This window comes from Trifolium pratense, linkage group LG2, assembly GCF_020283565.1.
Source record: "Trifolium pratense cultivar HEN17-A07 linkage group LG2, ARS_RC_1.1, whole genome shotgun sequence".
Classification (NCBI taxonomy): Eukaryota; Viridiplantae; Streptophyta; class Magnoliopsida; order Fabales; family Fabaceae; genus Trifolium; species Trifolium pratense.
Genome location: NC_060060.1, coordinates 5,569,297 through 5,641,385, shown reverse-complemented (window position 1 = coordinate 5,641,385; position 72,089 = coordinate 5,569,297). Strand labels below are relative to the sequence as shown.

The 72,089-nt window shown below is 32.6% G+C and overlaps 7 protein-coding genes across 8 annotated transcripts in view; 4 read left to right on the top strand and 3 right to left on the bottom strand.

The window, feature by feature from the left end:
- LOC123906546 overlaps positions 1 to 1,746 on the top strand; it is a 3,463-nt gene extending 1,717 nt beyond the window's left edge. Inside the window, exons 3-5 of one of the 2 annotated variants that reach the window (XR_006808948.1) lie at positions 27 to 141; positions 226 to 307; positions 1,496 to 1,746. Coding sequence is in view for 1 of the 2 variants with exons in the window: in XM_045956476.1 (XP_045812432.1) it covers positions 27 to 141; positions 226 to 275 (165 nt within the window). In the remaining variant the exon portion in view is untranslated. Of the gene's footprint in view, positions 1 to 26; positions 142 to 225; positions 308 to 1,495 lie in introns of those variants that run through there. The other variant, XM_045956476.1, reaches the window with a different exon arrangement.
- Positions 1,747 to 3,494: 1,748 nt separating this feature from the next.
- LOC123904036 lies at positions 3,495 to 5,207 on the top strand. The gene is made up of 2 exons (XM_045953735.1): positions 3,495 to 4,368; positions 4,687 to 5,207. The coding sequence occupies exons 1-2, from the start codon at positions 3,495 to 3,497 to the stop codon at positions 5,205 to 5,207; spliced, it is 1,395 nt and encodes a 464-aa protein (XP_045809691.1).
- Positions 5,208 to 7,486: 2,279 nt separating this feature from the next.
- LOC123904035 (bidirectional sugar transporter SWEET7b-like) lies at positions 7,487 to 9,664 on the bottom strand. The gene is made up of 6 exons (XM_045953734.1): positions 9,622 to 9,664; positions 9,265 to 9,301; positions 8,406 to 8,622; positions 7,975 to 8,136; positions 7,732 to 7,854; positions 7,487 to 7,615 (listed from the first exon to the last, which is right to left on the bottom strand). The coding sequence occupies exons 1-6, from the start codon at positions 9,662 to 9,664 to the stop codon at positions 7,487 to 7,489; spliced, it is 711 nt and encodes a 236-aa protein (XP_045809690.1).
- A 1,335-nt stretch (positions 9,665 to 10,999) lies between these two features.
- LOC123906545 (bidirectional sugar transporter SWEET5-like) lies at positions 11,000 to 19,936 on the bottom strand. Its single transcript, XM_045956475.1, has 7 exons — positions 19,848 to 19,936; positions 15,419 to 15,482; positions 15,206 to 15,242; positions 13,078 to 13,294; positions 12,225 to 12,386; positions 11,998 to 12,120; positions 11,000 to 11,300 (listed from the first exon to the last, which is right to left on the bottom strand). Exons 2-7 carry the CDS (start codon positions 15,462 to 15,464, stop codon positions 11,139 to 11,141), a joined length of 747 nt encoding a protein of 248 aa, XP_045812431.1. The 5' UTR covers positions 15,465 to 15,482; positions 19,848 to 19,936; the 3' UTR covers positions 11,000 to 11,138.
- Positions 19,937 to 43,744: 23,808 nt separating this feature from the next.
- LOC123906544 (homeobox-leucine zipper protein HAT5) lies at positions 43,745 to 47,048 on the top strand. The gene is made up of 4 exons (XM_045956474.1): positions 43,745 to 44,276; positions 44,745 to 44,875; positions 45,365 to 45,604; positions 46,418 to 47,048. Exons 1-4 carry the CDS (start codon positions 44,180 to 44,182, stop codon positions 46,811 to 46,813), a joined length of 864 nt encoding a protein of 287 aa, XP_045812430.1. The 5' UTR covers positions 43,745 to 44,179; the 3' UTR covers positions 46,814 to 47,048.
- A 907-nt stretch (positions 47,049 to 47,955) lies between these two features.
- On the bottom strand, positions 47,956 to 60,993 carry LOC123906543 (methyl-CpG-binding domain-containing protein 9-like). Its single transcript, XM_045956473.1, has 10 exons — positions 60,167 to 60,993; positions 57,208 to 57,865; positions 55,929 to 57,047; positions 55,179 to 55,805; positions 54,127 to 54,432; positions 52,854 to 53,186; positions 52,431 to 52,529; positions 51,916 to 52,350; positions 49,179 to 51,401; positions 47,956 to 48,881 (listed from the first exon to the last, which is right to left on the bottom strand). Exons 1-10 carry the CDS (start codon positions 60,721 to 60,723, stop codon positions 48,585 to 48,587), a joined length of 6,654 nt encoding a protein of 2,217 aa, XP_045812429.1. The 5' UTR covers positions 60,724 to 60,993; the 3' UTR covers positions 47,956 to 48,584.
- A 5,269-nt stretch (positions 60,994 to 66,262) lies between these two features.
- On the top strand, positions 66,263 to 70,949 carry LOC123906542. The gene is made up of 6 exons (XM_045956472.1): positions 66,263 to 66,493; positions 67,963 to 68,259; positions 68,409 to 68,515; positions 68,649 to 68,781; positions 68,892 to 69,086; positions 70,319 to 70,949. Exons 2-6 carry the CDS (start codon positions 67,978 to 67,980, stop codon positions 70,739 to 70,741), a joined length of 1,140 nt encoding a protein of 379 aa, XP_045812428.1. The 5' UTR covers positions 66,263 to 66,493; positions 67,963 to 67,977; the 3' UTR covers positions 70,742 to 70,949.
- Positions 70,950 to 72,089: the final 1,140 nt, after the last annotated feature.

Genomic DNA, 72,089 nt, shown 5'->3' with positions numbered 1-72,089 from the left:
ATATCCACTCGTTCATGATTACACAGGGAGCTAAGAAACTCATGGTTTTGTATGAAGACTGCTTACAAGGTAATTTTAGCTCCGTCGATATACTCAGGGAGGAAAGCCTGTCTTGGGCGAGCTCTTTTGAAGAAACTACAGGTGAATGATTTTGGAATGAATCCTGGTGATAGTTACATGTATGTATGATTAATTTATATTCTGAAGAGCATTGCTTGAATGCAGCGACAGTGACGCATAGGCATGGGTATGGTACCCATACTCGGTGGGAATGAAATACAGAAAGTTTTTTTAAAAAAAAAAGAAGGTAAGGGTACATTAATATGAAACATATATTTTTTTTGCGTGAATTACTATCGTTATGCTCGAGAGATTTACTTTTTTGTCCACTGCACTTTTTTTGCTATTTTTCCACTGCCAACATGTTTTTGCGATATATGTATGATTAATTTATAGTTGTTTAGATCGTGTTTGCTTGTAAGCGATATCAAATAATAGAGTGTACAGGACATAAAGTTGTCTCATAAATTTGATTATGGACACTACTTTGAATGTTGTGTTGTCTTGTGTACATTGTTTAATCATGCGTTATGAACAATTTTAAAATCAAACATGATACAATTAATTTGGACCTCAGATAAAGATGACATAAGTTGATATCTGAAGCCACCCTTTATGAATAATGGAATGAACCCAAATAACTTGAGATGCAGTAACTGCCTTTTAGAGTAAAATAATAACATAAAAAATATAGTAAAATCAGTTGAAAGTTACTTACGGTTGTTTAGATCATGTTTGCTTATAGTAAGCAATATCAAAGAGATTGTATGGGACATAAAATTGTCCCATGGGATTGATTAGGGATACTACTTAGAAAGTTGTTCTGTCTCTTGTACATTGTTTTGTGGTCATATTCATGACCAATTTTGAATTGTCAACTCCATTAATATACTCTTGCTCTTCGATTTGATATATTCCTGCTTCGTCAAACCTACATAAGTCATATAAGTCTTGTATCGATTTTTAGCCATTGTCTGTTCCCCCTCATACAATCTCTACTGATGATGTGATGTTGGGTAGTCGGAGAAGTGAAGTGATTGTCGGTAAGGAATGGAGGAAGCCAATGTTTGTTGGCTGGCTGCCAAAATGAAAGGGTAGACTTGAAAAAAATCTAATACAGACAGTACATAAGAGCATCATGTGGAATGTTTTGATCCAACAAATAAAATGTGTCTTTGCTGTTGCCTATATTTCTGCTGTTGCTTTTTAATAGATGTTAATCCAATAGTATATTAAATTATAAGTTAGTCTCTTTTTTTTTGTAAAAAATTATAAGTGAGCAAAACTAGGAACATCATATACTCACATTTGTTGTGGTATGTTTAGTGATTCATAATGTTCATTATTTTGTTGTGGTATATGTATGGTAGGTGATTTTTTATAATAAATAATTTATTGTATATATCATTCTTATTTTTCATTTTATATTTTGCAGGTATTGAAGAATGCACAGTATTTTAAATATTGAAATATTTTCTTAGTATGTTACAATGATCATATTTAGAGTATTTTATTTATCGTACTCGTTTGTGGAGTGCCCTGTAGTTTTGCGGTTGAATTATATTAAAACATGTTAATTTAAGGTTGTTTTAACTTAATGTTGACTTTATACATTTTATTGTTGTGCCAGCCAAATCACATGGGTGGGATAGATTCTTATTTTATTTTTTATATAATGTATTAACATGGGTGAGTGTCTCAGAGTGAATAACAATTTGTACACCAGTATATATAATAGGTTATCTTGATTTGCATTACTAATCTAGCACAGGATAAAGAGGAAATTGTACACTTAATTTAAGGTTTGTGTGTTTATGAGTAACTTGTTGCTGTCATGGTTCGCTGGTTAACCATTAAACTCATGCACCGTTTGCTTCATGCACAGGGGCGTACCTCCAAGGGTTGCTCATCCATTCCCCCAGGACCAGCGGCCTTCGGCTCAGGCCGAGGCGTACGCTTATGCGTACGCTTAGGCCGCTGCTCAGCAGCCTTTACTCTTCTAACATATGTAGTTGTCGAAGTTGGCCTTATACCTTTGTCATGTTCGTCAACTGTTTTTTCAATATCTAAGAAAAAAAAAAAAAACTGAATCAACAAAAAATCAACAAATCATCTGTATCAGAGTGATTCACTACCTAGGAAGTGAACGAGTTATACATGGTTCGCTTCCTATTAAGTGAATTCAACCAGTCAGATTTTTTTTTTTGAAGAATCCTCAAATGTGCAGTAACCTCTTCTTTGATGCCTCTTTTCTTCACTTGTTAGAAGATTTTAACCACAAATGAGATGAAAACGGACGAGTTTGATGAGGTTTCGATTGTTTGGGGTTTTGGATGTTTTTTCAAAAAGATTTTATTTTTGTAACCGTTAAAATGAGGGGGAGGGTGATGGTTTGTGTTATATAGGGCAAATTGTTTTGTTAGTAATGATATGCTATGAAGCACGGACACTTCTATGATTATGCATGTCGCGGTGTCCGACATTCGTATGATGCTCGTGCGACACGTGTCAGATAGCTTTGACCGGTGTCCAAAAAAAAGTCAATTTTTTCTTTACTTTGACACTCCTTTGATCGGTGTAAGACATGTGTCGGACGAGTGTCCCAAAAAAATTTTGTTTTTTCTTTACTTATACTTTCCTTAAACACATATCAGACATATCTACAAGAGTTAAAGATCTGTTGAAACAAAATATTAATCAATGAGGGGTTGAACACATAACATTTTGATTATAATATTTTTAGTTTGTTTGATAGTAGATTGATAAATAAAAGTAAAATATTATTATATCTTTTTTTAAGAAATAACTTGTTCAACTTAGATTTATGTGTAACCAAAAAAACCTTAGATATATGTGTATATATTTTGATTCTCAATTTATATCTTTTATAAATATGTAGCGGTGTCGGTGTCCTATATTTTTTACATTAGTGGTGTCGCCGTGTCAGTGTCGTGTCGCCGTATCCGTGTCGGAGATATGTCACAAGAATTAATCTCTCTAATTACACTTCGTATATCTTCATTCATATCTCATATTTTTCACTTTGGCACTTGTGAGGTTTACACCTAACCTAAATAAGAATATTGTATAGAACAAAAACATATACGCCCTGAAGACATGCACTGTGCCAATGCATGAAAAAGAACTCTCCCCATTTTCTGTTATTCTGTTTGAATATATTAGTAACATTCAAACATGAAAGATTTATGCACAACACATGGGAAATGGATTTCCTGACAGTTACAGCTGTGCGTAAAGGCTCACCCTCTGAACGCCGTAAAATCATGAAAATTAGAGCAGACATACATTATTATTATGTTAATCCTTACTGATAGTTGATATGAACTGAAAGAATTCTTCGATTTAGTATAGAAAACTTATACTAGCTCTAAATGAAAGAGGAATTACAATACCAGTACAAAAAAATAGAAAAGATGAATCAAAGAAAGGTTTTAGTGGAAGGTATGAGGAAGGCCGGGCAGTTGAATCTTTTTAGAGGCTTTTCAATTGGTTCGGAACCGATTGTGATATATCACCTTCAATATGCGGATGATACGTTGTGTATCGGGGAGACGTCGGTGGAGAATTTGTGGACCCTAAAGGCTATTCTTAGAGGGTTTGAATTGACTTCCGGTCTCAAAGTCAATTTTTGGAAGAGTGGGCTCATTGGGATTAATGTTCCCTCGGCGTTTTTGTCAATGGCTTGTACTTTCCTTAATTGTAGGCTTGACTCAATTCCTTTCAAGTACCTTGGGCTCCCAATTGGGGCGAATCCGAAAAGTTTGTCGACTTGGGATCCTTTAGTGGAGCATCTTCGGAATCGGTTATGTTCTTGGCGGAATAAACATATTAGTCTTGGAGGTAGAGTTGTGATGATTAATGCGGTGTTGAACGCAATTCCAGTTTTTTACCTATCCTTTTTAAAGATGCCGAGGAAAGTGTGGAAGAAAGTAGTGCGTATTCAAAGGGAGTTCCTTTGGGGAGGGGTGAGAGGTGGTAATAAGATTAATTGGGTTCGGTGGTCGGTGGTGTGTAAAGAGAAAAAGAAGGGAGGATTAGGGGTTAGGGATATTCGGCTTGTTAATATTAGCCTGTTATCTAAGTGGCGTTGGCGTCTTCTTTCTCCGGGGAGATCGCTTTGGAAGGAGGTCCTTGTGGCTAGATATGGTAATCATATTATCCATAATGTTGATTGGAGCGGGAATAGATTTCCTATTTCGGCGTCTTCTTGGTGGAAGGATATATGCTCTCTCGATAAGGTTGTGGAGTCTAAGAATTGGCTTGTAGAGTCGGTGATCCGGAAATTGGGTAATGGAAATCCCACTTTGTTTTGATCTTCTATTTGGATTGGCGAGGCTTCCTTATCATCGTTGTTCCCTCGGTTGTTCTCGTTGTCTAATAATAAGGAGAGTATGGTGAGGGAGTTCTATGTGCAAGATGGTGAAAGATGGTCTTGGTCTTTCAATTGGCGGAGGAATCTTTTCCAATGGGAGGAAGAGTTGGTAATCCAATTGAGAGAGCTTTTGGAGGGGGTTGTTTTCTCCTTGGTTGATGACTTTTGGTGTTGAAAACCGGATTTGGAAGGAGTGTTTTCGGTTAATTCTTCGTATAAATTCCTTGTTGAAGAACTAAGGGTGGAGGATGTTTTAGAAGAAGATGCAAGAATTATTTTTGAGAAAATTTGGGAGAGTCCAGCACCTTCAAAAGTCATTGCTTTTTCATGGCAACTCCTCTATGATCGGATCCCTACTAGAAGTAATCTTGAGATTCGGTGGATGCTTATTACGAATAAACCTTGGGAGTGTGTGGGGTGTGTTGGTAGTGTTGAATCTTCTACTCACCTTTTTTTGCATTATCCTAGTGCTTTAATGGTGTGGTACGAGGTGTTTAGGTGGCTTGGAGTGGTGATTGTGATTCCTCCTTCTCTCTCTTTGTTGTTCAAGGTGCTTAGAGGAGTTGGTCGAAATGAGAAGATCCAGAAAGGATTTGTGATGATTTGGCATGCTACCCTTTGGTCCCTTTGGAAGGCGCGAAATGATTCTATTTTTGCGAATGGATTGTATAATCCCAAGGTAATTGTAGATGAGGTTAAGGTATTAAGTTGGAAATGGTTTGTAGCAAGATTGAAAGTGCCTCCTTGTTTGTAAAATAAGGAAAGAGTCCTTCTATAATTGTTTGGCTTCATGCTCATTTTGAATTTATATAAGTTCTTAAGTTTATGTTAACATTTTGCTTCATAGTCTCAACTTTGTCCAAAATATTTGGAAAGAAACAAGACATTTTTTCCAAAATTCCAATAGAGTTATTTGATAATGTACTTATTGTAGGAATGTTTTTTTAATTATTACTTGTTAAAAACATAATGATACTCTTTTTTTTTTTTGGGTACAAAAAACATAATGATACTCTATTTAACAAAAATGCTAGCTATCACGTTAAATTTCATTATTTAAAAATTCAATACTTTAACTAATTTAAAATATTTACAAACTCAACACTTAAAATCTTAATATACATACACAAGGAATGAAATATTTTATAGTTATTTTTAAATAGAATGGAATAGGGTATTTCACACTTAGTAGAGTCAAAATGAGAGGAGGCCTTGAGTATTTTGGACAGTAGAAAATTTTAAGAGGGGCGTGGAGAGTAAAAATGAGGAGGGGGTGTCGATAGAAGGGGCATAAGATGGCAAATGTCAAGCTTGTATCATTTTGTTCCACAACAGTCCATACTAATTGGGCTTAGTGGTTTAGCCTATATTAATAGAAAATTTATTTGTGCATCCTCCACACCGAGAAAGGATTTTCTCTCAATTTATTTTTCCTCAATTTTCCTCGATTATTACTTTTTGACCATTGATTAACTTTTCCTCATTTCTTTATAATTAAAATATTCTCACATGCTTTTGATCCAAAGGTCTAAATTCAAACATTATTTCCTCAATTTAATTTCAAATTGAGAGAATTCATTCTCCTCCACACCATTTCTCACGCGCCTTCTAAAATGACAAGAAGTAACAGATTTGACTGCATTTTGGTTTGGATGCAATTTGTTGGTTAACTTGCGAACCTGGCTGAGAAGTTTCGCAAGTTTTGCAGGCTAACCAACGAACCTGTCCATTACCAAAAAAAAAATAACATGAAAGACATTACAAATATGAATAGGAATATTTTATTGAATTCATTGCCGCTGAAAGCAAAATTACATTGATCAAGGTTTATTGCAACGTAAAACAAACTAACATATTACATTAGACTTTGTCAAAAACAAAAAAAAATTACATTAGACAAAAAGAGACCATCAAAATTAATAAACCAAAAAAAAAAAAAATTTTTGAATATGCCATCTACATAGTAAGAGTGCAAGATGATGGACATATATGTTGTGAAGTTGACTCGGATCAATCAACACATATATACTCATTAAAAGCTGGCTTAGTTTGAGATTATTCACTCGATCTGTCACTAAATTTCAATGACGATGAAATTAAAGATAGATTTCAATAGCCAATTTTGTCATGAAGATGTTAGGATTAATCATCATCATCATCATCATCATCATCATGCATTTCTTCCATTTGAGGAGAACTCAGTGTCATAACAATAGCAATCATATAGTATGAGTTGAACAAATCCATAAACTACTCCAATACTATTGCTTACGTACTTGCAAGATTAATAATGTACAAAAAAGTTTAGTTTCAAATTTTTTAACTCTTCTGTTCTAAGAAAAAGAGATGTTGATAATTCAGAGTTAAATTGAAAGATAGACTATGAATTGTACTATAGTTAAAATTTGAACTTAGACTCTTTAATCATTTGAGCTAAAGATTAAATTTTGACATCATCAATACTTAGGGATATAATTAAAGATAATATTTTTTCACATTTAATTTTTATCGATAATTCATTTTTTTTTAGTAAAAATACAATATATAACTCAAATTTGAATCATGGATGTAACAACCTTTTGATAAACTTTTACTTCTTCAACCAAATGTATCGAGTTTAGTGGAATGAGTTAGACTTCTATAATATGATAAATTAACGTTTGAATTTTGACTCCGGTGAAAAACAAAAGAAAAAGGTAGATACATGTACTAATACAAGAAAACTTAAAATTTAACTCGCTTGAAACATTTAAATAGGTTACTATACTCAACAAAACCTTATGGTACGATGAACAATATATATAATAGTGTATAATATATGCTTAGCAACAGAATGCTTGGGATATATATATCTAAAAAATGGGAATAATGGTTGTGAGAAAATATCCACAAAAAAATTCAATGAAACTATAAAAAAAAAATAGAGACCAATCCTTCTCATAAAAGAAATCAAACTACCTATATAAAATGTACACCGTCATTGTAAATTTTTTAAAAACTAAAGAGAAGTGTCATAATCACTAATCAGATCAATTAAACTTCAGCTATAGTTGGCTTTGGAACATTATTAGCATCAACATCATTATTTTCTCCCCAGAAATAGTAATAAGCATATAGTAAGAGCTGAACAAATCCAGAAATTGCTCCAATACCATTGCTGACCTGCAATTATTAATACAAAGGTATGTTAATTAACAATGAATTAGTTAAAAATCATTCATCCAATTCAAAATATAGGATTATATATATATATATATATATATCTAATTAACAATTACCAAGACATAAATGTCAAAAGGGTGAATGAGAGCATATGTTGTCCAGCAGCAACCATTGAGGAAATTGGCTACAGAAAGCCAGAATGGCATGTATTTCACACTCTTTGTTTTAATCACCATTGCCTGTTCATTCATTATATGTTACAAAACATTAAATTGAAGTCAAAATATTGTATCAAATATAATAAGCTTGATATATATAACTCAATGGGATAGAAGTTACTTGGGATAGAAGTTACTTACCATGACAGTAAGAGGAGAGACATACATAGCTATGTTGAACACATCACAGAGAATACCAACAATTAATGACCTTTTGGTAGTGCCATGTAGTGCTAATATTGTTATAAGAACAATGGCACCAAATAAAATTGCCTCAATCAGAAGATACAGTCCCAACTTTTTCTGAAATTAAAGGAAAAAAAGTAGTGATGAGAAGCAGAATTGAAAGGATTACATAACTATTAAAATTCAATTAAGCAACTTAGTTTTGGTTAGGACTTCAAATTAATTAGACAGTAAAACAATTATTACTAATCAAAGTGACATCATCTGTCACTTTACTACCGTCTTCTTCGAGAGAATATAAAGTTCGCTCGTGAGCTAACATCTCATTGATTAAGTAATTTAAAGAAAAGACCAAACATTAGACAGTTGCAAGTTATAAGACGTACCCTTCCTTCCTTCTTGGCATAGATATAAAAGATGGTAAGATAGACGAACTCGAAAACAAGGCCAACACCATTGATGGTAACAACCAAGAGGCTGTCAGGATGAACAAAAGGCATTCCATAGAATACCCAAAAAGCACAATTCAAGACGGTAGCTATGTATGGATCAGGCTTGAACTGCTCCACATCCTTCTTCTTTATAATGTTATAAAAAGTTGGACTGCAATTAATACCAAACCAATCAATAATTTGCAGATTATCAAATTTGAAAATATTCAATGCTAAAATAGAAAGCTTTCACTTAATCTTGCTTCTTTGATTACTACACACTATGTTATGTATCTCTTATGTATAGATACATATAAGTTCTAGGAGTGGAGATATAATTTAATAGTTCATAATAGCTATAAAATCAAAGTGTCAATAAATTCTATATAAATACTCAAATTTTATTTCATCGTCATAGTTCTAGTTCAATCAAAAAGTCTATAGATGATTAAGAACAGTATTAAACTTATATTATTAGTTTAAACCAGTTTTACATTGGCATGTAATGTAAACATACTAGCCAACTCACTTCACTTTTATAAGCTTAGCTTCAAATTGATGATATGATATGTAATTATATAGTGTAAAAATTAAAAAACACAAATCGTATTTTAAATCATCATAGATCAACGATCAACAAGTAATAAATTCATTGATTAAACCAAAACAAAAAATGGATTGCACTATCATATATCACACAGAGTGTACATTGCAAAAATCAATCACGATCATGTTCACACATACATACAACAATAGTTGAACTGAAAACAGAGTTAGTTACTAAACAGAGAGAAAGAAAGTTCAAATTACTTACGCTGGTGAAAAGAACAATCCAAACGAGATAACATTCCCTGCATTCAAATTTCATAACAGAAAATCGATCAGTAAGTGAAAAAAGTTCAAATTATTTCCATGCATGATGATGAATTAATCGATTAACAGAAAAGCTTCAACATTATTCTTCATGCATGATGATGAATTAATCGATTAACAGAAAAGCTTCAGTTTATTTCCATGCATGATGATGAATTAATCGATTAACAGAAAAACTTCAACATTATTCTTCATGCATGATGAATCGGTTAGTAGAAAAAGTTAAAATCAACTAAATCGGAACTTAAATTTCTCTGAAACAAATCGAATAGAAGAAGTAGAAGAAGAAGTTAGTTACCTATGATACCAACAACGTTACGAGCTAATGCAGCTTTCACCATTTTTTTCAGAATGCAAAACAGAAAACAAACTCAAAAAAGAAAGAGAGAGAGTTTTTAGAGAGAGAATGAGAAGAAGAAGAATAGAAAGTGTGATTGAAGAAGAATGAATAAAGTGATGGTTATATAGAGTTTCTGTTATAAGCGATAGTTAAGTTTGTTACTGAAAACTAATTTTTGTGATTATCCTTTTATGATTTTTTTATAATCATCTTTTTGTGATTTCGATGATGAAAAGCTGTATATTTCGTGTATAATTTGTTGGAATTATTAGTAGTTATCTTATAGTGTTAATTTGATCTCATCTAATTCAAAAATACGAGACTGTGATGATAATGATAAATTCCGTTTTTTTTTCACCATATGTTAAGTGGGATATAAAAGGATGAAATCTTCGCATTATTAGAATCACTTAAAAAAAAAAATCACTAGGATGCAAAACGGTATTTAACTTTTAACCGTAAAATGTATTTTTCTTTTGTTACAAAACCGTAAAATCTATCTAATGAGTCCTAAATCCGCTCTCCTATAATCTAGCGAATAAATACTTACAGATAATTCTAATATTGTTTTTGTACCGAAAAAAAATACTGGAGTTGGATTTGAGTTAATTTAGTTTATTTGAATTTTTTTTCTGCTAATATTTAAAATTAATAATATATTAATAGTATATTTTATATATTCTTTAATTAATATTCATATAGTAGGTAAATTTTTGGGAAATAGATTATGTTGTTGATTGATGGTTTGACGTAGTCATGCAGTCACAGTGTTTGTAGTTATCTGATTAACATCAGACACACTAGGAAAAACATACTATTTAATTTTTTTAATAATTTTAAAATACTATACTTAAATCACGACCGTCTGATCTTAATCAGACAACCATCAATATCTGACTGCATGACTATATGGATATTTTATCCGCACTGAATCCAAGTTTTTGTTACATTTTGTTTGATAGTTGCAACTTTGTCCAAAAAATTGGAAAAGCAGAGTTGTCAAGTTGACTTGTTTAGATCAATCCACAGATACTCATTCATAGTTTATATCTAAAGTGAATACTAAACAAATAAAATTAGTGAAAAAAAATTAAGAGGAGCCTTCGCTAAATCTGTCACTAAATTTTATTGACATGAAATTAAAGATATATTTCAGTCAACAAATATTGGTCGCGGATTTGACTTTTTTTAATATTAAAAAAAGTTTGCATATGAATTTCTAAAACCTCAAAATAAAAGTTTGCATATATTATCATAAATCTAAATTGCATCTCAAAAAAAAAAAAATACACCCTCATACTTTGTCAATCAAACTCACTTTATGCGAGTAATTTGTTCATAAAAGTAATTAAACTATAGCAAATACCTACTTAAAATTGTCTTATAATAGAAAATTAAAGGAAATGATGATGTGAGGATTAAAATTGTCACAAAAAAATTGTCTTATAATAGAAAATTAATCATCATCATCATCATCATGCTACATTTCTTCCATTTGAGGATAACTCAATGTCATGACCCCCAGGTGGTTTCAGCTCAAGATCACCATCAACTTTGTCTTCACCTTTGTTAGAACAATAGCAAGCATATAGCATGAGTTGAACAATTCCAGAAACTACTCCAATACCATTGCTTACCTAGAAGATTAATAATGCACAAAAAAGTTAAAAAAACACGTTTTCAACTAATAATAAATATCACTGCTAAACCCTAAAAAACAAGAGTTTAATTGTTATTCATCAACCTTGTAAATCTTAATATTTTACATATGCATCCATTAAAATCACACCGGTATCATAGTGCCACTTTTATAAGTAAGTTTCTAAAATAATTCCACAAATTTCAACATGGTGTGATTTAGTTGAATGTATGTGTAAAACAAATTATACTGTGAACATATAAATTAAATCCTAAATTTTTTGACTTATATTTGTTTGAAATGCAGTCGAAAGACAAATGAAGATAACCTTAAATTGTTCTATAGTCAAAATTTGAACTTTAACCGTCTCAAATGATTTATTTTTAATCAGAGCCTAACCACTTGGTTAACTTTTGAATTATTTTTTTTTTGACAAAAACTTTTGACATTATTAATGCTCAGCTACATAAATAGAAAAAAAATCTCACATTTACCGGAGGATATTGATAATTCAATTTTTTTAGTAGGAATACAATAACTCGAGTTCAAATCTTGAATGTAACAATCTTTTGTCAGACTTTACTCTAGATCAAATTTTGAATTATCAAAACACTTTTTTTTTTTTTTTGAGAACCTAAGAGTTAATACAATAATAAATCATAAAAATATAGGAAATTAATTAATTAAATAATTACCAAGACATAAATATCGAAGGGGTGGATGAGAGCATATGTTGTCCAAGCCAAACCATTGAGGAAGTTTGCAAGAGACAGCCAAAATGGCATGTATTTCACACTCTTAGTTTTTATAACTTTTGCCTGTTCATTACAAGACAAAGAAATATATAATTAATTAATTAAAATATCATTACAAACTAAATTTAACTATATTAATTTAAATGTTAGAATTAACCGTTACTTACCATGATTGTAAGAGGAGCAGCATACATCATCACATTGAAGACATCACATAGAACACCAACAATCAATGATCGTTTTTTAGTGCCATGAAGTGCTAGCATTGTTATAAGAACAATGGCAGCAAAGAAAATAGCCTCAATAAGAAGATAAAGAACTAACTTTTTCTGAAATTATTAGATAGGAGAAAATGATAAGTTACATATTAGAAATCATATAACAACTTAAACATATTGGATTGAACAATTTAGTTTTGAGTAGTAATCTTTTCAATTTGTAAAGAGAAAAAAAAGAGTTTCATTGATACTGTATTTTATGTATCTATAGGCAGTGCACTACTAGAAAAAAACGAAACTGGGACAAAATTTTGTGACGAAAATTTGTGTATCTATATGAATTGGGATGGAAATTTCAAGTGTTATGCGACGGAAATTTTCGTCCTAGATCAATTTTTTCTAGTAGTGGTGGTGGCGGCTCTAAACATGTTTAGGGTGTATGATATCGCACCCTATAAATTGGATACAGATTCCGTAAAGTCAAAAACCCATGCAGTCGACCGTCTTAAGACCAACGGTTCAGATTTTAACCTCAAATTTTATATTAAATAAAAAAATTATAGTTTTAAGAGATCTGAACCGTCTGATATTAATCGAACAGTTCAAAATTGACGACTACACCTGACTGCATCAGTCAGTGATTGTATTTAATCCATTTTCCTATAATTCATAGCAAGAACAAGTAAGATAATAGCTTAGACATTTTTTTTATCCTTTAAAATGACTAAAAGAAAAGTTGCAAAAGTAGTAAATGAATCAATGAATGATGTAACTATAAAAAGGAAAAAGGAAGCATACTTACCCTTCCTTTGTTGGTGGAATAGATGTAAAAGATGGTAAGATAAACAAACTCAAAGACAAGTCCAACACTATTAATTGTGAGCACTAAAGTGCTGTCTGGGTGTACAAAAGGCAATCCATAAAAACACCAAAATGCACAATTCAAAAGTGTTGCTAAATATGGATCTGGCTTGAATTCTTCCACAGCTTTCTTCTTTATAATTCCATAGAAAGTTGGACTGCAATTGATTCATCACATATATATATATTCAATTGATCTTTTCAATTTTCGTCTAAAATATACAATATTGTATATGTTAACTAACTAAAAAATTGAATTCCATAAATTGATCTTTTTAATTAATTAGTAAAATACCATCATATTTTAAATTAATAATATATCTCCTCCTAAAATATTTTGGTTGCTAAATATTTTTATTTTTGATATATTCTCAACACTAAAGATAATTTAAATATGAATTGTGACGAACACTAAATAAATAACTCTCACCGTTCGTTTGTAAATTATGTTGACAATTTATTTTTTTCTTAAATGCTAAATAGAAAACGTGTTTGTGTGCTTTTAATGCTGTTGTATACAGTATTAAATATGTTGAATTTTATTTACTATTTTTCTAAAATATGCTCTTAAAAAATGAGGAAACGAAAATATTATGAACCATGTACTTTGAGGTTATAAAGTCAAACTTTGACCGCTTAACTCATGCCTAATAAACCTAGAGTATGTATAGTACTTTCTTGAGTCAATAAAAATTAGGAAAATGCTAAACAGTGCCCCGCCCCCGGGGCACTAGTTAAGCATGTTAAAATAAAAATTCTGTCTCGAAATACGTGTATTCAATGTCTCAAAAGTTTAAAAAGTTGTCTTTTCAATATAAATTGTTTAACATGACCCTAAAAATTAATGTATTTGTCATATATATATATATATATATATATATATATATATATATATATATATATATTGGATCAAATAATTTCAAAATAAAAAACATTTAATAGATAAATATTTTAAAACTAGATATATTTAATGGTGTGGAGTTTTCTTTGACTCATTGAATGGTGAAGATGAAACTTCTGAAATTGTGCAAAATATTACAATAAATTATTATGTGAATTAAGAAACACTCGTAGTTTTATTTTCAATTTTGGACTAAAATAAACACTTTAATTTGTGTCATTTTGTGTTAGTGAATTTATACTGGTCAAAAAAATATATAATATAAGTCAAAAAACATTAAAGAGAAAAAAATAAGTTTAATTAATTCTTATAAAAAATATAAAATACGGATAAAGATGATATATTTAATATAAGAATAGTTCATGAGATCCATTAAAATTGCTTCAATAAAATAAAATATGGTCCATTAAAATCAATAATCAATCATAAAAAATAATTGAAAACTAAAATATATTTAAATAATAAGTAAATATAAAACTTTATATTAAAATTCTTTTAAGTTTAATGGATATAATATGATGGTCACCCAAAATTAATTAGAATATTTTAGAAAATATTATAACACAATTTTGTTTTTGGTACAAGAAGGAAAAAGGAAAGGAAACAAAAAAATAATCTAAAAAATAATGTCTCACTAGCAATAGCATCTACTAGTAGGAGAAGACTCATTCCAACATGTGGCACAATTAGAGGAGAAAAGGCCTCAAGATTATAGTTAGCACATTGATAATCCAAAATTCAACTAGAGAAAGAAACAGTGCTAATCGAAAATTCAACCAAAAATAAGTTCGATTTTAAGTTGTTTCAGTCGATAGTTGAATCCAGATATTCTCTCAACGAAAGCAACACAAACAGAAGATGGGCCTAAGACGGATAAGAACAAAAATTCAAGTTATACAATCCAAATATTCTCGGTTATTTGCTATTAACCAAAATTCATTAATCACTTAAACACAATCACTTAATTCTATCAATGCAAATAAGATTTTGACATAAAAATGAAATGGGTTTCATAAAAAATGTGAAATGGGTTTGGATAATAATAATAATAATAATAATAATAATAATAATAATAATAATAATAATAATAATAATAATAATAATAATAATGAAGAAGAAAAACAGAGTAAATATTATCAAAATAAGAAAAACAGAGAGAGGAATTTACGCTGGTGAGAAAAACAATCCGAAAGAGATGACATTGCCTGCAAGAACAACAAAAAAATCAAATGATAACTCTAAGAATTTAATTAAAACTCAACATGCAAAATGAATCAAACTATTTTAATATTTTATATATTTTTCATGCAAAAATTAATATAAGAAACAGAGGAGAAAAAAACCAGAGAGAAAAAACATTGTGTGAAAGTGAAACACAAACCTATGATGCCAACGGCATAACGAGCTGTTGTAGCGGATAACACCATTTTTTTGAAGCTTTTGTTCTGCAGAGAAAGTGTGAGAAAATGAAAGAGAGAAAGTGAAAGAAAAAGAGTGAAAGCAGAGACCTATTTAATGTTAGTTATTTTGGAAATATAATAAGTTTATTCTTATCCTTTTCATCGTGACATCTATTTTCAGGTCAAAGGTGTTAACCTTTTTCCTCTTTCAAAAAATATTTCTAGGAATTAAATACCAAGTCAAAGGAGTAATTTTTTAAATTAATCTTTTAAACTCTTCGATTTTTTTAAAAAAGTTAATGAACCCGTTTGGATTAGCTTATTTTTTAGCTTATGCAATATACATTAGGTTTTATGTTATTTTAAAGAAGCTAAATTTGTCCACCCAAATTGGTGTCAGAGAGAATCGAACATCAGACCTCAAGAGGAGCACACTCCCAGGTCCCAAACCAATAACAATGCACCAACCCAAGTGGGTTAACACACTAGCGAAAATTATATTTTTATAAGCTATTTTATCATAAATTACATTGACAAACTTATAATAATACATAAAAATTGCATAAGTTGTTTGCATAAGCTCAAAAATAAGCTAAACCAAACAGGACCTATATATGGTAATAAAAGTTTATGTGATATACTTCCTCCATCCCTTTTTATAAGAGTTATTTTGACTAAAATGTAAATTTATTTCTCTTGTACGAATTTAAACTGAAAATGTACGAATTTATCTTCATTTTATGGTCCAAGGCATTTAAGTCTTTCTTTGTTTCATTCAGAAAGGTGAAAATCGGTGCATTGAAGAAATCAAATAAATTAATTCTGTTAAAAAAAAAAGTCAACTAATTATCTTTTTAAATTAAACTACATTAAATTTGAACCATTTTTATAGGAAGAAAAGTAAGATAGAGGTCATAGGAAAATGACAAAGGGAAAAATATTTTATGAGGCAATATTTATTGATATAAGGAGGCAGAAAATGAGTAAAAATGCTCCACAAGGTAGTTTGTTTTCTCACCCACATGTATATATCAGGTATCTAAAATTGAAATATTAAAAAAAAAAATTGATTCTTTTTAACTGAATAAAATCTTTAATTTTTTTTCGGTTCGAAAGTATATATATTGCTCTTAAACTACATTGAAATCAAAAAATATTATTTGATTTTACTGAATAAAATCGCTATAAAAAGTAAAGAATGTATGGTACTATGGGTTAGTGATTAGAATATATGTAATCATGTCATAAATAGGCCTATTAGACTTAGTGGATAGGAGTTTTCCATTTTACTCTTCCGTTACTTAAGTGAACGTTATAAAATGAAAATTTTTGAAAAATATCGTCCGCTACTTAAGTAGCATATGCTATAAAGATAGGGTGTTGGCAGAGTGTTTTTTGAGGGTGTCCTCTACTTAAGTAGCAGACAGAAATATTTTGATAAATTCATAAGGCGCGCCTAGAAATCAGTAGACTGGCAAAAGTAAACCTCTTATACTTAGGGTGTAGAAGTAGGTTGAAGCTCACAAGAGTTTCCACGTCATTAGTTTTTTAGGTTTGATTTGGTCGTTCAATCTAATTCTTAAGTATATTGAAATAGTTGTCTTTGAGAAATATTTTTTTTTCTCAGGAGGTCTAGTTGGATGTTTGAAGTTTGAACCTCGACACCTGCATATAAAGTGCAGTGTGTCAACTGAGTTAAACTCAATGGAATTTCAAGAACCATTTCTATGAAGAATATTATATTTTTTTTAATAAGTCATATGAATTTCTTAATAGATATCCGCTCGATCCTTTCAAGAATATGATAAAATTAAAAGTTTTGTTTATTGTCTATTTAAAATAAGTTCAGCTCAATCAGTACCTATAGAAATATTTAATGTATCCAAGTGCGGGTTCAAACCCTGGATTTTACACTTCTCAGCGCTTAATTAAAGTGTGTGTTTTCCTACTAAGTTATTTGACCCAAAAAATTAAAATAAGTTTAGTCTAGCAATAACTTTAGTCTTGCATGAATTATTTTACGATAAGTCATAATTCCCTATTGGATGGTTTGGCCTCTTTTCATTTGTAGTAATGATCCATTAAACTATTATTACATCCCTCCATAAATATAATATTTCTTTAAGAAAATCACAATTTATGGTATTAAATTTGTTGACTATTGGTATTATTTTTACAATTTTATCCTTTAAAAAAGAATAAGTTTTTTTTTTTTTAGAGTTTTAGTTATAGATTGTAGAAAAATTATGAATTATAATCACGAGTATATTGATAAAAAATAATTAATCCTTTGGAAATTTGAAATGAATCTTATAAAGTTGAAGAAAGAAAAATCGCAAGAAACTCTTATATTATGAATGGAGGTAATATTAGTATTTAAAAAGTCTTATATGCTTTGGACCTTGATAAATGTTGGGCTGGTCTTGTATGAATATTCTTCCCGATGTTAATGCACAATCTAATCTATAAGAAAGTTGATTATTCTATAAAACTTTTAAGTGCCCTTATTTAAGATGATACCATGTGTTCAAAGTAAGGGAAATTTGTGTCCAAAAATTTGGTAACTAAGCTAAAAGTACAAAACTAACCAAGTCATCTAAGCCATATGACAATTTTGTGAGTGAAAAGGAAATGTATCATTGAGATTGGACCAGACCTTCTAAGTCAACCACATGAAAATGACACTTCAAGTTACAAATGAACCATATGACATATGACATCACTGGTTTTGACTATTTTGACTTCTTCCAATTTCGGTTTCCGATGTATGATAGTAAATTTCAAATTCAATTTTTTCCCCTCTCTTCACTTATTCAAAATTTTATTCAATTGAATGTCTCTAAACAAATATTTTAACTATCGTATATGGGACAAAATATCATTGATAAAAAATTCAAAATAATTATCATATGTGAGACAAGTTATAAATAAGAAAAAAAAAAAATTTACACGGGATAAATTATGATGTATAAATTTTAACTATCATATATCGAATAAATTATCACTGATCAAAATTTTAAAATAATTATCCATAGAAGGGATTTTGTGAATAAGTTGTGGTTGCTACCATAAATTCTCAATAGAAGGGATGCATCTTAAATGATTTCTTATGGCAATACATTGTTCGCATACGGAAACTATGTTTCACAGTCAAGACAGGACTTATGGTGAACTTAAAGGTTTTCTTTTTTAAAAAAAGCGTATTTATTTTGAAGTTTTTATCTGAGTCATTAAAATAATTATGGATGATGAGAATATGTAACCATTAAAATTTTCAAAAAAAAATATCATATGTGAGATAAATTCTAACTAATAAAATTTTCAAAAAGACTATTTTACACGGGATAAGTTATAACTGACATAAATTTTAACTATCATAATCAACGAAAAAAAAATGAACTATCATATACGAGATAAATGATCACTGATAAAAATTTCAAAAAATTATCATATGTGAGACAAGTTCTAACTAATAAAACTTTTAAAAAAACTACTTTTTACGAGGTAAGTTATAACCGGCATAAATTTGAATTATCGTATACGAGATAAATTATCACTGATAAAAAATTCAAAATAATATCATATGTGACACAAGTTATAACTAATAAAAATTTCATAAAAAAACTATTTTATACGTGATAAGTTCTAACTAATATAAATTTCAAACTAACTATGATATATGTCGCAATTCTAACTGACATAAATTTTAACCATCACATATATACGAGATAAACTATTACCGATAAAAATTTCAATAAATTATCATATGCGAGACAAGTTCTAACTAATAAAACTTTTTAAAAAAAAAACTATTTTTTACGGGATAAGTTATAACTGATATAAATTTGAACTATCGTATACGAGATAAATTATCACTGATGAAAAATTCAAAATAATTATCATATGTGACACAAGTTATAACTAATAAAAATTTCATAAAAAAACTATTTTATACAGGATAAGTTTTAACTAATATAAATTTCAAACTAACTATGATATATGAGGCAATTCTAACCGACATAAATTTTAACTATCATATACATGAATAATTATCATGTATGAGACAAATTCTTGCTATTAAAAAGTTTAACATTTTTGGTATCCAAAATTACTATCATACATGAGACAAATTATATTACTGACTCATAATACTGATTAAATAAATTCATTTTTTTCAATTTTAATTAGCAAAGTATCGGTGTAACGTTACGACCCTTCGCACGGGTCTATTACTAGTTATACTTAAAACTACTATTCTCCTCTACCCAAACTTAATCTGGATAAAGAGATTCCTACTTTCCCTTCAAATGTATGTTCCTTAGTCCCCATCAAAAGTTCCATATGTTATAAACAAACATTTTCATGAAAGGAAAGAACAAAGGTAACTAATAATGAAAGTTGAGGACATACCTTTTCCCTTAACTTTTTTGGTTTAATGGATTTTTCACACTTTGCTCAAATGTTTCTATGTGGAATGAGCAATGTTTGAAAGAGTTTGTTGGGTCATCACGAGGGGGCAGCCGGGGATCATCCATATTGGGCTTAAGAACAACTCTACAAGTGAGTTGAACACCACACTCTTACCCAAAACCTTAAGGTGTTAGGTTTATGGGTCATCTCATTTATAAAGTGTTCAACCTCCACTTTTCTAAGCAATGTGGGACTTAACCACTCACACTTGCCACAACAATCTCCCCCTCAAGTGTGAGTCCATCCACTCTTGGATATGCTCCCCCTCAAGCGGAAGCTTTCTTCATCCTACACTTGTACCGCCGTAAGCCACACTGCTCCACGGGACTCGCCGCCTGACCACCTTTGTCAGGATGACTTTCGATACAAGGAGCCAGTTCAACCGTTCGTCGAACCATCGGCTCTGATACCACTCTTGGGTCATCACGAGGGGGCAGCCGGGGATCATCCATATTGGGCTTAAGAACAACTCTACAAGTGAGTTGAACACCACACTCTTACCCAAAACCTTAAGGTGTTAGGTTTATGGGTCATCTCATTTATAAAGTGTTCAACCTCCACTTTTCTAAGCAATGTGGGACTTAACCACTCACACTTGCCACAACAATCTCCCCCCTTGTCACTGATACCAATTGTTGACCCTTGCTAACCTTCAAGATATCCCAATTGTTGAGTATGGTTCATATATGCATCAGGAAGAGGCTGGGGGCGGCCCGGAGCTGAGTATGGTTCATATAAGCAAGGGTATTTTCGACAATCTCTTATTATTATATATACCGCTTGTAACACTGAAACCCTAATTTATTCCTTCATCTAATAGAAACGAGCTGTAGCGAATTCTGCAGCCGGAGACGTACCTAAGGGGAACTCCGTTATCAAACTTCTTGTGTTCTTATTGTTTGCAATTTCGTTATTATTACCTTCTGTTACTATTAGTGCACAACAATTGGTATCAGTGATGACGCTTAATCCTGCGAAATTCGAAGTGGCAAGGTTCGACGGGACGGGCAATTTCGGATTATGGCAGAGAAGGGTTAAGGATCTGTTGGCGCAACAGAGTCTACAGAAGGCGTTGCGCGAGACGAAGCCGGCAGACATGGACGACACCGACTGGACAGAGATGAAGGAGAAGGCTGCGGGTTTGATACGCTTGTGCGTTTCAGACGAGGTCATGCATCATATCCTTGATCTAACAACTCCGAAGGAAGTTTGGGATAAATTGGAGAGTCAGTACATGGAGAAATCGCTTATGAACAAGTTGTACGCGAAAAAACGGTTGTACAGTCTCAAGATGGAGGAAGGATCAAATTTGCAACAACACGTCAACGTCTTCCAAAACATTCTCACCGATCTGACGAGGCTTGGGGTTCAGATGGACGATGAAGACAAGGCAATCATACTGTTGTGCTCGTTACCAGAGTCATACGACCACTTGGTGACTACCCTTACTTACGGTAAAGAGTCTATTACTCTCGCTTCGATTAGTTCTGCACTGTTGTCTCATAATCAAAGGAGGCATAACACAGAGGGCAGTAGTCAAGGCGACGGTTTGTATGTGAAGGGCGGTTCAGATCGTGGACGGAACAAGGGTAACACAGGTCCTGCAAAGAAGAGGAATAAATCTAAGAACAGGAAAACAGCAGAGTGCTACGGTTGCAAACAGATTGGCCATTGGAAGAGGGATTGTCCAAACAGAAAGCAAGGGGCATCAACTTCAGCCAATATAGTTCAAACTGATGACTCTGGCAGTGAGGGAGACTTACTTTGTGTTTCATCTAGCAAGTGCACAGATGCGTGGATTCTTGATTCTGGTTGCTCCTATCATATGACGCCGAATCGGGAGTGGTTCACTACATTCAGGTCAGGCAGTTTTGGTTTTGTTTATTTGGGTGATGATAAAGCTTGTGCTATCACTGGAATAGGGCAGATTAAAATTGCTATGGATGATGGTGGTGTGCGGACACTGAATGATGTTCGATATATTCCAGAATTGAGAAAGAACTTGATCTCCTTAGGTACTCTACAGGCACATGGTTACTCATACAGGTCTGATGGAGATAGGGATATCTTGAAGGTTAGCAAGGGTGCATTGACAGTGATGAGAGCAAAGAGGACTGCAGGTAACATCTACAAGCTGTTGGGGCATACTGTTGTAGGTGATGTTGCGTCGGTTGAGTCTGATAATGATGCAACAAAACTCTGGCATCTGCGTTTGGGTCATCTCAGTGAACGTGGGATGATAGAACTTCATAAGAGGAGTCTGTTGAAGGGTGTTCGTAGCTGCAAAATGGATTTATGCAAATATTGTGTTCTTGGGAAACAGTGTCGTGTTCGGTTCAAACCTGGGAAACACAAAACAGAAGGGATTCTTGATTATGTACATTCTGACGTGTGGGGACCAACTAGAGAAGCATCCATGGGAGGGTCAAGGTACTTTGTCACTTTTACTGATGATTTTTCTCGCAAGCTTTGGGTTTATTTCATGAAGCACAAATCTGAAGTCTTTTCAAAGTTCAAATTGTGGAAGGCAGAGGTAGAGAATCAGACAGGCAGAAAAATCAAGTATCTACGGTCAGATAATGGGACAGAGTACACCGATTCACAGTTTCAGAAATTTTGTGAGCAACATGGTATTCAGAGGCATTTTTCAGTTCGCAAGACACCGCAGCAGAATGGTGTTGCAGAAAGGATGAACAGGTCTTTAACTGAAAGGGCAAGATGTCTACGGTTGAATGCAGGACTCTCAAAAGGTTTCTGGGCAGAGGCAATTAACATGGCATGTTATCTTATTAACAGGTCACCACGGGCTTCTTTGGAGGGGAAAGTCGCAGAGGAGGTATGGACAGGTAAACCCATTGATCTTAACAATCTAAGGATTTTTGGGTGTCCAGCTTTTGTGCATATATCCAGTGAAGATCGATCCAAACTTGATCCAAAGTCGAAGAAGTGTGTCTTCGTCGGTTACTCTAAAGGTGTGAAGGGGTTTAAGTTATGGGATCCGGTTTCAAAGAAGATGGTTCTGAGTCGAGATGTTGTTTTTGATGAGCAATTTATGTTGAAACAACCCGAAGTGACAGAATCAGCAGGAGGAAGTCCTAACAAAGAAGCCATTCAGGTAGAAATTGAGCCGACACCAACCAATAACATATCACAGGTACATCAACAACCACCTGAAACTACAACAACTAATAATGACACTGAAGTTTTAGGTGGAGCAACTGAAGATTTAGCTGGAGAAAATGATTATCAGCTTGTCCGTGATAGAGAACGACGCTCCGTTAAGCCACCAGAAAGATATGGGTACGAAGACTTGGCAGCATATGCACTTCTTACTAGTTCTGGAGATCCTTCCACATTTCGAGAGGCTATGGCCAGTCAGGAGAAAGAAAGGTGGATGGGTGCTATGATGGAAGAAATGGAGTCGTTACAGAAAAATCAGACATGGGAGCTTGTTCAGCTTCCTAAGGGCAAGAGGGCTATCGGTTGCAAGTGGGTGTACAAGAGAAAACCAGCAGTAACAGAAAAAGAAGGGGAAAAGTTCAAGGCTCGTCTTGTAGCAAAGGGGTACTCACAGCAGAAAGGGATTGATTATGATGAGATTTTCTCTCCGGTCGTTAGACATACTTCTATCAGGGCAGTGTTAGCCTTGGTAGCCAGCCGAGACATGCATTTAGAACAGATGGATGTGAAGACAGCATTCCTTCATGGTAATCTAGATGAGCAAATTTACATGGAGCAGCCAGAGGGTTTCAGTGACACTGGAAAAGGCCGACTAGTTTGTAAATTGAAGAGGTCTCTATATGGTCTAAAGCAATCTCCCAGGCAGTGGTACAAGCGGTTTGATTCCTACATGCTTCAGATTGGCTACAAGCGGTGTGAGTATGACTGTTGTGTCTATGTCAGGAGCCTTGATGATGGCTCTTTTATTTTTCTGTTACTTTATGTTGATGATATGTTAATTGCTGCTAACCATTTACATGATGTAAATGAACTGAAAATTTTGTTGGGTAAAGAATTTGACATGAAAGACTTAGGTGCTGCTAAGAGGATTCTTGGGATGGAAATTCACAGGGACAAGGGAGCTAGAAAATTGTGGCTCTCTCAGAAAAGCTATGTTGAAAAGGTACTAAACAGGTTTGACATGAGTAATTCGAAAGCTGTGAGCACTCCATTGGCGAATCACTTTAAACTTACATTGGATCAGTGTCCGAAGTCAGATTCAGAAATTGAGTATATGTCAAAGGTTCCTTATGCCAGTGCTGTTGGTTGTTTAATGTATGCTATGGTCTGTACAAGGCCAGATTTGGCACAAGCTGTAAGTCAAGTTTGCAAGTTTATGTCTAAGCCAGGAAAGCATCATTGGGAAGCAGTCAAATGGATTTTCAGGTACTTGAAAGGTACAACAGGTCATGGTATCATGTTTAGCAGTGAAAAGGGCAATCCTTCAGTTGTAGGATATGTTGATTCAGACTACGCCGGTGATATGGATGACAGGAGGTCTACTACAGGTTATGTGTTTACTCTTGCAGGAGGACCTATTTGTTGGAAATCGTCAGTTCAATCTATAGTGGCTATGTCAACAACTGAAGCAGAGTACATGGCAGTAGCTGAAGCTGCCAAAGAGGCCTTATGGCTTACAGGATTAGTGAAGGAATTGGGTGTTGAGCAAGGTGGAGTTCAACTGCATTGTGATAGTCAGAGTGCCATTTACTTGGCCAAGAATCAAGTGTATCATGCCAGAACTAAGCATATTGATGTGAGGTTTCACAAGATCAGAGAGCTACTTACAACTGGACAGATATTACTTGAGAAGGTTCATACTTCAGAGAATGCAGCTGACATGTTGACCAAGCCAGTCACCAGTGACAAGTTCAAGCATTGCTTGGACTTGTTACATGTTTCTCAGTGTTAAGAAGGAAACGACCCCCCCTAGCGCTAAGGATGCGGATGTCATACAGAGGTTCTTCATATGGGTTTGATATTCACCAAGGTGGAGATTGTTGAGTATGGTTCATATATGCATCAGGAAGAGGCTGGGGGCGGCCCGGAGCTGAGCTAGCGGAGCGAAGCGAAGCTCCGGCCGCCCCCTGCCCATATGGGCTTTGACCAGATGTTTTGGGGGGTGCTAGGGGGGTGCGGGGGGCGATAGCCCCCCGCGGTATGGTACAAGGGTATTTTCGACAATCTCTTATTATTATATATACCGCTTGTAACACTGAAACCCTAATTTATTCCTTCATCTAATAGAAACGAGCTGTAGCGAATTCTGCAGCCGGAGACGTACCTAAGGGGAACTCCGTTATCAAACTTCTTGTGTTCTTATTGTTTGCAATTTCGTTATTATTACCTTCTGTTACTATTAGTGCACAACAGAGTTTGTGGAAAGATTGATATTGCAAACTCTAAAAGTATAGAAGTATATAAATGTGTTTATTGGATGGAGAAGCTAGGATTTAATATATATAGAGAGAGATGACTTAATCAAATATAATACATTAAGTGAAAGTATACCTATAGTGGAGAAAGAGTTGGTCTTGTTACTTCTAATTTTTGCAAAGAAAACATAACCATTTCCATAAGAGTGGAATGCTATGCTATTGCTTAAGAATAGGAAAAGGTTTAATTGTTAGAAGTGTTATAGCATTAGGTGTTTTCTGATAATTGGAAGAAGAGATTTTAAGGTGGAAAGGCCGGTGGTTCTGACCCATCAATAGAATTGATGACAATTAATGATTTTAATATGCTAATTATTCAAATAATATAAAAATGTAGTTGGATAATTTTTTTAATTAATATATAAAATGAAATATTATATTATACGTATATAATTTGTAAAGTGAAAAGTTATTATTTTATTTATAGTTAAAAAAACTTACATATAAATCTTTTGTATAACTTCTTTTTTGACAGAAATTATTTTGTGAATTGAAATTGAATTAGTACTATTTAACTTGATTTTATGTTAAAATTTGAGAATAAAAAAATGAAGTCCATAAATATTGGTGTGATTTCGAATTAATCATCCATTTTTTGAGCGATTTTTATCCCTATATTTACAACAGTGAGCTCTTCATTAGTCGGTCTGTAGCATTTGACACAATTAAATGTGAGTTGATTAAAATGTTAAAATGACGATATTTGAAGGACTAAAATTATAGTAAATCAGATGAGACTTCCAAAAGGAAAAATGTACATCTTACCAAAATATTCACCTAGAAACACATGTAGACCAAAATCGATCACACAATCGCGATCTTTATACCGACTAAAAGTTAAATTAATATGATTTCAACTTATTTTACTTTTATTTAAGATTAATAATTTGAATTAATATGATTTCTCCACCACATTTTCTTTATTAATAAATTTTCATGTACTAACTCAAGTTCATATTTGATTTTACTAAGGAGTGTTTGATCAAGCAAAAGTGCTGGGAACTGTGAACTTTATTGTGTTGGAGTTGTAATTATATCGGATTAAGACTTTCTTTGTTTTGGTAGTTACTTTCATTGATTATAGATGTAGAATAAGGAAGCAACGTGTTAATGTTGTATTTGCTCTATCTAAAATAATAGTTTACTGTATATTATTAAGACAATAAAATCCAAAAGAGATGGAACGTACGTGAGATCCATATCATGCATGTGTCCATATTCTAGAACGTGTATTGTGGGTATATAGAGTTGTTGTTTTAAATAATGAAATTAATCTAGATTTTTTGAAGTCACAATTATTGAGTCAGGAGAGGAGTTGAGGATCATTCACATTAAATTTAAGAATAATTATATAAGTAAGTTGAACACTCGTCGTCGTTGTGCTCAACGGGACTCGCCGCCTAATATCTTTATTATGAAGACTTTTGATATAAGGAGTCAGCTGAACCCTTTGTTGAATCATGGTTCTGATACCACTGAGACAGCCGAGGGATCATTCACATTGAACTTAAGAACAACTTTACAAGTGTATTAGACCATCTCCAATGGCGAGTCTATTTTTTAAGAATCAGTACCTAATAGGTACTCCCATTGGAGCAAAACATAATTGGGTACCTAATAGGTACTAGTTCTACAATAAGCAATAGTACCTATATGATTTTTGTGGGGCCCGGTTACAATGATGTAGAGTTATTAGTGAGATGTGTTATTGGTAGAACCTATTTAGAACTTTTTAAGATGTTTGGGTTGGAGGAGTTGAGTGTTTATTAAGTACTATTATTAAAAATATATAAATTAGTGATGTGTATCCGTGGGGTCCATTTAAGTTTTAAAAAATGAGTAGTTCAATTGTGGATGCTCTTAGACACCACACTTTTACCCATTTTTACCCAAAACCTTAAGGCGTTAAATTTATGAGTCATCTCACTTATAAAGTATTCAACCTCCACTTTTTTATAAGTAATATGAAACTTAACTCACACTTACCACAATAATGATTGCACGCATTTAGGTAGTTATAAGTTTTTTTTTTTTTGGTGAATAGGTAGTTATAAGTTATTCGTGACAGTTCAATCAAGATCTTGTGATTTTCAATAAATAAGTGGTGCGATTAATTTTTTAAAATAACTAAAATTATATTGAGTCTAAGATTTGAACCGTTTCATCTCAATAATTTGGTCACAGATCCCCCAACTATGTAAAAAATTTGTGTAGTTACTAGTTAGTGATCACAAGGAATCTGAATTTCTATGTATAGAGATGAATAACACAAAATTATTAATAAAAATTATTCTACTTGTCAATTAGAGACAAAAACTTACTCTTCAAATTAGTTCAAGCACCTAACATGGGGTCCAAATTTTGTATCAACTTGATGTGTACCATGAAAATGGTTATCTAATTTTAATAATATTCCATATGGAAATATATATGTATGATTCTCTTAATTTCGATGTTTTATACATAGTACTCAATTTGGATATGATTCCATTCATTGTTTGGTCTTAAATATGATCATGTGATCAATGCAAGGAAAAATAAATTTGGACCCTGTCTAAATATACATACCTTTAGAGAGTAGTAAGGTTATAGTTCTTTATGTTATTCCAAAAGTTAGAGGTATAAAATATAGAAACGTTAGCAACATTTTGGGGTTATTTGTGACGAGAAAAATATTGAATTCATAGTTAGATTAATTTTGTGAGAGGTAAAAGTTTTTTATCTTAACATATTAGTTTCATTGTGACGAGTAAAATTTTTTAATGAGGCAGATGTTGTTTATACCCTTGAAAGTTTATATTGGATATTGGATATTGGTCTAGTTCCCCAATTGTTGTAATCTCCCTTCAATTCTTTTTATTTTATTTAAATTTTAATAGGCATCTATGCCTTTTAATTATTAAATAGAAAACCCATTTTATTACTCTATTTTATTTTTTGACAAATTATTTACTATATTAGTAACAATACTTTTTATTGACAATCCCAACTCACAGATAAACTTTTTATATTAGTACCCAAGAACTTGAAAAATGTTTTCTGATTTATATTTCAAAACTTGATTTTTCTCTTTGTCGAATCATGGTTTTGATACCACTGAGACAGCCGAGAGATCATTCACATTGAACTTAAGAACAACTCTATAAGTGTATTAGACACCACACTTTTACCCAAAACCTTGAATATATATTGATGTTTTCTGATTTATATTTCAAGAACTTGATTTTTCTGATATAATTGAATTGAACATACTACATGCATATTCACTAAAAATATTATTGCATCAAGTGCATACATGATACATACATAGATCATTTCATCTATACGACGCAGTCACATTTTTATCTTAACGTCGGACTTCTTATTTATACTTGACACTTCATGTTTGGTACTAATGATAATATTGTTGCGACGATATTACTAGATATGAGTTAGGAAGAAAAAAAATTGAAACATAGATGAATGTTAACTCATTGAAAACTCACATACAAAATTGAGGAACTGAAGTTTGAATTCCGATCATAAAATCTAACCTAGAAATTTTGATATTTCTACCAATTAAGATAAGATTTATAGAGTACGAGTTAACAAATTTTATATAGAGACTTCTTAACTTACGCCCGACGCATTTTTGTAGTAGATATATAATTGATCTAAATTAACAAGTTATAGCTTTTATTTTAAAAAGCCATAAGGTGTAAACTTACAAACCTCTTATTTTTAACCAATATACATCAATTGATGTGTACAGTATACATCAATTATTAAGATTTTTTTAACCAAAACTAATTTTAGAAAATCAATATTAACCACACAAGTATTTCAATACAGTCGTAAGCCATTTTATTGACAAACCCAAATCGTCGATAAACTCACTAATAAGAATAAGAGACAATGTCTTCAAAAAAAAAAAAAAGAATAAGAGACAATAAAATTTGATTGTGACATAACATTTGTTCCTAGAGGTTGGGTACTGCGACCTAAAAAAGGAAGCATTTGATCCTTTCGAATTACCATGGGAGCCTAAAATATGAAAACGTCTTCTTATTGGGCTACAAGTAAGTATATAATTGAATTTAGTACCTTATTTGAATAGGTATATATATCGATCACATTTATATGTTGCATTCATACTTTTAATCTAAATTAAAAAGTTTTTTTTTGGGTTGCCATTCATATTTTTCCTGTTTTTTTATAGGAAAATGTTAAACAGTGCCCCCAGACACTGGTTAAACATTTAAAAATCGAAATTATGCTTCGAAATACGTGCATTCAATACCTTAAAAATATCAAAAATTGTTTTTGATATTTTTTCCAGAGTTGAATCATGATATGGATGTCTTGTCGGGTCGATGTCTAATTTGGATTTTCAATTGTTTATTTGAAACTGATTAGTAGTTTTTAAAATATGAGTATTTCTTCTTGTGCCTTATAAATTACAAAAATATTGTGCTCGCTACTTAAGTTGCGAATTCAGCTCGTATCTTAAGTAGCGAACAAAAAATATTGTTATCTCTATCCTAATATTTGCACCCATCATGCCCTCATTGAATGAAAATATTATAAAAAACAATACAGTTCGTTACTTAGAATGTGAACTCAGTTTGCACTTTAACTGGTGACCCTTATAAAAATTTGTTCATCGTCCAAGATCATATTTTGATTGGTGACTGTAGAGGCCGCGAAATAGTATTGACCAATCATACACTCACACACCGCATAGAATTCTATAAATTGAAACATTTTTTTAGTTTTTAATCACTCGTTCATATAATATTTCATTCAAAATATTTTTTGGAGGGTGAAGGAAGAGATCACACTTTAACTTGCAAATAATATTTCATTAAAAAAAAATCATGGGACATAAGGGAAGGGATAAGGGGACAAAAAACTTTACACAACGTAGAATTCTATAAATTGGATCTTCTTTTTTTTAGTTTTTAACCACTCGTTTATATAGTATTTCATTCAAAATATTTTCTTGGAGGGTAAAGGGTTAAGGGAACAAAATATTTTGATTTTTAAAAGGTTCGCTACTTAAGTAGCGAACTATTTTTTTTCCTTCCAATTTTGTTTATTTTACACGCTCGCTACCTAACTTGCGAGGAGTAAAATTGGAAGGTCTTGTGGCGCTTGAGAAGCTCAGAGGGTGAAAAAAGAAAAACTCTTAAAATATTGGTTCTAGGTCTATACAAATCATCTGCACGGGCCTTATTAATTCATTTGGGCTATCTCCACCTAAAGGCCCATTTTAGGTTCTATGTTCTGAATTTTTCTCTTCACCAATGACTCTTTTCTCCCCTCTCCTCCCCACGAATTTCCATTTCTTTCCGAAGTTTGTTGATATTATTCTAGTTCAAGGGGTAAACTGAAAATTTGGGAGGAGGAAAGAGTCTTTGGGTGAGAGGGGGGAAGAGAAAAATTCCTATGTTTTCTCATATTGAATTGTTACTAAAACCTTACAATTGAACCATACCACACTTTTTTGGCTGAATTTAAATTTTGGAACATTTTTTGTCAAAAAAGCAAAACTTCAAATTCTGCTTATACACAAGTTATAAGTTTCCTATTATAACTTTGGTATATAAAAAAAAGCTTCCTATTATAACAAACAAAATCGTTAGTTGGTTCAGTGGTGATTGACGCTGAACTTGGTAGAGAGGACCGCGGTTCGATCCCCCGCAACTGCGATCGGGAGGGAGCTGGAACCACTTGATATCATAACTGACCCGCGAACCAGATTAAAACTGGTGGTGAAAACAAAACAAAAAAATGACTAAGTGGAGATTATGATAGATTCTTTATAGAGAATCTTGAGTTCGAATTCAAGATCTTGCATATTGCAATGTTTTTATCAACTGAAATATGTTTATATGGACGATGAATATACTATGTCTTTTACATCTTGAGTTCAAACGTGAATAAATAATAACCACAAAAAAGTTTGAACCTATAAATTTCTACAATGTTAGTTGAACTAGATACACTTCATGAACTCTACAAATAGAAAGAGCGGTACTTTATGTATCATTTAATGATACTATTAGAAAAAGTGGGCACAAATTCCACATTAGGTGATAAATAATAATTTGTTTCCTTTGAAAATTTTATGAAAAAGTTTAGTAAAAAAATCTGAAAAAAGTGAAAATTATTGACTTAAACAAACTCTATTGTTTGTCGCTTTTTCAATCACTTTTTTACAAGCAACACCTCATTATTGAAATAGTTAGTGAGTGGGAGCTTATACTAAGTTACCAAGTATAGTGTTTGTAATGTGATACTTCTTAATTGGTTACCACAAGAAGCACTAAATCACGAAGTGGATGGTCCTCAACCATAGAGAATGAGTGGTGATGGGAATAATAGTTATTTTATGTGACAATATCATACAATTCATGTGTCACATTCCCTAAATACATAGTACTATATAATTAGTTGTTAAAAATGTGACTCATAATTTACAATGATGTACATACATAAATATTTTTATGTAAACTCTTTGAACTTTAAGGCTTCTTGAAATTCTAACTAACCTCATTTGTTGTTAAAATTAAAAAAAAAAAAAAAAAAAACTCAAACTAATTTTAGTTTATTTTTGTTAATCTATTATAATTAGGATTTTTTTAAATTTTTTTGTTAGTGTCTCAATGTATCTCTATGGTTTAAGTCATTAATTTGCGCCCATTATGTGATTAATTTTCAAGTCAAGAGTGGGACATTCATTTTCTTTTAACGAATTTGAATTGTCTTTCAAATGAGCAATTTTAAAAGTCGAATGCTTGCTATTTTTTAATGGAATAGACGTTTTACCAATTATCCCAACACTACGTTGGTTATAGGAAAAATTAAGTCCTACATAAAAAATATGTAAGGTGTGATTAGACTATTAAGAGACACGTCACTTTAAGTGAATTTTATAAATATGAGTTATACGCATCATAAAAAAACACAATATAATATAAGATTGAAAAAATGCATTCAGACATCATCATGGATGGACCCAGAAATTTTAACTTGTGGGGGCATGGTCATTTAGTATTATAAATATATACATAAAAAATGTATAAACCTATGAAGCATGGACATAAACATGAACACCGGACACGACACTGACACTGACACGTCGATACCAATAAAAATTCGGAAAAATGACATAATTTAGTGTAATCATAAGTGTCGGTATCGGACACGGACACCGACATGTGTCCGACACGGACACGCCTAATCCGATGAGTGTCGGTACTTCCCAGATATAAACACATGTTTTATACATAAACAATAAAATAATGACATCATTATCATTAAGAAAAAATGGAGATTACAAAAATAATAACAATTACTCCATAAATAATATTAATTTGTATAAGTTTCCATTAGTATGTGGAGCTATGTGGGGACAACACAATATTTTGAGTGGGGGCAAAACACTAAAACATTTAATTATTAGTTAAAAATTAATTAAGGTTGTGAGGTCAGCTGCCCCCAATCCATATAGTGTGGATTCGTCCTGGATGTCATTTAAGTTTTGCGTTTGTAATAAATAGATTCTTTAAGTTTTGTAGGTAACAACTAAGTTCTTTAAATTTTTAATTTATTGCATCGTTGCCCTTCAAGTTATTCGTCGTTTGAAAAATGTTGAAGTAACTTAGTGAAATGGTAGTGAACAGTGTATTTTAGCTTCCAAATAATAAGAAGCAGTGTTCGGTGTCATCTCACTAAGTTAACAGTTATATCAACACTTTTGTAACAGATATTTGAATTGTAACATTGCAATAAATTATAAACTTAAAGGACATGTTTATTACCTAAAAAACTTAAAGGATCTATTTTTTAGCTAAAAAACTTAAAGGGTGTATCTATTACAAACACGAAACTTAAAGGATATGAGAGTTTCTACGGTACATTCAAATAATTTGAATGTACTGGTACATTAAAGCGATAAATTGAGAAATTAGTAATTATTTTTATGGGTTAAAAAACTGTTAACCGGTTGTTGTATTTTAGAGATAATAATATCACAAGAAAAAAATTTAATTTCATTGTTTATAATCATTATTACACTAATTTTTTAACATTTTTTCATTAAAAAAAATTCAATATTGACAATTATTAGGAATAAAATTTAAAAAATGTCAAATTTTATATTTTTGACAGTTTTGATAAATTATATTTGGTTATTATAATGTTTTTAATGATAAAAAATATAATTTTTTTAAAAAAATATTCATTTATCTATTGATTTAAATACCTGATATACCGATACATTAGAAATTATCAAATATACCATAGAATTTCTCATAAATAAATATATATTTAACATTTTAACCTATTAATCAATTTTGTCAAAATAAGTTAAACCTAATATAAAAATATAATATCAGTTATTTGTCTAAATTTTTTTCATTAAAAAAAATACAAGGTGCAGCACTATGAGTCTATCACCTTTTATTTTTCCATCACGATCTTGATTTATCAACCATACATTGAATAACAGTTGCCCACACTTCAAAAACACGTCTATCTATCTAAAAGCATTGTTCCTTACTAGCTGCCAATGTAACAGTCCTCTCTTTACTTTCTTTATTAACTTTTCATTATTTTTCCCACCTTTTTTTTAGGAAATTTTTTCCCACTCTTATTCTCTTTATATACCCCTTGATATTTTTAAGTTCAACAATTCCATCTCATCCTCCATTCAACTTTTCCTAAAGCTAAAGAAATAAAAACAAACTTGGACATATATATATATGCATACTATAATACAATTAAGATCACGAACATAGTACAACATAAATGATAAATATTTAGATTTTTTAATTATATATTCTCTCCGTTCTTGTTTAGTTGTCGTTTTAGAAGAAAAGAAAAATTAAGAAAGTATATTTTTGCACCTTATCTTCTTATTATACCTTTATTTTAATTCACTAATAATTTTTTTTTTTTTTGCACACACTTTCTCTTTCCGATAAATTTAATATATTATGTATCCAAAAAAATAACTTTAGTTTTCTAAATATATATTAAATCTTTTACGGTTTCAACAACTACTCCTAAATATTTGAAATTTACATGAGGGTATAATAGACAAAATATAACCTTAAATTATCAAAACGACAAGTAATTTGAAACAATTTTTTTCTCTAAAACAATAAGTAAAAAGGAACAGAGGGAGTAATTTAGATTTCACGGTGCGTATATAAGAAAAAATATATATTATAGCAGTGATTAACTCTTTATAAATCTGAGTTAATTTCTTCTCGTGAGCTTAGCTCAGTTGACAGGAATATCACACTATATATGCAGGAGCCGGAATTCAAACCTCGGACATTTCGCATATTCATCTTTAAGATAAAATTTCTAACCACGGCTTGACAAAAGAAAACTCAGTTAATTTGAGAAATTAATCTCTATAATTATATGCAAGAATATCTTAGGAATATTATAAAGATCTAGTCTCCAATCCCATAGGTAGCATTTAGTCCTTAAACTTGGAGTCCAAGAAATTAATAAATAGAAAGAAAGAGCATGAATGAGATTATTTAATTTGTTCTTTTACTTGTGCTTTTTATTGAAAAGTAGCCTGCCATGGCCTTTTTACCAATCACTAGCTAGCCTTTTTGAAAATGTGCACTCGTTTTATATATTTTGTTAAAACACTATGTGCCCTCTTGAATATATATTTCGTTTCAAATTAATTATTTTTCCTGATCACCATGGAAAAAAAAAACCACATTTTTGAATTCCTGCAAAATTATATTGCGAACAATCTTAATTTGTTGAAACTAAATACTAAAATATCATTTTAGTAGAGATTCTTAAGGCGATTGACTTGTCACCAAACTATGTGCCCTTCACCCGCAAACCTTTATTTCGCCCTTCACTACAAACCCTTCATTGTCACCTTCATCGCGATTCGCTCAAACTCGAACCTAGAAACCCCATTCTCCACAAATTGATGAAACCACATTGTTGAACCCCTTTACTGCAAATCCAAAAACCCCAATCATCGCTCATATTTGAAACCTTTTATTGCATACTCAAAAAATTTCACTCAAACTTGAACTTGAACCCGGAAACCTCATTTTTGTCGGCTCTTGTTATTTATTGACCCTAGCTAGTATAATTTCTTCGCTAAAACACTAATATAATTTCTATTTATTTTGACAAATCGAGAGGATCCCAACTCTTTTTGAAAGTGTGTTTTATAGTCCACTGATCTGTATTATAAGAAAAAGTTTACTTATTAAGTTCATAGATGTATCTAGTCTAAATCATGAACCAGATACAGCCAACACTCTACGTATTTAAAAAACAAACTTTTTTTAATAATAAGGACTAGATGAAGTATCATTTATTTACTTCAAAAGACACTTTAATTTAATTTCTTTTGAGAAGTTGAGAGGATCACCATTCATACAATTTGATTCTTCTGAATTGACTAAAAGTTAATATTAACGGATGTCGAGTATACTAGAATGGACTAGACTTTCACAACGCGGCGAATCAAAGTTTAAATTTTAACTGAGAGAAGTATCACATTTACTAAAAGTTAATATTAACGGATGTCGAGTATACTAGAACGGACTAGACTTTCACAACGCGACGAATCAAAGTTTAAATTTTAACTGAGAGAAGTATCACATTTAGTGTCCAACACGCCTCAAAACAAGATTACCTTTTAGCCTATGATACTCATCTTCATGGCTGGAATTTAAAGAAATGCTTGTACATGTACCCTCTAAGTACTAAGTGACTACTCATACATATTACTAACACTTTAATTTTAAGAAAACCGCACTTCCAATTATTTATTTTATGTAACAATTTTAGTTATTTTTATTTTCTCACGTTTAAGTATTTTTTCAATTAAAAAAATATTCATGTGTCATTTTTAGCACCCTAATTTCTTCATATTTTTTATCAAATCTATTCATAAACTCATCTTCTCCAACACCTCTATCCAAAAACTTTCATTTTCATATAGAGAATCCAAAAAATCAAAATCCAAAAACTTTCATCGTCAACATAAAAATTCCCAATTTAAAATTACATTATACACACAGAACTAAAATATCCGTATTTGCTCAATTTTGCAGGTAATTACCTATAAGATTTTACAAACTTAAAATACTACTCCGTATTATTTATAGTAATCTAATGTCTTTGCTTCTCAACTCAAATCTTGGATCCATCTTGTTTGGAGGGAAAACAAATAGGGGATTATGAGTGGAGAATCAGAAAAAATATTTTTAAACTAGCACATTATTCAATCTTGATTCCTGTTCTGGACTAGACTAGGACTAGTCCACTTCATACCCTCTAAAGTCCACATGGCTTGCCCATCCATGTCAGCAGAACATGGTGGAACCTCTCCAAGATATGAGCAAATTACTGTTCTACCCACTATCTAAGGGTGATATCTTGGCAGTCCATCTTATTGGTCCTTGGCAAGTCCAACCCAATAAGAGGACCTTTGGCCCAGAGCTGGGGGCTATATAAGCTCTCCTATACAGGAGAGCTAGGTAACATTATTCATTCTCTCATTTACTTTCTCTCTCTAGTATCTCTCTTGCTCTCTTTCCTTGTCTGACTTTGGCATCGGAGCACCTGCAGGTACAACCCCCTCCGTGGATCAGCTGCTCGACTCGCCGTCAACCACCTGCTCAACGGACTGCTAACTGACCATCTACCTGTTCTGATCAACAGTTAAGATCAATTCCTATAGTAGAAAAAACATGTGTTTCATGCCGTAAATAATTTTGACAGATACCAAAACAACAAAATCAATTCTAAACAAATTTTACGGTTATAGTTTTTTTTTTAATCATTTTACGGTTAGGTTTGAGATTTGATGCTTGATTATAGAAACTACTAGTAGTATATATGACACAATTACCCACTAAATCCAAATCCTTAATTTATTCACATGTTTCTAGGAGGGAGCTATGTGGCATCAAACGTGAATTTTTCATTAATTTATTCATATGATATTCATGAGATGCTTGAAAGAAGATGAGAATAATATATTGTTGAAATTTGATACCATCACTCCAAGAAAGATTCTTCAGTTTTAATTGTTATCTTGTAAAGGATAAAGCAAAACAAACCATTACTTCTTATTAGGACAAAGTGGATCGATCACTATGTTTATTTTATTTTCATGTATTTTCAATCAGAAAATAAATGTTACTACGATGTAAAACAATTTTACACATATATCTAATAGACATTTTGTATTCTATCAAATTATAAAGATATTTCCTTTTAAAAAAAAATCTAAAAATATTTTAAAATTAATTATATGACACGATAATTTGATGATTATTTTATTAGATGACAATATATAAAATTATTTTACATTTTCAATGTAACTTATTTTCGATTGGGTCATGACTCAAAAATCAAAATATATATTCCAGTTATATATAAATTAACCAATGGAAATACAACTGACCAACACATGGAAGGATGTGGATATAAATTTATAAAATATTCCTCAACAAAAATATATACAATTAACTTTAAATTGACATATTTTCAAAGAGTTAGCAATGCATTTTTTAGCACTTTTTTAATCCTCTGACTTTTTTCATAAAAGATATTCACATTTAGATATATTGAATAATTAACGTGTCTGATTTATATTATAGATCAGATACATTAATTATTTAATGAATTTAGAAATTAAAGATGAAGTATTTCAGAACCGAAGAAAGTAATATACATTCTCTTATTAAATAAAATTCATGTGAATTTACCAATCGTTAGTCGGTTCAGTGGTAATTGACGTTGAACTTGGTACAGAGGATCATGGTCGATCTCCCACAACTGCGATTGGGAATGAGATGAAATCACTTGATACCAGAACTGACCTTAAACCGGATTAAACTGGTGGTGAAAGTAAAAAAAAAAAAAGTGAATTTGACCAGTTTAAAATTGGATCTTATGATAATCATTAATCTGGAATTTATCAAAAAAGATAATGAGTATTTGTTGACAAAACATAGAAGATAATGAGAGTATTATTAAAAAAGAATATTTTATAGTAGTTACTAACATTTGCAATTTTTTTAGAGTTCTGGTATAGTATCTAGTCATGTGCTTTGTCTTGTATTATATAGCCATTTTTCAATTGGACTGCCCATGCAAAACAGATCATATCTTCAATTTGCAGCTAGCTATACATTAATTGGATGGAGGATTTTTAAGAAAGAAAAAAAAGCAAAATGAAGTGAAAATACTTACTTTTAACCGAAACACCTAAAAGCTACTCCCCAAAAAGAATTAACCCTATATTCAGTAAAGATGATTAACACACCACTCGTAGAATAGACACGGAGAACGAATTAACACTCTATCAAAAACCCAATCCCACGAATTAACACTCTAGCATGACTTTTATGTGTAAAAATTGCATCATTTCTAGTTTTTCAAATGATCCACACAACCGCAATTTTTGAGTCATTACTACTTTACGTAAAATAAAATAAAATAAAAATGAAAAGATTATTTGAAAATTCAAAAGTGAAAAAGTTGAGAATATGGCATGTAATAGACATAAGGAGATAGAAGGAATAGTATGGGAATTACGTGTGCATACTGCGTCTCTCTTCTCAGCAGCATCTCAAACAAGTCTCAACAAACACAACCTACCACTACCACAATATTGCTTAAGTTACGAATAATTAATATATACTTCATGCATTACATATTATAAATAAAAAGTCATTTTTAAATTCATCGAATAATTAATATAATTGGTCTCTAAGGCATGGCAACAGAACCCGTACCCGCGGGTACCCGCCCGAACCCACCCCGAATTTGACGGGGAAAAACCGATTTGACTGGGTTTGGGTTCGGGTTTGGGTTTTCCCCGATTTCAAAACATGGGGATGGGGCGGGTAACGGAGATATTGGTACTCACCCCGAATCCGTCCCCGAACCCGCCCGTTTATATAAAATTACTATATTACGCCTATTTATTTATTTATAATGTCACATATCATATAATTTATCTACTTGAGTTAGGATTTTTAATGAACAATGGTTCTTAGTTATTTGTTTTTTTAGCAATTTCAGTGAACAATGATGTAGAACATTCTTGGTTATGTGGTTGTTTTGATGGTATTTTGGAATATTGGTTTGTACCGGTACTATTTTATGGTTTTGATAATTTTGGTTTGATATTTTGGAATATCATTTCATTTGTATGTTTAATGCATTGAAATTTTGATTTGTACTTTATTATTTGAATTTTTTTGTATTGTATGTATGTCAGTGTTCGGGAAAATTTTGCGTTCGGGTAAGGTTCAGCAGGGCAGGGCAAGGTTCGGGGATACCCGAACCCATTTGGATATACCTGAACCCATTTGGGACGGGGATTGGGTTCAATTTTTCATCCCCGTCGGGTAATGGGCGGGGAACGGGTATTTATCAATGATTCGGGTATGGAGAACGGGGAAGGTAAAAACCGTACCCACGGGTACCCATTGTCATGCCTATATAGACATAATTATTTAATAAGACTAAAAAATAATTTTTGTTTACAATATATAACAGAAGGAGTACTACTATTGCGTAACAAGGTATAGCTTGCGGATGAAAAAAGAAATATTCGCGAGGATATATATATATATATATCGGCAAATAAAATCTATGACGGTTAAGGACATGTTCGTGTAATTTAACAAGTATTTGTGGATAAAAATAAGCGTATATTTAAATTATCATATAATTAACTATTGGATTTGAACGTTGATATAATGATATCCGTACCTGATAATTGATAAAAAGTAGTTAATATAATTTTTATTACGATCAATCGATTCTGCATCGATAAATGCATATTTTGTATTGAAACATCTTTGATTGTATTCTTCTTCTTTTTTTACGAATTAATTGTATTCTTTTTCTAGTCGTTAATTGATTGTTTGAGTACTAACATTCGTTGTTTCAAAATAAATTTGAGTGTATATTTATACACATAATCTATTAGGCTTATCTTGTAGTGCATCTCTGATCTTTAAAGACATTTTTGGTTTCATGGTTTATGTCATAATAAGTAGTAGTTTGAAGGGTACATGGAATAATCTATTGTGCTTTAGAATGGAGGATATAAATTTAAAGAAAAAAGGTATCTCACTATAGTGCTGGGAGAATGTTTGATTTATTTAGTATAAGATTTTATTGTCTATTATGAATTTTCAGTTGTATTAGTACATTTTTTATTTGATTGTTATGCTTTTGTTTCAACTTGACTTGGTTTGCAGTTTTCTAAACTCCACTAAACAATTGCGGAGGTTTAAAACCCCCACTTAATGGCGTGTTTTTTTTTTTTTGTAGTGTTTTATATAAGAGACAAGTAATTTTTTGGATTTATTGAATAATATATGTATTTGATCTAGATCTAGATACATCAATTATTTGATGAATTTAAAAAATAACTTATCTCTTATATAAAGGAACAGAGACAGTAGGACATGAGGTGTAATGCGAGCCTATCCAAATGTATATATGTACATTTTGAGTATGATCATGTATGAAATAATAGTTTTCCTTTCTTAATTTATTTTAACAATCAAATATTATATATGAATAAATATTTTTAAAAAACATTCAAGTTCATTACATTACTATATTATGAAAAAGTCAGAGGATGATGGTTCAATGGATGAAGATACTATTTTAGAAATGTAAACAACTAACAATGATGTATTCAATGTTTCGTTTAATTAAGTGTCTTCCACTTTGGTTCCCCAACAAATTTTTGTGACATGTGCAATCATCTTAGGAGCATAACAGTATAATTAGTAACTATAAATGTAAAAATTTAGGCTTAATTAGTAAAATGGTCTCTTAAAAATATTTTTTGTTTCAGATTGGTCCCTAAAGAAAAAAAGTTCGAATAGGTCTCTTAAAAAGGAAAAAAATGTCCGAACAGATCCTTTAAAGACATCTCCGTTAATCAGTTTGGTCCATAAAAAATGCCCGAATAGGACCAAACTGATTAAAGATATGTCTTTAAGGGACCTATTCAGACCTTTTTTTTCTTTAAGAAACCTATTCAGACCTTTTTTTCTTTAAGCGACCAATGTAAACCCAAAAATGTATTTTACTAATTAAGCCAAACTATAATATATAGCATAGTTTGGTCTCTCTCTTAAAAAATGGAATCTATATTTTTTTTACATCTTGAATTGAATCCCCACACCATGTGGATTCAATGCAATCCACTTCTTTTTTGTATATATATTGTTTTGGATCTTTCTTGTATAGTTTAATAGACATTGAGTTGGAGGTGTTGGCTATGTTGAAAGCATATGGAGAATTTTAGAGTTTTAACAACAAACATAACCATGTGGCCACCTATAGCTATTTTGGTTCAACTTATTAATCCAATATTCGATCCACCTATTGCAAAATCTGTTAATCTTGAAGTTGTATCTGAGTGAGAAAAAATAAAATGTTTTAGAAATTTGAGTTTTACGTTATTTGTCTTTTATTGGGATTTAAGTCCACACTCAATACTATACAGTGTTAGAAATTACGTGTCCAAATAATACAACTTAGTATAGGTGCTCCACAAAATTAATTATGGGATGAATTTTTGTCATTTGCATAAGTTGTCTAAAATATAAAAATAATCTTTTGTCCGGCCACCAAACATCGTAAAAACAAAGTTTTATTTTTTATTTTTCATTTTCCTTTTTATAAAGAAATTTTATTTATCATTGTTAATTATGCAGCTATCATATGAACATGTAAAACATGTGACATGCTTTTCTTTTTTTAATTCAATGTATCTTCTACGTACGTACATAATTGTAGAAATTAATAACTCTAAGGTTTAAGTTCTAGTAAGCAAAAAAAATTAACATAACAATTAATATACTAATAACCTTAAATAAGCTTAAATATATATAACCTTTCAATAAGCTAGAATTTAGAGCTAAATTTTTTCACAGTATCTCTGTGAATTTGAACCAAAGCTACAATGGTGACTATGGATTGAAAGTGATGCCACAATATTTTCAAACACAGTTGGATCACCACCTACAAGTGTTGCATACGGGGACAAAAGATGGTAAAGAGAGAATATATAAATAGTAGAGAAAGAGAGGGAAAAGAAAAGTTAGGGTAACAAATTCTCACCACTAACTAAGTCATAATAATTTTCAATCTTGTTGTTTGATCTACATCAACAATAAATACCATTTAAAATCTTTTTTTTAAGTAAAAAAAAACAAATACCATTTAAATAAAATAAAATATTTGTAATTATGAAATACTCCCTCCGTCCCGTATCATAAGCAAAAAAATCACTTTTTCTTGTCCCAAATTATAAGCAAAAGTAACTCACTTTTATCATTTTCAAGATTCACTTTTACTTATTTTAGTGAACTTTAAATGTTTAGAGGATGGGATTAATGAGTGAGATAGAAATTGAGAAAAAAATTTCAAATGATAAGGATTTTGGCTTCTTACAATAAGAAAGTAGACAAAGTATTCATGAAAAATGTCTTTCAAATATTTAAAATAAAATTTTACATGTATTTGCTAGGAACATATAAAATGAAATTAGCAAAGACATCGATCGACAATGAAAAGTTTTGATTGCTTTGTAAATGAAGCTCGTGTGAATCTAGATGAAACAAATGCTCTAGTAGTTAGACCTATTGATAAGAATATTTGTCAAGGAGTTTTTTAGATATCGTACATGTGCAAATCATCCGCCGTTAAGCAATGGATGTATTCAACATTGTCTCATCATAATCTTAACATTCAAAAAGTTTGAGGTCAAGGATATGATGGATCTAGTAATATGCGTGTAAAGTTAAATGGTTTACAAACTTTGATTCTTCACGAATGTCATTATGCATATTATGTTCAATGTGTGATTTATCCCTTAATTTCAACTTGTTATTTTTGGATCATCTAAAGAAGTAGTTGACGTTCATACTTTTTTTCAAACTATGAATATAATTGTTAATGTTGTGTATTTTTCTTGTAAATGCAAACATGAGTTGCAAACTGCGCATGAAACCATAATTTTCAATTTGTAAATATCAATGTTAAACTACTAATATTTTTTTCTTTAACCAGTGGCTCGAGACACTGTTTAACATTTTCCTAAAAATATTATTGCTAATGTAAATATCAAAGAGTGAATTAAACTGTGATAAATTTACAAGAAACTAAATTGTCTTTTCTTTTGTAGAAAAAATGATAATCAAACACCGAAATCCAAATAAAGGCGTCTAACCTTACAAACATTTTTAAGTTGAATCAGGGATAATGACCAAAGTACTCTCTTTAGTCCAAACAAAAAGTCAAACCAATAAGGGGTAACTAAGTCATTTTACAATGAACAAACTACTATAAAAGCCACAGTCCTTTGATCTAAAGACTTTAGCCACAGAAGACACTCAGTTGCACACACTCACCACATACATACACCCTCCACAAAACCTCGCCGGAAAATCCATCTCCGGCAATCGGCGTTCCTCCAACTCCGGTGAACTCTCAAAGTTCAAAACTGAATCAAACAAAAGACCACCGGAATCGGTGGTTTTAATCTTACTGTGCATGATGGGATCTTGCATATGTCCGTTAGAAACTCCGGCGAGGTTGCTTTGGACAACTAGTTTCTTCCGTCATAAGTTAATGATCTTTTAATCCATAGCCCATCAAAGAAAATTCAATAAAAATACGAACTTTTGAATTTGAAGAGAAAAAAAATTTCATTTTTTTTTTTTTTCTGATTCTGAAAGATTATTAGTAAAAGTTGAAAATTTAGCATACCCTTTAACGTGAAGTTTGTGAAGTTGAAGTGAAAAAATGGAGTCTGGTCGTCTTTACTTTGATAGTTCTAGTTGTCGTGGTAACAACAACATGAATATGCTCTTTCTTGGGAATGCTGATCTTGGTTTTCGAGGTGATTTTCTGTTTTTGATTAATCTGTTTTTGTTAATCTGTTTGATTTTTTATGGTACCCTTTTGTTTGGATTGAATGAATTGTTGTTTGGTTTGTTTCGTGAGAAATGATAATGGTATATGTTTGGAAGGTGGGAAATTTAGGATTAGAAAAAGTTGCTTTTTTTGGTTAGAAAATGAGATGGTTTAATTTGGGTTTTTGATAAAGGAAGTAACTTGATTTTGTGTTGAATTTGGGGGAACAGAGAAATGAAGATATGATTTGATTTGGGTTTTTGTTAAAGGAAGAAACTTGGTTGTGTATTAGACTAATAATGAATTAGAATTTTTCATTTTTTTTTTGTTTTTTGATTTTCTGTGTTTTAGTGTTATGATTTGTTAATTTAGATCTTGTTTGAAGTGTTTGATGTACAAAAGAGTGTAATTTGATGAAGTTTTTTATTTTTTGATGTTTTTGAAATGAAAGTAGGAAGGTCAATGATGAGCATGGAGGAAGGCTCAAAAAGGAGACCTTTCTTTAGCTCGCCGGATGAACTGTATGATGAGGAGTATTACGAGGAGCAGTCGCCGGAGAAGAAGCGCCGCCTCACTTCCGAGCAGGTTGGTTGGTTTCCTGAATGAATTAGTATTGGTATTGGTTGTTCATGTTTGTCAATCTTTCTTATCAGCAATTAGTCTCACATTTGGTATGGTATGGGTTTAGCTTTCAATGCAGTATGTTGAAAAAAGGAGGGTTGACTTTCAATAGAAATTTAATTTTGAAAGCATTTATTAGTGTATTGTAAACCAAAAATTGCTTATACTTGTTATTAATTTTACAGATTACTGAGGGAGAAGTCTAGGGGAGGAGAGTTCAGATCCTCTCCGATGACTAAATATTTTCAGTAGGAAAGAGTAAGACTCGTTGAATATAATATAATAACAATATTTATAATAGTATTATATTCAATGAGTCTTTCTCTCTTCTGTTGAAAGATTTCAGTCACCGGATAGGAATTGAACCCCTGGATTTAACTGATCAACATGACCGATATGAGAGATATTATGTGATATTTATTTTTGTGGTTAACGGTGTGATTTGATGAATAGGTTCATCTGTTGGAGAAGAGCTTTGAGGAAGAGAACAAACTTGAGCCAGAGAGGAAGACTCAATTGGCCAAGAAGCTAGGGTTGCAGCCTAGACAGGTGGCTGTATGGTTTCAGAACCGTAGGGCTAGATGGAAGACAAAACAACTTGAAAGAGATTATGATGTTCTTAAATCTTCCTATGATTCCCTACTTTCAACATATGATTCCATTATCAAGGAGAATGAGAAACTCAAATCTGAGGTACTTATATACATGTGTTCTATTAAAAGAATTGAATCATTATATGATTAAGTATGCAATAGCAATATCATGATTTTTTTTTTTTTGGTTACATAGCAATATCATGATTTATTATTATTACTACTACTATGTGTTTGATTAAATATACAATATACTATCAGCAAATCGCAACCAATCATATGTGTGACTTAAGAATAGATAGTTAATATTAAAGTCAAATGTGTTTAATGATCTGACGGTTACAATTGATTGAACATGTATATAAACTAAGTTGTATTAGTACTATTATTGGTTAGATTTGGCTATGCTATATATGCAAATTGAGAATTTGGTGAAATCTATAATGATTAGAGTTAAGCATAAAAAAGGTAAAGAATAGAATATAAATTGTCTGTCAAAAGAGGTTATGGGTTTGAGTTTGTGTATAGGATAGAATTAGTGGCTTTACAATCAGAACTCCATCATAAGAAACAATTTCCACTTACTATAGAAGGTGATTGGGAGCTATCAAAAGAGGTCCTACAAATGAGATTCTACACTATAATAATCACATACTACCAAAAAATAGCATCTGTTCTGAACCCCACCTTGTTTGAAAATAAAGGTCTTCAAAGTAACTATGCGAATATACTTTTCTATATATCTCTAAATATGCTTAAGAGTTAAGACTTACTTTTGTGATAAAGACTAATGAATTTTTTAAAAAGAGGGTATGCAAAGTGGACCATAAAATAGTTAACAAGTGGAAATTGAAGTATTGATTATGAATCTATGATTATCTTAATTGTTAATAACATGTTGACTATTTCACAGGTGGTATCCTTAAATGAGAAGCTTCAAGTTCCAGCTAAAGATATGCCTGAAGAACCTTTATTATCAGAAAAGAAAGCTGATCCACTTCAAGTGGACATAGCTCAAATTTTCAGCATAAAGGTGGATGACCACATGAGTTCTGGAAGTGTTGGAAGTGCGGTGGTGGACGAGGGTAGTCCTCATGTCGTTGTTGACAGTGTTGATTCATACTTTCCAGCTGACAACTATGGTGGATGTGTGGCTCCTATTGAAAGAGTTCAATCAGAGGAAGATGATGGAAGTGATGATGGGAGGTGTTACTTTGATGTGTTTGTTGCATCTGAAACAACTGAGCAACAAAACCATGAAGGGGGAGAAGGATTGAATTGGTGGGGTAATATGTATTATGTTGCATGATGCAAACATTGCATTGCTTTCTTATTAAGTTACATAAGAAAGAGTAAGAACATTGTATAATTAAATGCATCATGTAATTTGGGTGCTTTGGGTGCCTAAGAGTTGGAATGTCTCTAAGCCAAGCTTAGTAAATAAAAAGTCCAGTAATTTGGGCAATGGCGTCCTGTGTTGTACTTCCAAATTTACAATAAACTATTTAAGTTAAAAGCTATAGTAAATTGTGTGCTTCTGTGTACATCATGTTCTCCCTTTGATTTCACTTTTCATTACAAGTAATTTTCTTACTCTCTATCTACCATACCATCGTTTTCACACATTCCCTTTTCTACAAAACAGGGAAAATCAACCAAAGATATTCAGGACCATTTTACTATGATGGGTAAAAGAATAGTAATTGGTTAAGGGGACATTTTCCTGTGATTTCATACTAAATGAAATAAAGGATTCACTGTTAAAAAGTATGAAATGTGAAATTTAAGACTTCAAAATTTAAAACATGTTTGCATCAGTTAAAAAGTATGAAATGTTTTCACATATAAAGTTTTTACAATGGATGGATCAATTGAAAATTTGATGTATTAACTTCAACTATTGTTAAAAATTTGTTTGTAAGCTTTCAACAGCAAATTAACACTATCACGACATTATCACGTGACAGTTTGTTTAATCATAAGAAATTTTAGTTGATGAGCACAATCTCATATCATGTCAGATTTTTATGCTGCATAACAGATTTTTTTTTTTTTAACTGCGCTACATAACAGATCTAACTCCCAAAGCTTACAGAAACCAATCCAACCTACACCCCAGAAATCATAATAAGTTTTCCTGATTCCTGATCGACATTCAGCATGTCGATAGATGACATAAAAAACCAGCATGCTGTTAAAATAGCATAACAGGCACAGGGACCACTTAGCCAGCTACATTGATGTGCAATACAAAACCTATTATTGCCACAAATCAGAAATTACATTGTCACAGTCAGCAAGATTGATGCAATTGCAACCCTTTATGGAGTTAGAGAAACTAGAACCTCATTAAGATCCATAAATTAAACCTCGCCACCACGAAGAGAGAAGAATTATAGAAACAGATGCACATTAAGAAATCAAAAAGAACTTGGCGCGAGCTAGGCAAAGTTCGATAAAGCAGATAGAAAAATGCATTGACTCTAAAAATTCCCCTGCATTCTAACACATCAGCAATGCCCAAGACAAAATCAAGGGCATGCGTGTGCAGGACTTTTTATGGGGTGAAGAGAGAATGTATAAAGAATGAAATATTGCCTACAACTGCTCAACTTAACATTGTCCGACTTCCATCCTTTCTTTTTTTTACTTCTTTTCTTCTATTCCTACTTTACATTAATTCCATTTGTATACATATATGGATCAGACTCTGCTAGAAAAATCAAAAATATAATACCACTTCTACCTATGGAGCAACCAATTGGACAGCTGCAGTAATAATCATTTCAAAATTGGATGCATCCTCATAATTCCTTCATACTGGTGCCGTCACTGAAAGCAGATAATCCTACATATTCTACTTAGCCAAAATCGAGCATCCAAGTTAGCAGGTCAGCTTTACCTATATGTACAAGAAGCGCGCAAGTGGCACCAGCAGGCTGTGGCTGCCCCCTTTAATAACCTGAAGTTGGCCAGTGACCATTTCATCCAAACGCATGCATGCATCCTCGCATGATCGTATCAGATCACATAAAGTGAAGTATCTGTCTGATTTTATCAGCCAAGAATACAGCATAAGATTAACTGTCTAGTTCCTTCCTTTTCCTGTTTGACTTCCGGCTTGCTTTGGATTTATCAGCATCCACTGTGATCACTGGTTTCAGTTCCACTGCGGCAGGAGGATCAGAGCTGTCCATTAAACTTGAATTGGGCATTTTTTCATACATAATGGCTGAATCAAGGGAGTAAATGCGAAGAGCAAGAGAAGGCAACGTAGAAGACTTTGCAGCAGCTGAGAATGATGACCAGTACCACCAGTCATTCCTTAAGAACTCCGTCTTAATCATATCCTCCAGTGAAATTATTGCCTGAATCATCTGAGAAATTGGAAGGAACACCAATCAACATACTCAAGATTAGGTTAATCGGTATTATTCTGTAATGTAGATGTACACATAAAACATATACTTCTTATTGATATTGGAGTAAATGTGAAAAGTGGAATTAATTAGTCAACAAACTGCTAGTGCTATCTATTTAACAAAGTATCTCACAGCAAGCATAGCTGCAGTGCTAAAACTCTAAGGAATGAGATGTGTCAGATGTGCTTTGATATGGCTTAATGCCCGGTAATGGAGAAATCAACATGCAAGAGTGAAAAAAATAAGACAAACCTCATATATTGTCGCTGCAGATTTGACAAATGCACACCAGGCCTGTCTTCTTTCTAACTGTGCCTTTGATGGTCTTAGAGCAACTTCCGGAAGTGCAGCATCCATATCAAGCAGATTAATTTTTAGTTGCTTCAAAATATGAGAAACTTTTCCAACTAATGGTCTCAACGACGACAAAGGAACCACACAGCAGCCATCAACTCCCTTATCTGAAGCGGAACTACAAAAAGATGAGTTTCCATCTCTCTGTTCTCCCAAAGATGATTTGTTAGATTTCCCTGCTTCGTTGCTTTCATTTGCGGCTAAACTTTCAGCAGATTTGCTTGATTTATGGTCATGGCATATGCCAGATCCATCAGTTTTTTCCTGAGAAACCCGGCTTTCTGAAGCTTTAGAAGCACCACCAACAATGCTACCATCCTTTAGGGCTAAGAATGGTGTATAATCACTAACAAAAGGAGATATGGAAGGCACAAAGGATGGGACACCATCTGAACCAATAAGACCAATTTCTCTGACAACTTCCTTGTTGGAATCATTTGTCACAAATTTTGAGCATATATCTTCGAACTTAAATGGGCAAGAGGAATTTTCATTTGAAAACTTGATCAATCTCGAACTTAGCTTGGAACATCTATTAATTGAGGTTCCAGCTGTTTCTGCATCAGCTCTGGATTTTTCATGTGAGGCATCACATTTCATGTTCCCTCTGCCTTTAGAAGACCCATTTTTTTCTTTATTCCTCTCCAAGGCCAGAAGTCCGGCATTACACTTTCCATCATTGTGTCCCTCAAACTCGTCATCGCTTAAAAAGGTTTTGTGGCAATACAAGCAATGTTTCCTAGAAGGCCATATGGGTTCTAGGCACTCACACCTATACAACTTTTCATCATTAGTTGTTCTGGCCTTTTTACTCTGCTTCTTCAACACCTCGGCAGTATCCAACTCAAAGAAGGGACCGTAATTCTTTTCCAGCAAAGAAGTGGCCTTTGTAACAAGAGAGTTAGATACTGTATTTCTTGGCAAATAAACAGGTCCTTGGTCCTCAACCTGACCTTCAGTGTGTGCATTAATAAACTCTTGAGGTCTATATTTTGGCCCCAGCATGATGGAATCTCTCAGTTCTTTTTCTTTAGGGTCACAATCTTTTAACCAACCCAATAGCTCTTCAATTTCTGAATCTGTTTCATAAACAATCCACGGTGAACTACTGCCAAAAGCATTAAGTGGTTGGGACATCAAAGGAGAGGAATCCTTGATCAGCCCTAACATCTTATAGGTATCCCTCTCAAATACTGCACAATGCTGCAGAGCAGAAAACTTCTCTGCAGAATCTTTGCTAACTGACAATCCTCTTCCATGCTGAAGAACAGCACTTGCATCAACAACTATACGTGAACGTCCTCTGGGTGTAGCCAAAGCCCAGTACAGTCGACCAATGGAATCAATACCCAAAAAATCCCGGCGAACAGAGAGCTTCAGAAGCTGTGATCCTACACTATTTATAGAGTCCTGCAGCAGTGAAATATTACGCTTGACGGCGTTGAGCTCAAGGTGGTATGTTTCTGACTCATTCACAGCATTTTGGGAAACTTCAACAGGCACACATTGCCCTTGCTGGTATGTCACACAAGTAGATACGTCCCTTACCTCACATTTCTGGTAGTTATCCTGAATATGAGTTGCTCCACTGTAGCCATTTATTTCTTGAGGCATATGATTTGACGATGGTAAAGACTTGAGGGATTTATCTGTACATTGAGACTCCGCAGCCACAGGAACTGTCCTAAGTTGTCCTTCTATAGAATTCATATGCTGGTTATCAGAATCTGAATGTGCCACAGATATTTTATCAACACTATTGAACCTACACTTCACTTTGGGAATCTCTTCTGAAGGTAGACTATCAACAAATGCCCCAGGACCACTAGGATTGGTGGTTGTAGTATGTGGCTTAACCAGACATTTACTAGTATTTGAGAACAAAGATGTGAACCCTTCCTTAAGACCAAATTCCCCGATGGTAATTTGAGACAATGTGTCAAATTTTGCAGCTTTTGTGGATAAAACATCTTCCTTAATTTTCAAGCTTTTCCACTCTACAGAAAGTGCACGCAATTTCTGATGCAACTCAACAGACAACTCTGCACACTGCTCAAGATGCTGTCGTATCAGGGAAGAATTGAGCAACTCATCACACAAAAACTTGAGAAGAAGCGTTCTCTGCAACCATTTAAAAAACATAAGCAAATACAAATACAGAGAAGATGCAGTTTTAGCAATATGCCATCATCAACCAAGTTGCATACAACAGAGCATTTTGAACTTTATAATAGAATTCAAATCAAGCATCATAACAATGTATATAATAGCTCAACTAAGAAATGAGCTTTTGCTTAGTAAGCAATACTTCAATGATGGAAAACCAATTATAGATAAAAGGGGGCTCTGTACCGAAGGAAATAAGGAAATCAAAATCAGCCATTATAAGAGTTTAGGGACAATAGATTGTTAATAAAAAAGAATACTGTTGAGATTCATTCAGATGATAATGAATGGGAAGCATATACCAGCATTATCTATTTACCAAAATAAAATGTTGTGGCACATATGTAGGAAAACATAACAAAGATACAAAGCAAAATAAAAGAACATAATGCCATTATATTCAAGCGGTTTATACGTTGTCAGCCGGGTGAAAAAATAAGGAAACATAAATAGGTGTCTGTCAACAAACCTCTCCCACGCTGTACTCCCAATATTCTTTTTCTTCAATTACAGCCGATAAATGAGTTAGTGCTTCCAAGTAAAGACAATTAATTTCTCCCTGGAATTTTTTACTACTACGTTTTCCAGTAATCTGTGCACGTTCTGTGACATCTTGAGTTGCATGTTTACCACCATTACAAGATGGACAGTACCAGTTTCCTTCAGGGATCCTTGCAAGTGGAGGATTCAAGCAATATTTATGATACTCAGCATCACATTTGTCACACAGTAAAACACTGTCATCATCCCTGTCAATTCCGCATACTTTGCAAACCCCCTCATCCCAAGGGGCCTTTGGAATCTGACTTGTTGATGCAATGAAATCGTTGATATCTTTTTTCATTTCATCGCTGATGCATCCTGCTTTAGCATAATCAGTGAACTTTTCAACATAAGTGACAACCTGTACAAAAGAAAATTAAATGTTCAATTAATAACTGAGAGCACAAAACTGATTATGTATGCACCCATCAAGGTACCAACCTCCTTATTGTATAAAAATTCAAAATTCTGGGATAATTTTTCTGACAGTTCAACTAAATCAGGTTGATCCCCAAAAGCAACACGAACATTGAACCACAGCTGCAACATCAAAATTACAATTTAGTGTACTCCATGTATTGGGAAAAGATTAATAATATTGTAAAAGTGACTTGGATCTGGCAGAAAACATATTAAAGACCGGTATTTTAAATTTTTAAGGAAACAAACAATGATGCACCTTGAGCAATGTACTCGAATAGGACACAAGCAAACATAAAAAACACTATATACATAGATAACCTTTACAAAAGATAGAAACCATACCATAATAAGAGAAAGTTGGGGCTAAAAGGAAAGAGTAGCCTAAAGAAAAAAATTAGCAGACTGCTTGTTTAAGCGATTTAAGTTTGATAGGACACATACCTCATGTACATCCTCGAGAAAAGCTTCACAAGATCCACCATACGCGCCACAAGCCAACCTTAGGTCAATAGTTCGGAAGTCGAGAGGGCGGGCCACCATAGCTGGAGTTCCAAGAAGTCCCTCATCATCATTATCAGAAGAATTTATTAATTTTCTTCCCAACAAATTGCAAAAAACTTTTGAATCGTCTGCAGCAGCTGCACGACGTAATACAATGCGGCATTGTTTCATAATTATGTCGGAAATAGATATAACAATCTTCTTTTTCATTCCCTTGTTGGGATTTGACTGCTCTCCTTCAGTTACCTCTTTCAACACTGAAAGAACTGCTTTCTGTTTATAAACAACAAGGATATCCAACTCAGGGTCATGCACTCATGCTTCATTAAAAAACCAAGCAAAATTAAGAACAGGTTATTTTAACCATGTGATCTATCACATTGTAATATAGAGAATAACATGAAGCTTTTAATTTTGTGGCTATACATTTGATGATCTTAACAGTTTTAAGAAACTGAATTTCTGTAATGAAAGAGAAAGAAGTGTGGGGGTGGGTGTTGACTATCCATATGGTCAAGATTTCTCCAACCCTTTCATTATATAAACTGTGGGTTTCATGGTGTCTTGATATACTCCCTCCATCCCTTTTTATAAGCTCCCGTTGAAATTTTTCATACATTAAAAAAAGTTGATAGTGTAGTTTATGTGAACATTTTGTGTATAACTATTAGTAAATTATCCTATGTGTATAGATGTATTTACAATTGACTTTTCATATTCCATTGTAAAGGGGCTTGTATTTAGGGTTATAGTTGGAAAAATAATGCATTTAGTAACTTGAAAAGGGGCTTATATTTAGGGACAAAAAATTTCTCTCAATGGGCTTATATTTAGGGACAAAAATTTTCTCTCAATGGGCTTATATTAGGCACGGAGGGAGTAGTAATAAGTGACAACAAAAAGGGTTAATACAAAATGCATTACTGGGTTTTCTCGTATGCATGTGGAGAGAGAACTATAAATTCACTTGCATATTACAATATGCAAGATAATACACTAGACGGCAAGAACTAATTATGTTAATATGTTAGGCAAAATATATGGTACCATTGCATCAGCCAAACCAGGCAACAAAAATAGCAGTTTCACACTAGTCTTAGCGATGTCTAGGTACATGCACTCACAAAAAAATTATAATTATAACTATATATATATATATATATATATATATATATATATATATATATAAAGGAGAAGAGTCACTAAAGGGCACCTTTGTTGGTCCAGATGCATTGCCCTTGTACACTTCCTTACTAATTGAGTGCACCAGTATTTTCCTTGCCCAATCTGGCGGATTCATCTCTAGAGCGTCATTAACACACTTTCTGATTCGGGTTCCCACATTTGTTGGTAGCTTTCTGACAGGTTCCAGAACCTGCGCCCATTCAGGAATTTTACCATCATTTGCCAATTTAATTTCAGAAGCACCATTAGCATCAGACTCCTCTTCTTCTATGATGAGTACATCATTTTCTCTGCTCAAAGAACCAAAAATCTTCTTCGTAGCCTCCGCAAGCAACTGAAAGCAAAGTTTCAAGTACAAAAAAGAAAGAAAAAAAGCTTCAGCACTACTTCTATCGTTTGTTTCAGTTTAAATACTTAACTTCTAGTCTAGAAAAAGTTCAAACAGTTGCAAAGTATAAAATTTAAAGGCAATGTATGACACAGGAAAGATATTTCCAGAAATCAAGTAGCAAAACACGCCCTCAAGCGATACCATTCGAACCTAAAGAGAGTCAAGCTAAATCTAGTCAAAATGCCTATACCAGTTCATCCCAAGTGCTAGTCCTTATAAGGAAAATTTAACATCACAAGAAAAATGAGAGTGGAACTCAAACAGTACAACATTTTGACAAGCATTTTATGAACATCATGTTTGCTAAAGCATAATGAAAATATGAAGTCTAATGAGAAGCACATAGGTTTAACATGATTCAAAGAATATTCCAAGACTATACTTGAGTTATAAGCATGACTGCTAAAATGCAAAAAGACGGTCATAGTCTTTTAGATGCAAGTATTCTTAATTTTATTATGCTTCGCAACTTAGCATAGCACTGCATGCATATTAAAGTGATCATCTTACAATCTATTTCTTGTATTAGAGCCACAAAACTCTGATTTTAGAATTGAGTTGTAATGCCAAATTAGTTTACATCAAGACCCGTATGTTAGCACTGTGAAGAAAAAGAGTAACTAATCATATTAGACAAGGTGAAGATTAAAGTTGCCAATCATTTCTTAAGACAAAAGCTAAGCTCTCACCAGTGCATCAGCTTCCATCCCAGCCACACCAGTAAGGGAACCGCACAGTAAACCACCATCGCCTCGTAAGCAACGAAATACTTTACCACTTTCACGGGCAGTAATTTCCGCAGACTCAAGGTTACCATCCATTGATAAGAAAGCCAAGATATATCTACGAGCTAGTTCTGGCCATGTCAATTCGTTGATAGGAAGCATATTGACCTTGGTTCGTTTAGCAGGAACTGCACTATCTATATCTTTCCTTCTCCCACGTCTTGTCCGAGTCTCTCCGGGTTCAGAATTCGGATCCACCAAAGCGGCCACCTTTGATTGCAGTTCACCTATTAGCACTCTTAGTAATGAATTATGGGCCTTGGTCAAAGATACACCAAAGCATCTGACATAGGTGAAAGATGCAAGCTTAACTTGGGCTTCCTCTTTCATTGCTTCTGTTTCCACTTGAATAAAAGAACTTCCCGTGGAACCTGAAGTTAAAACTTGACTTCCACCCATTCCCCTCTCAGATTTCTCAGGGAAATCTAATTCATCAAACCATGGGTTGATAAGTTCCTTCTCAAGCTCCTCTAATAACAATGGTTCTTTCAGTTCTAGAATTTCACGGAATCGCTCTAAAAGCTCCCAAACCTGAAAAAACAGAAACAAAAAAATGCAGGACTGTGGATCATAGCAATCGAAAAATAAAGCCAAAGAATGTAAAAGGATAAAATAAAGATATGAATTTCACTGCAGACAGGTACATATATATACCTGAAAAATGTCACCAATCAGTTCAGTAGGAGCCCTTGAGCACAGTGGTTTCCCAGGAGGTGGACGTCGGTCTTCCTTAACGTACTTTTCAGTCAATCTTGCCTTCTTAGACCTTCTATATAAACCTCGAACTGCTTCTTCTTCCTCCTGATATTTTGGTTGACCTTTATATTCGACCACTAGGAAACCATTGTCTACTGTTGGCAATGAAGAACTATTATTTCTACTACTCAGAAGTTCATATTGCAAAGAGTCTTGCACACCAAGATTCATTTCCAATAATTCTTGCACAAATTCAGCATCTAATCCAAATCTATCCTGCTCCAACCATTTCTCTAACAGCTCATAAAAGCCATTCAGATCATTGTCTGCATAAATTGTATCTGGAATGCTGACAGAAACAGGTGAACCAAAAAATTTATCCAACAAAGTGAAGCGGGTATCACTTTTTCCATTTCTTAAATCCCATAATCCCATTTCACTCTCAACATGTTTACAATAGAATTTAAGACTTCCTTTCTTCTTGCAAATATCCTTGCAAGAATTGATTAACTTTTGAGAAATAACTCTCCATGCTGAGGATGAGGACTGCTCTTCCACCAAAATATCACCAATTTCATCACTAAAATTCATATTATCAGCAAATGAATTTCCAGTAATCTCTTGAACTGAACCAGCAACTGGCCTTAATCCTTCTGATGCATATGCTTCATTTGAGAAACTGGCAACACAACTCAAGATGTCGTTTTCTGTTGGTGCACAAGGTTCTAAAAGCAGCATCTGGAAATTCTCATCACCATCTAAATCCATACTTTCACGAGTCTCTCTCTGACCTTCATTGGTTTCGCTCACAAATTGACAATTACTTTGCATTGAAAGGCTGATTGACCCATCTGGAATAGGAAATTCTGAACATGAACACCTTTTAATCCTAAATATAGGTCCAGAGTCACCCCCATCCAAAACTTCGCACGTAAAAAGAGAGCCAGTAATCTTGTCATGCCAACAAGATTTATAGCCCACAGGAAAGATAAGGTTAACATCATAATATGAAGGTCTCCCATCAACTTTTCCCAAAGAAAGAACATAGAAGTCCTTAAACTGCACAGGAAGTCCATCCTGAAATCATATAAAAAAAACATAAAAATCAGGCAGGAATAGGTAATTTTACTTTCACTATAAGAATTCCAGAAAATCAGATATTTGTGTGTGAAAAAACAAAAGTAACAAAACAATCTCCATAACAAAACAAAAGGAAATATCAATTAGATTCACTTACAACGGATTGATGAGGGTCGGAGTGACCATTCTCTTTTCTTCCAATCTCAGTCGCTTTTGGGACAGTCCCCTGAGCATTATCACATTCCATACTTAAATCATAAGAACAATCCTTATAATTACTATTGACCAAGGTTCCCTGCTTTTCCGCAAAACCATTGGCTGCCAGAGTCCTGGAAGACTTCCTTTTTCTGGATAGGTGAGCCCCACCTAGAGAAAGAGACATTTCATTTCTTGCTTCCGATTCCATAGAATTGTAGCCAGACGGTAGCCCCAGATAATTAGCTACTTCATACACGGAATCAAATATCTTTCCATCGGGTGCACAATAAACTGCATACAGATCAGAGCTGATCATTGATGGTCTAAGTTCCACTCGCCAACCATCCTCCAGTACGCCATGCCTTTCAGTAATAAAATCTCTAAGAGCCCGCAAAATTAACTCATTTGGACTCTGAGTCTGAGATGGTAATTCCGCAAAGCTTCTGGCCATTGATTGGGTGTGATTGAGTATATCCTCATAACCCACTCTAACAGCATGTGTCACAGCTCCAGATGCCTTTTGGAAGCCAAACACACTTCCATTGTTGAAGGTCGAATATGTGACTGGAGCACCAAATTGATTGGCACCAAGAGATTTATCACCCATAGTGTGCTTTCTAAAACCAAAGTGAATGTAAACAGTAACTACTTATAACAACTGGGAATCCTCAAATTTGATTATTACTCAACAAATTAAAAGAGGCAAATGAAAGCAGTTTGAGGCTTATAACAATTATACACAGTAAATCAAAAGTCGTAAGTTGGCAAACACAGAGCATTTCAGTGTTAAACTAAACTTAGTATGTGACGGGTCAAACATCAAGAACATCAGTGAATGACATATATGCTTAAGATTGCTTAATAATGCTGCCCGGAATCATCTCACAAACATATGAAGTTCGTTTTTAATGCCTGAATTATGTAATTTGAAAATATGAATTTATTCTTATTCACAAACTGAGGCTAGGACCAACGCCAGCTAGCTATAATCGTTTTTTATAATGATTTGTTAGTTGCCTCCACATTTTCAAATATTTGTTTCCATATAAGTTTCGTTAACATTTTAGGAAATATTTTCATTTAAATACAACATGTATTGTCAATAGAGTAAGATTGCAACATGATCACGGCGTTGCACCGTTAAGGAGGTTTATGCCGCGTTGGATTACGTTTAAATGTCGCGGGACACGTGGCTGCTATCGTGGCATGAATTGTGGTAGTTCACGCGCTTATGTAACATGTTTCTGAAAATTTTTGAAAAGTCAAAAATACCCTTAACTTTTAGGGTTTCAGAGGTAGTATTGGGTTATTTTAGGGGTTTTGGGTCAGAAAACTAGGGTTTCAAATATGAACACCCTTTATAAACTGAGACTGCTCTCATCTCAGTTTGTATGTGCCTCTTGTCAATTGGGTTAGTTTAGGGGTTCTGGGTCAGACTAGGGTTTTAAAAATGATATTGTGCCGCAGGTAACAGCGGGATGGCCATAACTCGGAAATTCTTTATACAGATTAAATATTTTATACTATATACGTATAAATCACAAATTTTGAAAAAAGATACTCAAAATTCATATATTCATAAAGAACAATAAAAAGCCATAGATCAGATCTTAAACAAATACAAGTTAATAATCACAAAAATCAAGAAAAGAAACAAATTTAAGCTTTAAAGAATGGTGAGATAAAAATAAAACATGTTGAACAGCGAACCAACGGAGAAACAGAGATCTAAAGGTAGCCAAAGAGCACGGTTACGGGGAAGTTGTCGGAAAGCTTGAAGATCGGATAGCCATGGAGTACAATTGACAAGAGGCACATACAAACTGAGATGAGAGCAATCTCAATTTATAAAGGGTGTTCATCTTTGAAACCCTAGTTTTTTGACCCAAAATCCCTAGAATACCGCAATACCTACCTTCGAAACCCTAAAAGTTAAGGGTATTTTTTACTTTTCAAAAACTTTCAGAAACATGTTACATAAGCGCGTGAACTACCACAATTCATGCCACGATAGCAGCCACGTGTCCCATGACATTTAAACGTAATCCAATGTGGCAAAGAAAGACCTTTGTAACGGCACAACGTCATGATCACGGCATAATCTTACTCTATTGACAGGAAGGGTTGTATTTAAATGAGATTTTTTCCTAAAATGGGATTGAAACTCATGGAAACAGATATTTGAAAATGTGGAGGCAACTAAGAAATCATTATAAAAAACGATTATAGCTCATATGTCATTGGCCCTAACCTCAAGAAGGTGTGTGATTACAAATGTGACAGATTTTATTCTTCATTTGGAACTAATTCCCTGTTCGCTCCCCAGTTGCTAACTTTTTTCTATAATCTACATCCGAAAAACATGGCATCTATCTCACAAACAACTTACGCAAAGTTGACTACTAACTTCCTACATATCCTAAAATCTCACAAGAGTTCTTTTATAATTTATACTCCCTCCGTCCCTATGTGTCTAGAAATTTGTAGAGGGTCTTATATTGAGGGTCAACCAAATGTTACAAAAGGGTCTTATAATTAAAGACGAAGAGAGTACAATTTAGCATTTCCCCCCAAAAAAAAAACACAACTAAACTACATCCGAAAACACGACAAAAATAAAAACAACTAAACTATTTACTAACTAACCTAAACAAATTTTCTAAGCTTTCAAAATTCAAAACTAAAAATAAACCAAAGTAAACATAACAAAAATCACAAGTTTCCAAACACAATTAAAACATCCACATACATTCTTCCATCTCAAAACTTCTTAACTCTATCAATGATAATAACAAGCTTACATTACTAGCATAAATCCAAATTCAAACCTTACTCAGGAAAAACAAACATGTAAAAAGGGTTTAACATTCATAGAGTGATCACAAAAAATAAAACAAGAATGCATGAGTTTTCCATACCTCGCATCATGCAACTCCTCCCCATCAACATCACTAGGTGGTGAAGCATTGATATCAAGAAGCTGCTTCGACTTCACACCCAACGGCCACCGTTTACTCTTCACACCACTAGCCAAACACTCACCACAAACCCACTCTCCTATACTTGCAGCACCTTGTCGACCACCGCCGCCTCGAATCCCAGCACAAGCCAGGTGAAAACTCCGCTCACAGCCGTCGCAAACTAAACAATTACCACCGCCGCCGGAGGAGGATGAGGATTTAGCACAAACGACGCAGGCAGTTGTACCAGTAGGAAGAGCAGCAGGACCACCGGGAGGTGGAGCTGGATTCTCGTGATAGGTACGAACGATGTCGATTGTTGAGTCAAGTAGGGTTTCGGGGAATGAAGAAGAAGGTGAAGGGATCTCGTTGAGGTCGATGCAGAGAATAGAACGAGTGTCTTGGTAGTTGTTAAGCGGCGGTGATTGTGGTGGTGGTTGTTGCGGCGGCGGAGGGATGTTGTTGTTGAGGTTGTTGTTACTACCGGCGGTGGAATCGGTGAGTTCCATGATCATCGGAGAAATAAAAGTGAGTGAGTTAAGAACGAGTTAGGGATTGTGGATTGTAACATTGTACGAATCGGAGAGAGAAATTGTGAAGAGATCGAAAACGAAGCTGAGATTGAAGAAGTGAACAGAGAGAGAGAGGTTTTTAGAGAGAGAAAGAGAGAGAGAGGTTTTTAGTGAGAGAAAATTCAGAAAAGAGAAAGACAGGGATGGGACCGTATCCGTATCGAAGCGTAAACACGTTCGTAAATCTCTTTCTCAGAGTTTCTGTTTCTATTCTCTCTCTCCTGCTCCTTAGAAAATAATAAATATCATCGTGACTCTGACATATCCACCGTAAAACTTAGAGACACTCACCATCCACACCGTCGTCAAATTTTATGTTCAAATTCGTATAAATTTGTTCAATCTAATAATATTGATATTGTCAATTAAGTTCACACTTAACACTCCTAATCAACCAATGATAAAACTAGTAATGTTTTAGACACTAGAAAGACATGTAAGATTAGTTGATTTCTCTAAATAGGTATATTGTGTGTATGTTAGTTTTATCAAGAGATTAAGAGATGACATTTTATTTAAGAGATGACAAAATGGATTCTAGAAGTGTATTTATGATTTTACATGTTTGGATGTTTTTAACATTTCGTATCTTACATTTTGTGATGCGCTGTTATTGTTTTTATTGTCTGATTTTCTTCTATGTCTCCTTAGGTTACTCTTCTGGCTTCTCCGCCTGTCGCAAGAAATTTACCCTTCCGCCACCGACCCACCGTTATGGATCGACGAATTTCAATTTGGCTTCAAACAGCCCCAAATAAGATTGATTTTAGGGTTTGATTCTTTATTTTTTGAATTTTGAATCAAATGCTTGTAGTTTTAGGATTTAAAATTGAAATGTTAGTGTTTTTGTTCATAATGCTTTTAATAGATTATATACTCTTATATTTAAAATTGGAGTAGTAATTTCATAATGCTTATGCCTTAGAATATGCTTCATTCAAAAGTTGTGATCCTTATTTCACATATTTTTTATTGAGTGAAGTAGAGGTGGATGCATGTAAAGATATTCTAACACCTAAGTCAATTTGAGATTAAACAGTGAGATTGAAAAGATAAAGATATTAATCTAACACTATATTAATCTTCTTTTTTTTTTTTTAATTTTTATAATAGTAGTATATGTTAATGGTGAAATTAAATATGTGTTTTGTTTATGAGTTTTGTCATTTTTATTGAAGGAATCTGACATTTTATTTGGTTTTTAACTATTTTTTATGAATATTTGAGCTTAATGGTAAAGATTTGGATGAAGATCTAGGTTGGGGATGAAGATTTGGGTTTGGGGATAAAGATTTGAATGATGAGAAATTTTAGTTTATCTTTTATTAGGTTTTTTCCTTTTAATTTGATTTCACTATTTTTTTTTTTGTTTTTTAAATAAATATAAATTCACAAATAAGATAAGTTGAAATATTGATTAAAAAAAAAAGATAAGTTGAAATATAAAAAATAGTGGAAATAGCTAAAAAAAAATACCACGTCAGCATGCCACTATGTTTGCACAATTATAAGTCACGAGGGTTTAAATGAGAAGAGTCTTGATATAATGAGAGAGGAATCGAAAAAAATACTACAAAAAATAAATCAAAATTCACTCACATTGAAAAGAGATAAACAATATTTTCATCAATTCATCTTGTACCAAAAATAAATAAAAATTCATCAACTCCATTTTTTCCTAACGTGATTTGTTTTTCGGTTTTCTGAACAATAACATGTTTTGTTTTTAAATGTAACTTTTAAAACAAAAATGCATGAGCAAGTGGAATTATGCCATTTTAAGGCATATTTTTTATGACTTATTAATTAAGGCATTGTAAGAAGACAAACAGAGAGTCTGCTTTATGAAGGATTAGTGGATATTGATGGCTTTGAACTTAATTTCGTGCATTATGGCCCTTATGGCCGTTACCATTGGCTTAAAAGTGACGAAAACCAAAGATCAAAGGTATGAGACTTGGCCACGGTCGTGCAAAGGAGTGTCACAGCCGTGCCAAGCTAGTTTGAAGAGTTGGGCGCTTCTGAAACATCCCCCACAACTGTGGCAGCTCCAACTAAAGGCATTTGGTAGTTTTGCCTCCTTGTTTTCCCATTTTAATGTTGCTTATGTGCACTTATGTTATAGCTACGAAATTCTCAACTATTGTAGCCTATATAAATGCCCTTTCTCTTTTGTAAAACTCGTCATTCAAGTTTGTAACACTTTGCAAAAATCGAATAAAGTTGTCTTGTTCATTTTATGTTTTATTCTTACTTTTGCTCATAGTTAAGATTTTTGCTGCTCATGATGTCAATGTGTGAGTAATTCACTCACACCTCGAGGTTATGGATATGACCAACTCTTCAAAGTAAGTGATTCACTTTAACTAAATAATTGAGCTAAATGTGCACCAATTCGATTATTAGTGAAAACAATTTTTTCTATATTTTACTTACATGGCAACAAAGTTCTAGATTATCGGCGCCTCATTCCCCTGTAAACCAGAGAGTTAATTAAAAAAAGTAGTAATATCAATTGATTAATTAATAAATTAAGAGGAGAGATTAAATTACACCGGTGTAAAATATGAGTAATGTTATACCGCTCAATAACGCTTTAACGAATACAAATTTTACAAAATTCATCGTTAGATTGAAAGTTTATATCATATAGATCATCTATGTTAAGTTTTACATAAATCTAAAAGCATTTGATATGTTATTGAGAAAAATCAAGATTGACAGTATTAAAGATATATGGATTTTTCTATCATGTGCAACTTTGCACATGTTAAGAAATTTAAAATGGTAAGTTTGTATCGGAACTTGTGCATTTTATATTAAATGTCTAATTTTTAATAAATTATTATTATTTTTCAATAAATAGTTACTATTCTTGGTTACTTTAACGTGTGCAATGTTGCACATGTTAGACAAACTCATATTATAAGTAGATCATAGCAAATCATGAAATTACTTTTTGAATCACAAATCATGAAATTATTACAATCACAACTCTTAATTTATTTTTCATAAAAAACACTCTTAATTTATATTTACTTTACGATTTACTCACTCAGAGAATATCATGCGTAAGAAAATTAATTAATATTTAATTTTTATAATAAAAGAGTTAAATTAACGAACTAAACCAAAGACAGCAGTAGGGATGGCAATTTGACCCATACCCAGAGGGTACCCGCAAAAATTACCCACAATGTGTAGGGTAAAAACCCGCATTTTGGGTACGGGCACGGATATGGGTAATTACCAGCAAAAATGAACGGGTATGGGTGCGGGTACGGATACCTTAGTACCCACCCCGCCTCATACCCGCATAATATATATTTATTTATTTTATTTATATTAGTATATTATAATATATGTAAATCAATTTAAAACAATACAACTCTACTAAACTATTATATATTTTTAATAAAAATGTTTATTTATAACATAATATAAAAATAATGTGAATATTTAACATAAATATGGACTTTAACATAAGGTTAGTAATAATTTTGTTTATAATTTTCATTAGTCAATATTAAAATCTTTAATTTTTTTTAATTCTATTAAAATTATATGATATTTTATAATTGATCAATTTATTTTTAGTAAAAATGTGGGTAACGGGTATGGGTATGGGTACGTACCTAGGTACCTATAGGGTATGGGGACGGGGGCAAAAATTGTTACCCACGCGGGTATGAGGATGGGTACGAGTATTTTTTCAATCCGCGGGTATGGGGATGAGTACTATAGTACCCTACCCATATACCCTACCCATTGTCATCCCTAGACAGCAGCACCCTCACAATCTAAAACTAGAAGAGGCAAAAAATTACAATCAAGATTATCGTATAAGAAAATTAATTGGTTTAGAAAAAAATTATTATGGAAAAACATAAACAAAAAAAAGATGTGAAATTAATTTGGTTCACCTGATTCAGCTGCTGCCCATAGCACTTTCACATGCAAATGTCAAACCCAAAATAATCAATCACCTAAAAACCCGATTCTCTACATTCACAAATTTGCCGATTCATGGATTCAACACACCCGCAATTGGTAGATAAAAATCAAACGGTATCAATTTTAATACAATTTATAATATAATTTAAAGATTAAAAATCTATTTTTGTCTTTCACAATTTTTTGAGATCCCAATTAGTTCATAATTCATAATAATAGCAAAACACAAATTAATGTCTAATATTTTTATACAAGAATAATAAAATAGTCACCGATCATTTCGCTATAACAGAAGTATAAGGGTGGCAAAACAGACACGACCCGTTTAGGCCCGCGTAGCCTAAAGTCTGTCAAACAATGGAGTGGGACTAGCCAACTTAGATATCTGATCTCAAAAGTCAATCTCGCCCTATTTAGTGAGTTGTTGGGCCGCCCAAACAACTTTTTTATTATTATTCTTTTATTTTAAATTTACTATATAATTTACTATTTTTTAAATATTTTTTATGAAAAAATAAACATTTTTCTACAACCTATAATAAAAAATAACTTAAAAGATTAATAAACTCAAACCATGCAAGTAAATAATAATAATTAATAATTTAACATGAAACCAAATTCGCTACATCTCGCAATATCGATGTTATTCTTTAAAATAAAAAAGTGTCAATAAAATAAAGCACCAATAAAAACCAAATAACATTAAATAAGTTTCAAAATAAATCTCAATCACCTAAATTAAGTGTCAAAATCAAAATAAATCGGATTGGAAATAGAAACAATGCAAGTAAAGTTTAGTTTACCTTTTTTTTTTATCTAAAAAAGTAAAAAAAAAAAATTAGATTAAACTTATCCGTAAAATTTAACCTTTTCATCCATTTTTCATCTCAAGTCATATGAAAAATGAAAAAAATAAAATAAAAACTAAAATGTCTGCGGGCCAACTAGCCCCGTCTCGCTTGTTTAACGGGTTAAGCAGAATGAACCAAGTGAAAGCACCGAACGAAAAACACAAACTCATTGCGCCAAAAATGGCAGTTTAAACTGGACTACCTTGACGGGTCTAATTTGCCACCCTAATCAAACAAACTAATTTGTCTTTAATATAAAAATTTCAAAAATCTTAAATTTTATTTATTTTATGGAGTAAATTGAGATGTTAGAAAATTGTCATTAATAGAATGAGTTCTCACTTAAATTACTAAATAGGGGCAATGATTAACCATATTAAAAAGAAAATTTTGTCTTGTAACTTGTGCATTTAATATTTTAAAAGTGTAAAAAGTTGTTTTACCAATATTAAATTTATCTTTCCTTAAAAAATAAAATAAAATTTATCTTTTATTTTCTATTTTGGTATGCTTAACAAGTGGTCCGGAACACTGTTTAGCATGATCCAAATTTAAAATATAAAATATCAAGTTTAAAATAAAAACCGTTAGATCTCGATCTAACGACCGAAAATGTGCCAAATACTGCAAATTTGTGAATGCGAGCAACCAGGGACCCAATCTCCCCTCTTTATTATTTAACCCTCCAATTTTGCCGGCCTTGGTCCGTTTCCAGTTAATACGGCGTCGTTTTTGTCTCCGCAACATTTTCTCTTCTCTCTTCACTCGTCGGTTACTAATATATACTCAAATCCCACTCTTTTCAATTTCATTTCTTCGTTTTCTTCAACTCCGAGTTGACTCACTCTTCTTAACAACTCGTTCTCTCAACTCACTTTCTCTGCATTTTCTTCTTTCATCACTCTCAGGTACTCTATCTCACTTTCTCTCTCTACATTTCATTCTGATCCGTACGATTCACTGTAATTACTGTGCGATTTTTTATTTTTTAGAATTTTTTATTTTTGAATTTTCTGAATTGTGAATCTAATGCTTGTAGTGTTAGGATTCATGATTGAAATGTTAATGTGTTTGTTCAATTGTTCATGAAGATTCTGATAGTTTACTGCAACACATGCTGAGATCTTGCTGTTTGATTTTGTAATTGTATAGTACCGATTTTAGTTTTTTTTTTTTTTTTTTGGAGATTTAGTTTTGTTACGAAGTTGCTTTGATTTTGAACTGAATCTGTTGATTTTTGTTGTTGTTGATATTATGTGATTTAGGCTGTGATGAATCGGTTTGATTTTTTAGTTGAATTATTGTTAATCATGTTTAATAATGCTTGTGATTTTGCTTTGTTATTCTGTTTCACTAGTAAGTTTTTTTGATTTTGTGCTGAATCTGTTGATTTTTTATATTGATTTTAGGTGATTTACTTTGTGTGATTGAATCACTTTGATTTTTGAGTTTAAATTATTATTTATCATGTGTAATAATGCTTGTGATTTTGCTCTGTTAATCTGTTTGGTTGCTAAGCTGTTTTGATTTTGTACTGAATCTGGTGATTTTTGTTATTGTTATTGTTATTAGATGATTTACTTTGTGATTTAATTGCTTTGATTTTTTAGTTGAAATTATTGTTGATCGTGTGTAATAATGCTTATGATTTTGCTTCATTATATTTGTTTACGGTGATTTGTGTGCGGTGATTCAAAGTGTATCTGGTCTTAGTGTTGTGTTTGAAGTGGAAATTTTCAGTTCTAAGATTGGAATTGGCATTTGCAATCATTAAATTTCTTGGAAATTTCGATATGTGTGTATTTGTTTGCGATATCTGAGATTGAGAACTAGGAAATAAGACCAATGGTAGCATAATTGTGAATTTGTGATTTGTTGAGATATGAAAAATCAGGAGTGAATAAATCATTTTTTGTTTCGTGGTTTGTAATTGTTATTTTCATGTTTGTTTCTTTGTTGTTGAGCTTAGATCTTGGCTTAGGAGTGTCGTATTTGAAGTGAAAATTCAGTTCTAATGTTTGAATATTGGCTTATGCCGTAATTGTTTATCTTGGAAATTCAATATAAATGCGTGTCTGTGTTTGTGATAACTCGAATTAAGACTCAGGAAATAAGAGCAATGATGTTGTACTTGTAATTTGGAGAGATATGGGAAACCAGTAGTGTTTAAATATTTTTTTGCTATATGGTGTTAATTTTTGTTTATTTGGTGATCGCTTTTTTGTTGAGTTGAGATCTTGACTTAAGAGTTTTGTTTTCGATGTTAAATTCGTATTATTTTTTCATTGTACTTGTTTGTTCAGAAGTTAAATAAATGGTGATTTGAGTATAGATGATAGTGTTGAGTTTGATTGACTGTCTTTGTTTTTGATATCAGATTGAGTTGACAAGGATGTCAAAGACAACACTTAAGGACCTCAATACTATTCCTGCAACCGAAAGGAAGAGCGAGTGCTCCGGTAAGGCGTGTTTGACCAAGCCTACTGTTGATAATGCTAATGAAAATGTTGAAGAATGTGAAAAGAAGAGAAATGGTTCCTCTTTGGTTTCCCCACATGTTAATGGAAATCAGGCTGTGCCTGCTGATGCTGTTGTAGAGACTGCCACTGTAGAAGTAGAATACACTGAATCTGAGAACTTGAATGATGTAGAAGACATTGATACTTGTCTCAAGGTATTATTTTATTCATCATTTTTTGGGTAGGAGTTAGATAGTTTTGAAAAGTTGATAATCATTGAAATTGGTGTGGTTCAATATTAGCTTTATATATTATAAATTCAATACCTGTGTTATGTCATTGTTGTTATTTGGTTTTGTTACAGACCCTCTTAGCTGGACTTAACTCAAAGGACTGGGTCCTGGTTTGTGATACTCTAAATAATGTACGTCGTTTGTCTATATTTCATAAGGAAGCAATGCTTGATATTCTGTAAGTATTGAACTTTTTTCTTTAATGTTTTCTGATTGAAAGTTGGTTTTTAAATTGAAATGTCATTGCTTAATATCCAATGGGTTTTGCTTGGTTTTTTTCTTAAAGTATTCACATGCTATCTGGTAAACAGGGGCGATGTGATCACACATATTGCTAAGGCCCTGAAAAGTCCTAGGAGCGCTGTTATCAAAACCGCCATTATGACATCTGCTGACATTTTTTGTGCATATAATGATCTTATAATAGACTCATTGGATCCTTTGGTAAGTCAGAATTTCTTTTATGTACTATTAAATTTGCTCACTTAAAGCAATATGGAATCTCATCTTACTCTTGTGATAGTAAATTGACATGTTCCAAATGGTGAATGCAGCTAGTACAGCTTCTTCTCAAGTCTTCACAGGACAAACGCTTTGTATGCGAGGCAGCAGAAAGAGCCTTGATATTAATGACTACTTGGATTTCCCCCATTTCTTTGTTGCCAAAATTGCAACCATACCTTAAGCACAAGCATCCTCGTATTCGTGCAAAGGCATCAATGTGCTTTTCTCGAAGTGTTCCACAACTGGTATGTGTACATTTATGACTATGGCTCATATTGTTGTCTCTTGCTTTATTTCTAGAACTGTTACCCATGATATGATTTTCTGGTGGCAAGAAGAAAAGTAACAAAACCGAAATTTTATTAAGCAAATTAATGATGCAAAGAAATAACCTTGGTAACCATTCACGTTGAAATTCCACAATCTTTTACCTTTGTTTTGGACATCTGACTGAATTTTAAAAAAGTTTTGTTTCAGTCCCAAATTATTTAACAAAGCTTCTTTTGTCTATGTTTGTTTGGGAATGGTTTGTGATGATCATGCATGTAGTTATTTTGTTGTTGGCATACTGCCTAACATATAGCCAAATAAAATAGGATATTTTGTGGTGATCAAAGAGCAAAGGTCTAAAGTAATAGATGACATGCTCTGAAACTATTAATTTTGTTGTTGGTCAGTGGGCACAATAATTTTTCTAGGTTAATGCTTATTTATCTGTTATCTTGCTACTGCTAGTAATAATAACGACCTTATATCTATTTTATTCTACCATGCAAAGGCAACACTCTGAAACTGTTTATGAGACAATCAATACACACACACATACAAGTCTCTATCAATCTATCCCTATCTTTATATCTATCTTTGTTGTCCTGTTAAAAAAGATTCGGTCTGTTTGCTGCAATATATCAGTTGTATGAATACAAATTCCCTTATATCATTGCTATTTTATGATTTATTTGTGTTATTGTATAAAAGGACCTAGGCCTTTGTTGAAGTTATAGGGTTTTAGAAGGAGGAGGGAAGATATAGAAATGTAGGCTTTGATTTATAATTATGGTTTAATATTGATTCCAAAGACTAAGCATTGACCTTAATTTATATTAACACTACTCATCAAATAGGAAACAAAATATGATATATATTAATAACTAAGAATTGTGAAAATTAGTAGCAGGAGATAATATAAGATACTCTTAGTCTTAGATAAGAAACTAATTCTAAGATGTTCTATAAGATAAGATCAAAGATGTTATAAGGTATTTTTCAAATTATTTGACAGTAATGAACACAATTCTGTTGATGGGTAGGGTTTTTCCAAAATGATTTAAATCACCGCTGCACTTTTAATTTGTTTCATGCATTTTCTAGTTAAATTTAAAGGGGGTTCTGTTGAGCTAGAAAGGGTAATTAATATGGCCAGTCTTTTTTTGTGACTGAATGTGGAGCATTAACATTTTCTCTTTTGTTTGGATAGGGTGCGGAAGGCATAAAAACATATGGCATTGACAAATTGATTCAAGTAGCTGCATCCCAGTTGAGCGACCAGCTTCCTGAGTCCAGAGAAGCAGCTCGAACCCTACTTCTCGAGCTTCAAAATGTGTATGAGAAATTTCACGATCTCATCCCAGCAGCCACTTTATCTGAGGATCCAGAGGCTAAGACAGTATCTGAGGTTCCAGAGACGAAGACAGTATCTGAGGATCCAAAAACTGAGACAGCATCTGAGGATACAGAGACAAAGACAGTATCTGAGGATCCAAAAGCTGAGACAACATCTGAGGATCCAAAGACCAAGACAGAATCTTGGGAAAACTTCTGTCAGTCAAAACTGTCTCCTTTAAGTGCTCAAGCTGTACTTCGTGTGACCAGTATCGCACGGGAGGGTCTTGTTTCATGACACACGAATTCAGTTAGTGCACTTCATTATTTCCTGGTTTGCATGCCATTTCTTCTGTAAATACAGTGCGAGAATTGAGATGATTTGAGTTGCCGTTCGTAGCACGTATTGAGCCAAAGATTTATGGTGTATCTTTTTTACTTAGCTGTGGTTACCTATGCTACCCTTGATTGATGGTATTTGATAGATATATAAATTACGTTCATTATATTCAAGATTTCTTGTCCGTTGAATTGCATGCAAGTAATTGAGTTTCTTTTATTAAGTTTACAAATTCAATGTGGATGTCGGGCATGTAAAGAATCGATTCTATGTCTCAATTTTGCAGGTCTTGTTCATCTTATACTAGTATTGTGGATTTTAGTATTTTACACACCAATGTTATGCTATTTATTATACATCAACTTTTTTGGTAATAACTCAAATATTAGAGGAAGAATCTGCATTATTAGTAATGATCACAGGTCATTAGTACTAATCAGTGGGCCATTAACTTTTTAGATTTGGAGATTAACTTGCATTATTAGGAATAGTTACAGGTCACATCAATGCAATGCTGTGTGGTCTTTTTTATCATTCTCCCATTTGAAACTGACTAAACAAGCCATTGAAGTATTAGTCTAAACAACTAATTAATTTTTGCACATTTGCTTTAGCTGGAAAGTTCAAATGTAGTATGGTGACAACATACTGAAACTGAATGAAAACAGCATTTGCATTGTGGTTGAAATAGAACTATCACAGTTATGCTGTGCTACTACATCATTCACTTCACTAAGTACTATTATCCACTCTTAATTTTCAGTGGTTGTAGATGTTTGATCTTAACTTTACATCATGAAATTCACATACCTACTTTCAATTATTATAGATAGATTCAATGGTCGAGGTATCATGTGCTAAGATGCATAAGCAGTGAGAAACTCAATTATTTGAATTGGTAGATGAAGTTGTAATTTGAAATATTCTTTGGAGGGAACAGGGATGGCCTGCATATATTAAATATGAGCTGTAGTTTGTATTTTAAATATCATTCTTTAGGGTCTACACATTAATTTGAAAGAATCAAGTGTTTGATTGGTTTTATATATTGAAGCACCTGGATCATTGGCTAGTGGCAACCACTAATTTGTAACCAAATCAGGGACCTCTCATGCAGGAAGCAAACAAATATGAGTATGACTGTTCCATAATCAGTATTGAGATTTGAGACAAGCAGCTACAAAAAGATGAATCTGATGTAAAGTTATGCATACCTTCTAGTATCTACTAGAAAACTACTATAATGAGTGCTGCTTTTAAAAAGGAGGATATACACTTTTGATAATTATTACCCACTTGCTATTAA

Bases quoted from the DNA above. Each gene is read 5' to 3' on its own strand.
- LOC123904036 (XM_045953735.1), top strand. From the start codon at position 3,495: ATGAATCAAAGAAAGGTTTTAGTGGAAGGTATGAGGAAGGCCGGGCAG. The intron at 4,369-4,686 runs GTAATGGAAATC...TCCTTGTTGAAG, and splicing joins GTCGGTGATCCGGAAATTGG to AACTAAGGGTGGAGGATGTT.
- LOC123904035 (XM_045953734.1), bottom strand. From the start codon at position 9,664: ATGGTGAAAGCTGCATTAGCTCGTAACGTTGTTGGTATCATAG. The intron at 9,302-9,621 runs GTAACTAACTTC...ATTTGAATGCAG, and splicing joins TAACGTTGTTGGTATCATAG to GGAATGTTATCTCGTTTGGA. The intron at 7,855-7,974 runs GTAAGTAACTTC...ATGAATGAACAG, and splicing joins TCTCTCCTCTTACTGTCATG to GCAATGGTGATTAAAACAAA.
- LOC123906545 (XM_045956475.1), bottom strand. From the start codon at position 15,464: ATGGTGTTATCCGCTACAACAGCTCGTTATGCCGTTGGCATCATAG. The intron at 12,387-13,077 runs GTAAGTATGCTT...TAATAATTTCAG, and splicing joins ATTCCACCAACAAAGGAAGG to AAAAAGTTAGTTCTTTATCT. The intron at 11,301-11,997 runs GTAATTATTTAA...TTAATCTTCTAG, and splicing joins CCTTCGATATTTATGTCTTG to GTAAGCAATGGTATTGGAGT.
- LOC123906544 (XM_045956474.1), top strand. From the start codon at position 44,180: ATGGAGTCTGGTCGTCTTTACTTTGATAGTTCTAGTTGTCGTGGTAAC. The intron at 44,277-44,744 runs GTGATTTTCTGT...AAATGAAAGTAG, and splicing joins TGCTGATCTTGGTTTTCGAG to GAAGGTCAATGATGAGCATG. The intron at 45,605-46,417 runs GTACTTATATAC...ACTATTTCACAG, and splicing joins ATGAGAAACTCAAATCTGAG to GTGGTATCCTTAAATGAGAA.
- LOC123906543 (XM_045956473.1), bottom strand. From the start codon at position 60,723: ATGATCATGGAACTCACCGATTCCACCGCCGGTAGTAACAACAACCTC. The intron at 52,530-52,853 runs GTATGTGTCCTA...TTGATGTTGCAG, and splicing joins TTCTCGAGGATGTACATGAG to CTGTGGTTCAATGTTCGTGT. The intron at 51,402-51,915 runs GTTTGTTGACAG...AAATGGTTGCAG, and splicing joins GGGAGTACAGCGTGGGAGAG to AGAACGCTTCTTCTCAAGTT.
- LOC123906542 (XM_045956472.1), top strand. From the start codon at position 67,978: ATGTCAAAGACAACACTTAAGGACCTCAATACTATTCCTGCAACCGAA. The intron at 68,260-68,408 runs GTATTATTTTAT...GTTTTGTTACAG, and splicing joins ACATTGATACTTGTCTCAAG to ACCCTCTTAGCTGGACTTAA. The intron at 69,087-70,318 runs GTATGTGTACAT...TTGTTTGGATAG, and splicing joins CTCGAAGTGTTCCACAACTG to GGTGCGGAAGGCATAAAAAC.